Source organism: Magnolia sinica, chromosome 18, assembly GCF_029962835.1.
Source record: "Magnolia sinica isolate HGM2019 chromosome 18, MsV1, whole genome shotgun sequence".
Lineage (NCBI taxonomy): Eukaryota > Viridiplantae > Streptophyta > Magnoliopsida > Magnoliales > Magnoliaceae > Magnolia > Magnolia sinica.
In genome coordinates this window covers 51,800,625-51,872,713 of record NC_080590.1, presented here as the reverse complement: position 1 = coordinate 51,872,713, position 72,089 = coordinate 51,800,625, and the positions used below count along the sequence as shown (strand labels likewise).

Sequence of the window (72,089 nt, the reverse complement as noted above, 5' to 3'; positions counted from 1 at the left end):
CATCAGTTAGAACATTATGAAAAGCTTGAAGAGTAATTCTCCACCTTATCGCGATCGGGATTTCTAAGTTCGAGTACTCCAATCTCAATCTCATTACCGAATGACGGCTCCTACGATTAAAAATTGGAGGTTTGGGGAAAAACCAAACCCTAATCCTACAATCTAAGGTTTAAATAGAAATTCATCTAGATTAGACCTAAATTCAGAAGGCAACAAAGGGATTTTTACTTACCAATTTTCTAGGCTAAGTTGATTCGGCATTATGGCCTCAAATTTAGGCTCAGAAGGATGATCCAACACCATGATAACGACAGAGAACTCGAGCACATAGCTAGGCAATGTCTACTGGTTGGTCCATCTCCAAAATCTTTGCATGCATGCACTGGATAGGGCGTAAATAGCATGCATGTGTCAGTAAAAAGGGTAGGGGCACACATGCACAACGACCTGCACCACCTCCCTCTCTTGATCTCATTCTCGATCTCTCCCTCTCATTCTCCATTTTTCACTCAGCCTCACTCTCTCCCAATCTCCCTCCAAATGAAAGAAAAGGGTGGATGGGTTATATATATCCCCAAAAAAAAATGTCAATGGATCGCAAGGGTATTAAACTTCGAGGGATGTTGGTCGGACCAACTCCAATCGATGGCTCTGTCGATTGAACCAATAGAACATCAATTTCATAGGTTCTCTGACTACAGAGATCGGTCGAACCTAGGGCGGTACACGAGCCAAGCTAGCTTGAAAAACTCGCTTAGCTTAGCTCGAGCTAACTCGACTTGACTCGACTCGAACGATGACTCGAGGCGAGCCAAGCTTCACATGACCCAGCTCGTTTTAAAAACAAGCCAAGTTCGAACATAGTAGAGCTTGACTCGACTCGACTTGAACCCAGCTTAGTTCGAAGCTCGAGCTTGCCTCGACTCGAATATATATTATATTATATATATTATTATATTTAATAATTTTAAAAATTAAAACCTAAACCATACCCTACCCATGCGCCCCTTTCTTACCATTTCCCTTCCTTACCTAACTCGTCACGCTTGAGCTTGTCGCAGGGATGAACATGATCAGGTCGATCACCATATTCCTCGAGGATAACTACTCCAAATCCATGGAGCTTCTCTGGACTCCTCATAAAGACTTTTCGAATCCACGAGGAAAAGAAATAGAAATAATTTTAAAATATATGAAAGAAACTTGTTAATTGATTGATAGATGAAATAAACGAGTCTACAACCCTTTAAATAGCGATACCATGACTAGGAAGAAGTTTAAGAATTAAAATATAACTAAAACTCCCTAAAATTTGTAACTTACTATAAATAGCAAATTTTCTATTTATAATAAGTGTCATACGTGGCTTAACCACATTATTCTTCTAATTTTTCTACACACTTTTCACGTTGGGCGCAACCCCTAAAGCCCAACAGATGAAGAGTTATAATTAAATTAAAACTTACTATTTATAGTAAAATGAAATTAAACTTGGAATTCAGCATGGGAAACTCGGCTATGCTAGGTTAGTTGGCTAAAGTAGCTCATCCTACCCCCAAAATCATATATTGTATGTCGAGTAACCCATTCTGGTTTGTGAGATATGCCTGATTTAAGGTTCTGAGAGTCTTAACGACTTCTGTTGTCCTGCTTCGGTTCTTAATACTCGGTTAGGTGCGTCGTAACGATACCTAGATCAAAAGTTACGGTCAATTTACGGTCCACCTTCTTTTGGTCCAACCATGCTAGGAATGTATTTGTGACAAGTTCTATGTTAGACCCCTCCACTTAAAAAAAACTCGTCCTCGAGTTACTTAAGGTACTTGGCTCATGATTCTGAGATAACTTCTGATGCCGGTGTTTATTAGACATTTTCTTGTACATGGCATTAGGATCTTGAGCTAATACAATACGTGTACTCTTGCTTCCCTTAACTTGATTAGTATCGATCAGTTCATTTACGTCTGCTTGCAAGATCTAATATTCTTTCTGACTCACCTGACAGTGAGGGCGGTTGGACAAGCTAGCCCTAGGGACAAGGCTAGACTTCTTTAAATTCATTCAGGAAATACCTTAAACTTGGAGGAATATCTAAGGGTTTCAATTCCTCGCCCTTTACCACTATGGCGTATACATCGCCTATTTCCTTAAATTCCTCCATGAAATTTCGAATGGTCAGGAGGGAACTCCTCTCCACTTTTGAGGCTTCAGGGTGATTCTCTGGTGCCATAGGGGCAATGATTATTTTTCAACTATCCTTGATGAAGATGTAAACATTGTCTCGTCCCCTGTGGGTCGCATCATGGTCTGATTACCATGGTCAATCGAATAACATATGGCATGCTTCCATGTTGACCACGTCACAAAGTATTTGATCATTATAATTTTTTCAATTGAAAATGAGACAGTGCATTGCTTAGTTACCTTGGTCTTGTTCACCTTTTTTTATCCAGCCAATTGAGTACGAGGAAGGATGTTTTGTCATTGATAGCTGCAACTTGTCCACCATCACTTTTGAGATAATTTTCGCGCTACTGCCATTGTCTATGGTTACATCACAGACTTTGCCATTGATGGTGCACCGTGTACGGAATATATTGTGTCATTGTGAATGCAATTCCTTCCATGGGGTGTACAGTAATCGTCTCATAACTAAAGATTCATCATGATCCTCGCCCGTCCATTCATCGCCATTTGCTCTTTCCTCAGTGGCTTGTTCATGTTCATTAAAGCTAGAGTCTTCTTCTGCGGCCTTACATTCAGTGCCTCATTTGTTTATGGTCAAGTGTGTTGTGGGACGTCAAGGACAGGTGTTTGATAAGTGGCTCGATTTGCCACAGCGATAACAATTGTTCGACCTTGGCCGAACATAAGGATTTGAAATCCTACTCAGGCCCGCTGTTATGAGAGCTACACATTAAGGCCTAGATAAGCCGCTCCCCGTATCACAGTTTGCGGTTGTAGGAGGTTGAGGCCGTTTTTCTACTGGTCTTTTCCTCATGCCAGCATTGGGTCTTGCGTAGGACCCGTTACGAGAGGTCGAGTTAAAGGAGAAGACCGATTAGAGACTCTCGCAAGTTGTGTTTCTGTCCTACCTGTCAACTGAACCGCTTCATCCACGGTCCCGACTGGGTGCATCTGATCTCGATTCTAAATTGTCGATCGTAACCCACCTATAAACTGTGCTACCTTCTGTGATTTAGATTCTGATTGATCGTTTCTTGTTGCCAACCACTGGAATTCTTCAGTGTAATCTGTAATGGTTCGATTTTCTTGTCGGCAATTCTGGTATTGCTAGAATAATATCTGCTCGTAATCACTAGGGAGGAATCGTGATCGAAGAAGGCATCGCATCCGTCGCCATGATGAGATGGGCACCTTGTTCTATCGGGCACGTGAGTGTTGTAATTACTACCACCGTGTATAAGCATCAGATTTTAATTTAAATACTACTAATTTCACCTTTTTATGATCTGACACGTCCATGTAATCAAAATATCTCTCTACTTCGGGTAATCAATCGAGGAAATCTTCTATGCGTAATAAACTATTAAAACTAGGAAGATCGGCCTTACCTCGATAGTCTCTTTCAATACGATCTAGACGATCTCTTCCATGGACTGGTTGTCGGGCAAAGCTGTCATCGAGGTCCTTATCGCTAGAACTCACATTATCTGGTATAGCCCTATAATTCACCACTAGTAGTACTTTATGAAAATCAAGGTTGTGTTGTACAGTAACCACGGGCGTTGAGCATTACCTAAGGCTTGGGGTAGAATTTACGCATCTACAATATAGTTGAGGGTTGCCTATAGTTCTTCAACTGACTCTCCCCGTGGAAAGCTTCCATTCTTTCCGAAAGATAACGAATCCTTGGATTACCGTCCAGAGGATTTTGGATCATACCTTCGTTGTTTGCCATCGGCTCCAGGGGAGTCCTCGCTTTGATACCAATTGATGCAGGGATGAATGTGATGAGGTCGATCACTATCTTCCTCAAGGATAAATACTTCGAATCCACGGAGCTTCTCTGGACTCCTCACAGAGACTTCTCGAATCCACGAGGAAAAGAAATAGAAATAATTTTAAAATATATGAAAGAAACTTGTTGATTGATTGATAGATAAAATAAACGAGTCTACAACTCTTTAAATAGGGATACCAAGACTAGGGAGAAGTTTAAGAATTAAACTATAACTAAAACTCCCTAAAATTCATAACTTACTATAAATAGTAAATTTTCTATTTATAGTAAGTTTCATATGTGGCTTAACCATGTTATTCTCTTAATTTTTCTAAACAATTTTCATGTTGGGCACAACTCCTAAAGCCCAATGGATGAAGAGTTATAATCAAATTAAAACTTACTATTTATAGTAAAAACGGAATTAAACATGGAATTTGACCGTCGATATGATGGGATCTCGCAAATTCGGCATGGGAAACCTGGCCATGCCAGGTTGGTTGGCTAAAATAGCTCATCCTACCCCAAAATCATATATGGTACGTCGAGTAACTCATTTAGGTTTGTGAGATATACCTTATTTAAGGTTCTGACGGTTTTGATGACTTCTGCCTCCGATCGGGCCTTCTCTGATCCATCTTGGACATTAAAGTGTCCGCGACCCACTCTACATCAGAGCTCCTCTCTCTCTCTCTCTCTCTCTCTCTCTCTCTCGGCCACTCATCCGAGCTTGACTCAGCGTCTGCCCGACTTATCTGAGCCATAAGGCCTGCACTCCCTTGAGCTCTCCTCTCTCTTAGCACTAATAACAAGGTACCCTATATGGCTCTATATAATATTACACACACACACACACACACACTATTAATGGAATATTTGATTTAGGGGTTGGGTTAGGGTCGGATTGCTGGGTTGACTCAGGTGCGGGTTAGGTGCTGGGTTGGGAGCAAACTCAACTTGACTTGAGGTAAGCTCACCTCGAGCTGGACTCGAAAGGTTTAAAAAACAAGCCAAGCCCCAATGGTAAGCTTGAAGCCAAGCTCGGGCTCAAACCCGAGGAGAGCACGGACGAGCCAAGCCAAGCTTAACCCACCTCGATTCGACTTGGCTCAATGTACATCCCTAGTCGAACCTATAGGGTGGTCGGTCGGATTGACTGAACTAGGTTTTAAGCATAAATCAGGCTTCCTCGCCAACCTAAGGTCATGGGTTCTGACCCTAAGCTTTCATGGGTTGACCTAGGGTGCTCGAGCTAGGTTTAAAACGGTTTTGAAGGTCATAAGGGTGGAGGGACAAATCAAGCAATCCGAGCGATTAACACACTAGTTGGCTATTTAGCTCGAAGCATTCAGGAGCGAGCTCTACCTAATCAAACACTTGAGGGAAAATGGACGAGGGTTCCAGTGGCTCGAGTCCCGTAGGGCTTGACATGGTGCGATTTAGTGAGTGAGGAATCCATCGAGTTTGGAGTTCTAAGGTCAGGGCTCACTGATAAGTTTTTAGTTTATTCATGTTCATCTACACACTGAGTTAGATTGCTCCAGGGGTTTCTAGAATGAGGGGTTTCACTAAAAAATCTAGGTTTCTAGGGGGAGGACACATGTTCAAGCACATGTGGTCACATGACTAATCAAAATTTTTTCTAGTGATGGCCAAGGACATCCAATACCCAAGTATTAGAGGGTTGGTGCGTTACATGTGGTTTTCCGTGACGGCGTGGGTATAGAACCGTCGAAGGTAGAAGAAAACTATGACTTCACTCTACAATATCACCTAGGAAAGAGTGCTTCAGCTATTGCCAATTGCTAAATGAAAGTGGGAGCACGTGACCATAGACTTTGTTATGGGGTTACCACAGACTCACTACAATCATGATGCAGTCAGGGTTATCATCAATCAACAAACTAAATCCATGTACTTCCTATCTGTGCTACGTACTCACTGGATGAGTTGAGCCGATTATATATTAAGGAGTTGGTGAGGCTATATGGAATCCCAATGTCTGTTGTATCATACTGAGATTTCAAATTCATGTCTCATTTCTGGAGGAGCTTTCAAATGGTATTAGGGTCTTTGCTTGACTTCAACATTACCTTTTCATCCTCAAGTTAGATGGGCAAACTGAGTGAATAAATCAAATTCTTGAAAACATGTTGTGTGCTTGTGTTTTAGACTTTAAGGGGAGTTGGGATGATCATCTACTACTGATTGAGTTTGCCTACAACAACAACGAGTAGGCAAGTATTAGTATGGCACCCTACGAGGCGTTGTACCTTACAGATTACTGAATTCCTAAGCGGAGGTTGGTGAGAGAAGTTTTCTTGGGCCGGAGGTGGTTCATGACGATTGAGAAAGTTGTTATCATAAAAAACCAAATCTACACCGCTCAGTGCTAGTAAAAGAGCTTTGTAGATCACTGTAGGAGGGACCTAGAGTTCATTATGAGTGGCCACATCTTTTTTAGGGTTTCACCAATGAAGGGTGTGATGCAATTTGGGAAGAAGGGGAAGCTAGCCCCTAGGTATATCAAACCATTTAGGATCCTATAGAGGGTTGATGTTGTAGCTTTCAAACTCACTCTACTGTCTCAATTGTCCAGCATCTATAATGTATTCCACATATTAGTGCTAAGAAAGTACAACTAGGATGTTGCTTAAGTCATTGATTGACTGCCACTGGAGGTTCGAGAGTACGCATCCTATGTTGAGTAGCCTGTTCATATTCCTGCTTGGAAGGAGCAGGTCCACAGGACGAAAGTCATACCATTATTGAAGATCCAATGGGGACATCATGGCAAGGATGGGGTTTCCTTGGAGCACGAAGCTAAGGTCAAATACTTGTCCAACATCTATAATGTATTCCACGTATTAGTGCTGAGAAAGTACAACTGGGACTTTTCTCAAGACATTGATTGACTGCCACTGGAGGTTCGAGAGGACGCATCTTATGTTGAGTAGCCTGTTCATATTCCTACTTGGAAGGAGTAGGTCCACAGGACAAAGGTCATACCATTATTGAAGATCCAATGGGGACATCATGACATGGATGAGGCGTCCTTGGAGCACGAAGCTGAGGTCAAATACTTGTCCAGCATCTATAATGTATTCCATGTATCAGTGCTGAGAAAGTACAACTAGGACTTTTCTCAAGTCATTGATTGACTACCATTGGAGGTTCGAGAGGATGCATCCTATGTTGAGTAGCTTGTTCATATTCCTGCTTGGAAGGAGCAGGTCCACAGGATGGAGGTCATATCATTATTGAAGATCCAATGGGGACATCATAGCAAGGATGAGACGTCCTTGGAGCATGAAGCTGAGGTCAAATACCCTAACTTTTTGCATGATAGGTATGTTTTGAATTTCGATGATGAAATTTTTTATTAGGAGGGTAGACTGTAATAACTTTGAATTTTACTATGGATAAATATCTTCATGCACGTGCATTCACCCACACATGCCAACACACACACACACACACCCACACACCCACACCCACCTACTCTCATACATAAACCCATTAGAAAATACTACTCACACTCTAAACCTTCACACACCTTTATTGACCGTTGACCCTAGACTTTAACCATGGGACTCACTTGTTGCATATACCTTCACTTCACCATTTTTTGACACCTTACTATTAGTGCACCCACCTTGCACACTTGTTTGTCAATCACGTGACTAGTTGTGTCAAGTACTCGGATGATTCCTTGGCAAATGAAGACCGACGACGCAACTGGAGCAGAAGCACCAAGAAACGTTCGAAGTAAAAAGAAGCTTCCATGATTTTAATCTTAACTATAGATGATCCTAACCCAAATAAGAAAAACCTACTTAGATAATCTATTCAAGCCATTCTAAGTTCATATCTTCCATCCCTCTAGACTTGGCTTTAGGAAGTTCAAAGTTGTTGAATGAATTGTAGGACAAAAGCTTAAACAGGAAAATCTGTCTCACATTTGGTTGGAGAAGGTTCCACTGAAAGTGTCCAAAATAGTCCAGCAACATTTCAAAGTTAATTTGGTACCATTAACTGGATTTTCGGTCCCACCAACTCCCACCGAAGAACAATATTCGGTGCCACCGAAAGTGACAATTTTCGTTCGGCAACTTCAGAACTTAATTTGGTGCCACCGAGTGATAATTTGATGCCACCGACTACATTTCGGTGCCACTGAAGGTTCACTCGGTGGAACCAAACAGTAGCCGTTATAGATCTGTTGGAACCTTTTCTCTATAAAAGCAGCTCCTAGAAACTTCTGAAAGGTGTGGATTAAGGTATTATAGAGTCCCTAGTGTATCCCAAGCTTATCCCACTCATCTTAGACTCTATCCACATGAGATTTACGTTCCTTCATTGTAATTCCTCACTTCAATAAGTATTCAAAGTTCCTATTAATGAAGAACATGATCTCTAGCCTGTTCTAGAGTATAGAGACCAAACCTATTGACAAAACCTTAGTCTCCATGATACTCTAGAGCATCCATCAGTTGAACCTCTTAGGAACCTTTGATAGGAGATTTGAACCCACTCCCATTACCTTGGTTAATAGGAACATCATATGAAAGTTACTTGATTGTGAAGCTAAAACTATAGGAAAATCACAACATCGTGATCGGGAGAGCATCAGGGAGCTGATTCAAGTACGAGAGACCGAAGATCAAGCAACCCAAGACAAAATACAAAAGATGATTTAATCCAACAAGTGCCATTATTAAGAGTCCAAAGGTTAGCCTCCTTCCTTGTGAAAGATTGAGGCTAAGAGTTTGCTATCCACAAACTCGATTGTGTGCCTTGTATAAGACCTTAGCCAGTGTGGTCTAAACGTAGGTGTTTATTGTGGGACCTTGGCCGGTGTGGCTTAAATGTAGGTGCTTAGTGTGGGACCTTGGACGGTGTGGCCTAAACGTATGTGTCTAGTGTGGGACCTTGGCCGGTGTGGCCTAAACGTAGGTTCTTAGTGTAGGACCTTTACTCTTGCGTAAGGCATAAATTGTAGAGTCCTTTGTGTAGGGCTGTAAAGGTTTATGGTGAACTTGTTTTAAAACCATAGATAGTGAAATCCGGCACACTCTAGGATAGAGTGCGGCTGCTAGGTGTCACGCCCCAAACTCGGAAATCGGATTCACAGGAATCCCGATTACCGAATCTGGTGCCGACAGCCTCCGTAGTACCCCATTCTCGGATCCTAGCGTTCATACGCCAGATTCTGATCCTGGGATCCTACAAGGAGGATTTTTTATTTTTTTTTGGAAACAAAGTTTTTCTGCGGATTTTCTATGGTAGGGCCCACTTCAGTCCGATCCGTCCCAGCCACAGGATTCTACGACTCATGATCGACGAAACGAGACCAATATGTAATGTGTTGTTGGCGGATGGAAGGATCAAAGTGGATTTCAATGGTGATACGTCTATTTCTTACGGTATGGCCCGCTTGAGAACCGGATTGGTTCCAAAATTTAGCTCAACGTCTAAAATAATCCAAGGAAGAGGATAGACGGATTAGATCAAATACCTGAATCAAGGTGGGGCCTATATGAATGGTCCACCCTAAAGGTTACCTTTTTCCCCCTTTTTTTTTGTTAGTACACACCCACGCCACTTGCCAACGTCCAGCGTCCAGGGACGCTGGACGGCATACACAGATATATTATTGGGGTGGGTCCCACGTAGATGTGGCCCACCAACATATATGCATATAAATAATATATATACATTATATTATATATATAATACATATTATATTATATATATTATATAAAATATAACATATATACATATATTTATATATATATAAATACATTGGGTCCATCCAAACAATGGATGGTGTGGATCATCACCTGCAATAGAGTGGGCCACACCGTCTGGTGTAGATGGACGGGGTAGATGTAGCACATATTGGTGGGATCCACACCATTACAAAGAGAGAGAAAGAGAGAGATAAAGGGAGATATACGGTGAGATAGAGGAACCCCGCCACTATGGGCCCTCTTGATTAGATCACATACATCCAAATGGGTCCCACCAACAAGTGGGCCCTAAAATTTAAAATAATGGAAAATCACCCACCTTATCTTCCTTCTTCTTGGTCCCTAAGACTCCAATGCTCCTTAGCTTCAACTTTGATGGAGGTTGATGGACTTTTGATGGTGGGGATGAGAGATGAGAGGGTGTAGATGGAAGATGGAAGGTGGACCACACTTGTGGTTTGGGAGAGAAGTGTTGGACGTGAGAGGCTTGGTTGCTTGGAGAGATTTGAGAAAATGAGAGAGAAAATGAGAGGATGGGTTGTTGTACTTGAGGTATGGATACATTTAATGGTTGATTAATGGGACTAATTGTAGAGATTTTCTCGAAATCCGCAACGCGCGGTGTTTCTTCGGAATAAACGCAGATCGGCATCTTCTTGCCTGGGTATCGGTTCGGTGCGCAAGTCACGGCGTTGGAACCGCGGTGACGACGCGGTCGCTATAATACAACTTTCAGATCAAGCCGACGTCAGTGCGCGGGACCTGGCTTAGGATCGTGCGCAAACACCGAATACGGTGCGAAGGTTGCCGAGATTTGACCGGAAGGACCGCGGAAGCTAACGGAACAGTACGGACTAGGACACGGGTCTTACAGCTCTCCCCTCCAAATAAAAATTTCATCCTCAAAATTTAAGCAATCAACACAAGAAAACATAAATCATAATAGAAGAGGAAGCAAGGCAAAAAAAATTATATACAAGAGAGGCAGCAGCGCTGACGCTGCTGCTGCCACTGTTGCAGACGGCTGACGGACGGACGAGCTGGGGCTCATGGCCCCAGCTGTGGGCCCCACCTTGATGCATTTCTTCCATCCAAATCGTGCATTTGATGGGTCCCCAAAGTTCAGCCGTCCACCCCAAAATTCAGCTGTATATGGAACTCCGGTGGGCCACATCATTTAAAATCATGTGAAGACATGCTAAAACATATAAAATCATTTGGCAGGGCCTACCTGAGTTTTGGATGTTGCTTAAACTTGGTCTGTACCGTCATTTAGATGGGACCCACATAATGGATGGGCTGGATTTGTGAACCACATTTCGGTGGGCCCCACATCCGCCCCAAGGTCCAATGACCTTATCAACCGGTTGGACGTTAAAACAAACGTCACAGTGGGCTCCCTGCCCACGTGACCGGCCCAGCACGTTAGATGAAAAATAAACATTACGGTGGGCCCCTTCACCACGTGGCCCAACAGGTTGTATAAAAAATAATAATAATAATAATAATAATATTATTATTATTATTAATAAAAATAAACATATCAGTGGGCCCTTGGTCCACACCACCCTGTCAACGGGTTGTATGGAAAATAAATATTTCAGTGGGCCCTATTCAGGCCCACGTGACCTTATGAATAGATTGGATGATAATAAATATTTTAGTGGGCCCTACCCTGGTCCACATGATCTTATGAACAGTTGGGTGGAAAATAAACATTTTGTTGGGCCTTAAGTTGGGTGGAAAATAAACATTATATTGGGCCTTAGGCTGGGTGAAGAATGAGCATTTTGGTGGGCCCCACTTATGTACGTACTGTAAACCACACCCTCTATTAGTGAGGGCTCCATCATAATGTATGTGTTTCATCCAACTGTCCAACTATTTTGGAGATAATTTAAGGCTCATTATGGAGGCCCATCTTCATGCAGTAGTGGTCCTTGTTGAGGCCCACCTTGATTTGTATTAGGCCCATATTATGAGGTCCATTGAGGCCCACCTTGATATAGATATGGGGCTCATGTTATATAGCCCATTTGATGTATTTGGGTCCTTGGGTCAAAGCCCAATTAGATGTACAAAAGGCCCATTACAATATGTGATTCATGGAAGGCCATTCCTTGGGAGCGATGTTGGTTTGACGTCCACATTGATAATGTTGGTTAAATGTCCGCATTATAGCTCTCCCTAAGGCCCACTGATAGGCCCAAACTTGTGGTAAGTAGGCCGTCTAGGCCCATCTCCATTATACCTAGAACCCATCTCTTATTACATGTTTAGTATAGATGCATGATTCATGATCATTCGCACCATATGTATGCCTGATGTGAGGAATGACCGATCATAGCATATACCTTTGGATAGACTGTTTATGGGCTCCCTGATAGGCGGAGTTGCCTCATATAAGTGCATGGTATATACAGGGCTGTTGCATGACTGATAGTATGATTCATGCACTTGCATTTGTGTGATTGTAGTTACTGTATGCCCTAGCGACATCAGGGCCATAGCCTCCACACACACATCGTGGATGACAGGATTGGATACTGAAAATATTTAGTTTTAGCATACGGGCGCCATAGATATCTCTGGGTGAAAATCCCTAAACCCGATGGTACCGGAGGATGACTCCAACGTCGAGACCGAGTGGATATATGAGCGCACGAGGGCCGAATACCGAGAGGCCGCGTCTCCCACGTGTCGTGGAAAGGAGTGTGGCCTTACTCGCCCAGGGTAGGGGGCAATACTAGTGAGTTTGACCAGCTCGCGAATGGGTCCGCTATCGACGTCTTGGATAGGTATTGGCGGACTATTGATCGGGCGGATAGTGAGGTTTCTTACGCTCACTTGGGTGTGCGGCTAGGAGAGCGACAGTGCCATTTGGAGTGTATTGAACCCGGTGATTATCGAGAATGAGAACTATATTGATACATGATGAGGATTGGCATGCTTGAGTTGCATCTCGCATCGCATGGCGTGTATGGCCGACAACATTCATATATTGCACCGCATAGCCTTGGTACGGCTGATTGCATTCATGTACTCATCGCCATGATTCCGCATTACTCTTACCTTGCATTTTGAGCACGCTTATATTGCGCACATACTTACACCACCCTCTAAGCTTTCTATAAGCTTATGCACGATTGATGCGTGCAGGTGACGCCAGGACGCAGTCGCAGCCATAGTCTCACTGTAGTTGGAGCGTGCAGCTGAGCTTCTGGAGTTTCGTTTCTTTTGTTACATTGTATTTTCCCTTTCTGTTGTATTGTACAAAAAGTTTTTGATCATAGTGGATTTTGTGGTGGTGTTCTTGTGGTTATTGTTTGTGGGTTATGCTTTTGTTATGCTCATTATGAATCAGACTGATGATTTGAGACCCTCCTTGTAGTATCCCAGGATCGGAACCTGGTGAATGGGTATCGGGATCCGAGAACGGGGTTCTACGGAGGCTGTCGGCGCCGGATTCGGTGATCGGGAATTTTGTGAGCCCGGTTTCCGAGTTCGGGGTGTGACACTAGGAGTGGAGTAGGCACGTAGCCGAACCACTATAAATGTTTGTGTTTGGAATTGTCACTTGCGCATCCATTTAATCATGTTTACATGAGTTTAAATGCTTAATTATTTATGCATGATTGGATGAAAGCTTAAGATTGATAGGTAGCACATTTCACACATAAGTTCACAATGCTATAGGCTAGTTGTTTTATTTGCATATCTTGAGTAGCCTATGTGATTGGACCCTCTATTGGCTTGGAAGCCTTTAGAGTTACATTGCCTTGTTTAGTTTAATTGTAAATTAGTTTAAGTTATGCAGTAAAGTTTTAAATTGGTATAATCATTGAAAATTCCTATTCACCCCCCTCTAGGACTCCTGAACTGTTCCATACTTCAACTACAGCGGTCTAAACCACAATTTCACTTACCTCTTGACCTTGACTGTGACCAAGTAAGGCCCAAGACCTCTTCCACCCTGAACCACTCCTACCTACTCTCATGGTCCCCCTCTCATCTTTCATGTTATCTCCTCTCCACTCCCATCCCTCTCCCATGTTCTCTCCATCCATCCCCTCTCTCTTACCTCATCACACCTTACGTCCCATCCCTCCTCTCTCTCTTACCTCATCACACCTTACCTCTTATCCCTCTCTCCATCCCTCCCATCTCTCTTACCTTATCACACCTTACCTCCCTTCCCTTTCACATCTCTCTCTCTCTCTCTCTCCATATATGTAACACCCCTATTTTTGAAACTCGAGTTTATTACTCGTTTTTTGAAATCCCGAGTGTTAGTTGTAAAATTTAAAGTTTATATTTAAAGAATCTTGTCAACATTCAGAGTTAACAACAATTATTAGCAGAGTAAACTGTGTATTGAGTAAAAGTTTTCCATTCATAAAAAAAAAATTCAAATGTAGTGCCCATACATGACTTATACAACCGAAATACCAAGAGTACACTAATCTGAAATGGAAATTTATCAACTAATGATGAAGGTCAATATGCTTCACTTAACCTCGTCTAGCTCCCCAACTACCTGATCCTTTCCAGCAACCAGGTGAAAAACGTCGACTCGCTCTACACCTGCATCAACTGATATATTTTAATAATGTCAATACCTATCGCAGTGAGGAATACCCTCCAAGATTATACACCTAACATTCATAATCAAATATAGTTTGCAAGTCATAGAAAGAGATATATTCAACAATAAAATTTTAACTCATGATTATATATACAGAGAATGTAGCCAACCAACATTATTTCACAATAAAAAAAATGTGGTAGAAACCACAATACGAGTGGACATATCAAGATAATCAGATAATCAACATGTGACCTTCTACTTCACCTGAAAATCATGTTGTATGTGAACTCCCCAATATGACTAGAAAATCAACAAGTGAACTTTCACTTCACCTATAAATCATATAGAACTCCGTAAGGTGACTAGAAAATCAATAAATGAACTTTAGCTTCATTTGGAAATCATATGAAACTCCCCAAGGTGACTAGAAAATCAACAAGTGAACTTCATCTTCACCTGAAAATCACAATACAAGTGAACTTCGCGAGGTGAATAGAAAATCAACATGCGAACTTTGACGTCATTCGAAAATCATAAAGAAATCCATATGGTTTATACAAAATAAACCATCAAAGCCACAAAATGGAAAATATCCCATCAAAGCCACAAAAGGAAAATTATTCCAACAAAGTCACATAGGGCAAATAGTCCATTAAAAGATGCAAGAAAAAGCATTATCTCCAAAAGCCACATAGGCAGAAATGATCCGCAAGATGGTAAATCCATAACAAGATCCATTTAATCCATCAGACAAAAATGTCCACTAGTTTGAGGACCTCCAAAATATCAACCAACATTCATAAGTAACAAACATCTAATTGATTAATTAATTTTTGACTTGAGATAACATGTAGCAATCAAATCCTTCATGTTTGCTAAAATTAAAGAGGCATGTCAATCATGTAATTCAAGATTCAATTGCACAGAGGATTAACATATTCAAGTAATGAAACAAGTAGATTAATAAAAAAGCTCAAGAAGTTTCAAATATAAGAGAATATATGTCATCTATAATACGATTAACGAACTTAAGTGGAAAGCTTAAAGGGAAAAACCTCACCTTTGGGATGCGGATACACTCGCCTGGCTTAGAAAGCACAAAAGATCTACTCCGCTCGGAGTCCAAATATCCACACCTGAGCTGACACGAATGAACTCAGCTTCACTAAACCTGGCTCCATCATGAACTAAATTAGCTCAACCTAGTTTCGAACTCAACTTGAGATAACATCCCATATTGACTTCTCCCTACTTTGGTTGATGAACTGAAACGACCAGACTTGGTCAGGACTAAACCTGCTAGACAGCCGAGTCAACTCAGCTCGACTCGGTAATGACTCAACCCCAAACATGAACTCCATTGGGAATCCGACCTCTGCGTCCCAATCCTTTATTTCCTACAAATTGATACTCACATCTAACTCCTAGATATGGCCTAAGCCTAACCCAAAATCAATCTCGACTTAGCCTAAGACCATCTGCAGAGTCAACTCAGCAGTAAAACTCAACAATGACTTGACTCTCTCTCTCTCTCTCTCTCTCTCATGACCAGACAATGTATAGACTTGACCAGTCATGCTCAGACATGGCTTGAACTCACTAGCCTCGGACGGTGACTCGGCAACTTCCCCTACTCACCTCCCTAATCTTCCTTTTCTCTATTCTTCTTATCTTTCTTTCCTCCTCTCTTCTTCTTTCTATGCTATCTCTCTCTACTGGAATTCCAGTAGTACCCGAACTAGACTCAAGCCTAACTTGACCCAGTAGACTTGACCTGAACTGGAACACATTCTCTCTCTCTCTCTCTCTCTCTCTCTCTCTCTCTCTCTCTCTCCCCTCTTTTCTACCTTTTCTTTCTCCTCTGTTGACGTCCAACAGTGTCTAGGCTCGACTAGACACGACTCGATTTGAACAAAATCGCCTAGGAGACTCGGCGAGTTGACCCATGCGGCGTAGCCCAAGCTAACTCTCTCTCGCTTGCTATTTCTGGATGATGGTTGCCCTAAAAGGAAGTGACTATATATAGGTTTCCGAATCTCCTCTAGAGGCTTCGGTCTCTAATCCATGATTAGTTACACCATTTAGATCTAAATCATATGTGAAATCCATAACTTAGTTGAGGTTAATAGCTTATCCTAAACTGATTAAACTGCATGATCCCAATCGAATTCCATGGACAAGTTTTTGGCACTCTGGTCCACCTATTTAACGTCTTAGATCAGCAAATGGGCCCCATTCCAGGTGGGTGGGTTTTTCGAATGAATGGAGAAGATAACCTCCTTGATCATGGTGGATTTCGATTGTCCCTACCATTCATCAAACCAATGGCCATCGATAGTTCAGATAGGTCATAGAGACCTTGTGGGGCCCATCTTTTAAATGACAAATACGGTTTCTGTGATGGGTTGAGCTCATCCTACGGCTTACGAAGAAGAGTTTCTAACAACTTCTAAGCTCTAACTTGGGGATTGAAGGAGCCACGGATGGTTAATATGCAATTTCGACTCCCCGCACCAATAACTGAGATGAAACAGAAAAGATTCCTCCGAACCTTTTCCAGATAGGAAAACCCTAACTTGGAGGGTTAAGATTTGATCAAATGGATGACCGTGATGCTCGGAGAGAGGCGCACGTGGATCGCCAGCAAAGCAGTCCAAACGAGATTATCGTTTTTGAAAAAATTGCTCCCGCACAGTTTGCTTACGAGTGAGATTGTGCACTCACACGTGACTTTCAGTGTGTGAAATTTATAGGGTTTTCATTAGAATTGAGTTCCCGATGAGGTGGACGGTTCAAATCAGTCATTTGATCTCACTTGGTAGGCCACAATTTGAGACAACGAACGGCTATTTGTTACCGGTGAAAAACAAAAGAGAGAGAAATCTCTATGTTGTTGGAATATTTATTAAGTCAACGACCGCTTGACCTGAGGCGTGGTTCATGTGCGATGCGAGAGTACACAGGTTGTGAACACATGACACCTAAGGTGGGGTCAACAATAATGTATGAACCAATCCACATTGTCCACTTCTTTTGAAGGTTTTGATTATGACCATAGATCAATGATGGGTCCAATCTACCACTTATGTGGGCCATACAACTCCGTTTATGCACCATAAAAGACATTTTTCAACATCCAATGGTCGTATCATTTCCCGATCTGATCACTGACATTTCTAATGGCTCCTAGACTCATTTAGTGGGATAACCATGATACATTTTATATTCTGATGATCTAGATTAGAGTGTTCTAGTGATGGATCGCTTAAATACTAGTCATGGGTTTAAAGGACGATGTATCACTTAATCCCGGCTTCTAATCTAAGTTGGAGGGTTAGATTCTCTCTATTAAGGAGAATAAGCTCCTAAAAATAGGTTTCTTAAATGATATGAAGGTCCATTTTGAAAACTGACGGATGGATGCTTTGATTTATGAATGTAGACTACTCCCAACAATCGGATTTTATTGGGAATGTAGGTGAACTGTTCAAAAGCTAGGTTTGTATTTATAATAGGTTGAATTTTCATGGTAACACCTGAGTATTGAAAAGTACGGGGTGTTATAATATAAGCAAGGCTCACTCCCCCATTGCTAGCCCTTCACACATCCAAGCTTGGAAAAGAGAAAAATAAAAATAAAAAGAAGAGACAGAGAGAGAGAGAGAGAGAGAGAGAGAGAGAGAGAGAGGAGGAACCACACTGTAAGTCACCCAAACCATTTATCAAAGGAACATTGCACAAGCACAAACAAGTGAGTACATCTCACTCACTCTTCCCCATTCTTTCTTCTTCTCCTTGCATGGCCTAAGGATAGAGGTGGCAAGCCACCTAAGACGACCTAGTGGACCCAAAACAGTCCACTTGGATGTGTGGTAATGATACTAAAATCAGCCTACTGGGACATTGGTTAAATTAGTTCACTTGATCATGTGTGAATGATGCTTGACTTAATTAGTTCACTTGAACATGTGCGAATGATGTTTGAATGAATTCTTAGTTCACTTCAACATGTATTTATGATGCTTAAATTAGTTCCGTTGAACATGTGTGAATGATGCTTGACTTAGTCCACTTGAACATGTGTGAATGGTGCTTGATTTAATTCGCTTAAACACATATTTATGATGCTTAAATTAATTTACTTGGAAATGTGTGAATGGTGTTTGACTTAGTTCACTTGTACATGTGTGAAACAGGTTCTTACTGTTGAGATCGGAAAGTGGTTGGGAAAGTTTTGGCCAAATGGTGTAAAATGGCCCCGATTATTCATTGAAGTTAACTATATTGAAATGTTTTGGCTATTGCATTCATAAGTATTGCATTAATAATTATCTTACATACATAGTTTTATACATATTTTTCAAATCAATATGTTAATAATGATTAACTATAGTAAGATATGTTTAATTATCTTACATATAGAGATGTGCTCACTAAGCTTATTAAGCTCACTCAAGTTGTTGTTTTTAATATTTAAGAAAAGTTTAGTAAATAAACATCACGGTGGGCCCTAGGAAGTTTTCAATAGTAGGAGTTTAATCCCTATTACTTCTTGTGGTGTGGTCTACATGAGACTTCGATCTGCCTCTTTTTTGCGCTCATGCCCTAAAATGATCTGTCAAAATTCATGGACGGCGTAGATAAAACATATATATAGCATGACCATCCATCTCTAGCTAGGTCCTAGTGGGGATAGTGCCCAATCTGTGCCTGAGGATTACCAACCCAACCCCCCCTCAACCCCACGCCCAACCTGATTAAGGATTTCCAACTTGAGCCCAACTTGATGAGTTGAGGAGTTCTAGCCCAAGTCGAACCTGGCCACAACCCCATGCCTAACCCCAACTTGACTTAACATAAAGTTCACTTTGGGCCATTCTGTTATATCCTGAACTCGACGAACAGGCTCTCCAACTTCTCGAACTCCAAATCTAGTGGACGGTAATTTTTTTTTTTAATGGTACTCAAGCATAACATTGGTAATAATCAAAGAACTTGAAACCCATATATATAAATATCCACTACAGAGTACTTTTCTTCTACACTAAATATTACATCCATCAATGTTTCAAAATAAAAATACATTGTTGAAAATAAAAAACCAAAAGAAGTTGTGATTGCTTGTCTTCACTGACGATTCCTTCCTATAAGTATAAGAGGAAGCAATGAGATGAGCTACGAAACCCAGTGGGGAGTTTTATCAAGTATCATAACATAGCCAAATCAAAGGCATAACATTGCAGAGCAGAGTATAGTGTAGGTAATCGTGTCATATCATAATCAAGCAATATATTGCAAATAAAATAGAGTAAAGTGCAAATAATCACATATAATATATGCTACTGAATGAAAGTGGATGGAATGTAACATGCATGCAATGCACCGTCTCTCCAAATACTCCAAATAATAACATTAATGACAACCTCACATCCCTCCTAATAGAATAAGGGGAATAGCTCAATTCACAGTTCGCCTACGATAGGTTCTCCACACCCTCTCCCTTGCTCCTCGCACGTATGTACATGAAGACAAGAGGCTTTCCAATGGCTAATTGGGGTAACTGTCAGGTATTGTACCCTAGAGACCCAATAACCTCCCCAAGCCAAGAAAGTGAGGCTGCTTTAACAGAAGATATTACTCATACGTTCCTCAAGGCATCCGTATGGTTTTAAGTCTAGATCGAATCATCCACGAATTTGGTTAGACCAACATGAGGGCTGTCACTAAATATCCATAATACTCATCGGGTCTTGCCACCACATCCAAGGAATACGATAGGCCACCCACAACACTTCAAGTTCGTCACCTCATCACGTAAATGGATCGTCTGGCAATATACATCATAAAACCTTAGGTCCCATCACCTCACGTGTAGATGGGCCACCCGACAATCATATAATGCAACATATAATCTACTTAGCCACACGATGGCCCAATATCATATCGCATATTTCACTTGGCTAATATGAATGTCGAATATCATTTCACATATTTCACTTGGCTAACACGGGACTCTATTATCATATAACATATTTCATTTGGCCAACACGAGAGCCTAATATCATGTTACATATTTCACTTAGCCAACATGAGGGCCTAATATCATATCACATATTTCGCTTAGCCAACATGAGAGCCTAATATCATATCACATATTTTACTTGGCCAACACGAGGGCCTAATATCATTTCACATATTTCACTCGGCCAATACAAGAGCTGCAAATCCACTTGACCAACACAAGGGCTGCAATAGTATTTTCACTCGACAACATGTGGGCCACAATATCTATTTAATCTCATAAGATTCTAAAGTTATTGTTCTCATCTTCCCAGGGATATATTTATGGATATGCTATACTAATACTGAATGTATGTAACAATCATGGATTATCCTATCATTAGTTAGTCACTATATATTATTCATTCAATTGGCTATAGGCCTAAGTCCTTTGGGCTTCAATTCATACACATCGTATTTGGAGCAAGCTTATGGCAATGCCCAATTCCTTTAGTGGGCTTCCACAAGACCCGTAAGTAAGCGGGCATTCATAATGCCCACGAACAAGTGAGCTCTCACAAGGCTCATGAACAACTGGTCTTTCACAAGGCCCGGTAGGCAAATGGATTTTTCCAAACCCAATAGACAATTGATAATTAACTACATATATAATTATTACAATACAACATACCAAATGAGCCAAATGAATTATAAAATCACAAATATCATTATCATCATAACAACACATTATCATAACTACAAATCAACTAAACCAAGTATCATTATTATCGCATCAAGGAACTAAATATATAGCTGGTTCAAATGTTAAGTGTAGTCCAAAAATTGGCATCTACATGTCTTACTTGAATGGATCGATTCAATGGTTGACACACATGACTTGATAGGGTCCACATCAATGGTTCCATTACGTGCGCCAGAATCAGCCTGTTCAAAGGTCCAACGCTCCTATCAAAAGGGGCCTGTGGTTATGGGGTGGGCAAGTAGGATCACATACATAAATACAGGCCTCATTGCCCAAGCATAATCATCAAGGTGGGGCCCACGGTCGGACCAACCACCGTAATTATACGACATATATATCAAGTAGGTTTCACAATGTGGCCCATCAAGTTTTGGATAAAAGTAGTATTTGTGTTTTTAGTCCAGCTTAGTAGAAATAATCTTATTAATATTCGAATGACATATGAAGATCATAGTAGGGGCCCATAGTTAGTGGGTCCAAAATTTTTTTAGGGCAAGCTAATATTCATGTGGTCCCTTCGTCCAGGTCTAAGTGACTATTTGAACAAGTTGAATTGCAAACAAAAATCATGGTGGGCTCGTATTAAGGGTTATATAAATTGGATTGGCCCCGAATTTAGTGCATACATTATCTATTAAGTTTCAATTCATCCTACAAAATGTGGAATCAATTGGAGATATGTGGACTAAAAAATTCTCAATCGTTTGGAAGAGTATTAGTGCTAACCATTGCATAAGACAACAAACCTAGTTTAAATTATATTAATCTAATGAAATGGGTTAAACATATCAGATTGACCCCAAATTTGGTAGACATATGATTTATCAATTCTACTATTATCACAAAAAATTTATGACCAATTAGATATCTATGGACCCATAAATTCTCGGCCATTTAAAAGGATGTTAGTGTTGACTATTGCACTAGATAACAAACTTGGTGTGAATTGCATTAATCAGATGAATGAGCTAGACAGATCGGATTAACCCCAAATTTGGTACATATATGTTCTATCAAGCCTACTATCATCACACAAAATTTGGGACCAATTAGAGATTTGTGGACCCACAAACACAACTATAAAAGTAAAGAAAATCAAGTAAACGCACATATATTAAAGTGGCCCTCCATGCGAATTCAATAGTGGATTTTATTCCCATACTTTCTCAAAGGGGTGGCCCACTTAGATGTTTTTTGGGGTCACCCAAACACTACTGTGATCTCATGGTAAGGCCCACTTTGGTATAAATAAAGAAAAGAATGAAAGAAATAAAAGGGATAGACTTAACAACCTTAAGGTTGGATGGATTTGATCTTCCTCTCCAATGGTGGCCAACCTCTCCCTCTCTCTCTCTTCCTCTCCAATGGTGGCCAACCTCTCTCTCTCTCTCTCTCTCTCTCTCTCTCTCTCTCTCTCTCTCTCTCTCCTATTTCTTCAGTTTCTCTTTCATTTGCTAGAAATGACTAACCACCATGTTAGCCCTATTTTGTGCAGAGAGTTAACCCTTGGTTAGGGGAGATGGGTTAGTTAGTTAGTGAGATATGTTGATATTGCATAGCTATGGCTTATGCATGGAGAGGATGATGTGTCACAAAGAGGATGTGCATGTAATATGAGTGGGGTGAGGTGTCATGTGCATATAATGCATGTGTGGTAAATCGACCACGATATCATGGTATTGTATGGATTAAGTGCATGGAGAGTTTTGACATATTCCACTAAGCCATGAATTATGCTTTTTAGAATGGCTTGTGCATTAAGGGCTCAAGTCCATAAGTCCATATGAGGTGTGTGTATATGCTGGTCTTTGTGTACTTGTGTTCTCAAATTCTTCACGGTGTATCTCACAAACGGAGCACCGCACAGATGAACGGATGATATCTTTGCAATCGGTGTGATATGGCGGTCGACATGGCGGGGATTTTAAGGGCTTGGAGTTTGGTAACCCAGGTGCTTACTGCTCATGGACAGTACAAGTCCAGCTCTGGGTTTCAAAGGATGCATGGTGCGGAAGAAATGTCAGGTACTAGAGTTCTACAATGGGAGCAAAAGTTGCCTACGAGCGGGTAGCCGATAGGCGTACAGATACGCTACTGACTACTGGAAAAACTGGAGTATTACACATTCTAAGTTGATGTTGAGGTCGATCCAAGTTGCACCCCTGTTCTAAATAGGTAGTTAACCCAAACCTGACCTAGATCCAGCTTATTTGGACTTTTATCTAACCCATGTACCGATGGATCAAATCTGTGATTGAAATCTGGATCCGTTGTCTAATGGGTAGTTCTGGAACCCCACCGTGTCCTACTTAATCATGTAGGCACACCTGTGATTACCCCAAACTCTAAAATAATCACTTTACCTTCATGGATCCAACCATCTGATCATTTGCCTGTTAAAAACCTTAGCAAGGTCCAATCATTGATTTGGATATTCCATCATGTAGCCCACCTGTGATTGGTCATTCATCTTAAAGTATGATTTTGATCGGACAATCCTAACCATCTGATCAATCAAAAAATGAAATGAATGGTCCAAATCAGTGACATGGAAAAGTGTCATGTTTAATCCAGACATTCCAACATGTGGGGTCTGAGCCTGTGGCTGTTAATTGCGTAAACTCTCAGTAGCTTCTTTGATTCCAGATCTCTAATCATTCCACTGGTTGACAAGAAAACAAAAAATGGGCGCATTCGGATTCGGTAATGACCCTCCAGTTCCAAGGTTGGTACTACTGCTCGATGCTGGAGAACCTCTGTGGCCCCACCATGATGTATTGTTTAATCCACACCGTCCATCCATTTTTTAAGCTTATTTTATGGAATAAATTATAAATGAGGCAGATCCAAATCTCAGGTGGACCACACCACAGGAAACCGTGATGATTGATCGCCCACAATTAAAAACTTCTCAGGGGCATAAAAGTTTTTTTTTTTTTATCAAGCTGATATTTGTGTTTTCCCTTCATCCATGTCTGTGTGACCTAATCAACAGGTTGGGTGGCAAATAAATATTACAGTGGGCTCTTGGAAGTTTTTAATGGTATGCGTTTAATCACCACTGTTTCCTGCGGTGTGGTCCACCTTCGATTTATATCCGCCCATTTTTGGGTTCATGCTGTAAAATGAGCTGGAAAAATGGATGAACGGAGTGGATAAAGCACGTATATATCATGGTGGATCCCACAGAGCACCGACCAGTACCAATGTCATTAGTGGAGGGGTCCAACCAGAACCAGGTCTTCATTGAATTAGACCGCGCATGATTTTGTCTCCACCTTTTACTGTTTATGCCTCTCATTAATCATTTTGATGAGACGATCCTAACTATCTTATCAGTTGTAGGGATCCAAATTCCCATCGATCAGGACCCTTCATCCCGTGGGTCCTACCTTTAGCTCGTTACTTTGGTTGGACAACTTCAACCATGACCAATGCAACTAACAATGGACGGTCATGGTTCATCATATTGAATAAGAACGGTCATAATCTCCGGCACCTTGATTACTTGTTACTCTCATGAATGATTGGAGGATCCTATCCAAACCTATGATTTGTTGACACGTGTCCACTGCATCATGTTTTGTGGGTGGAGAGGAATTATTTTTCTTTTTCTTTTTCTTTTACCCCAGCCAGCCATTTGAAATCACAAAAAGTGGGGAAATAGTACTTCCATTTGCGTAGTGCAGGGATAAAAACTTTTATACTCTTGCAGAGTGTGATGTATGATACACAGGCAGTTAAAAGTTACTCAGATATTGCATCAGTCACATGCGATTGTTTCGTTTCAAAATTAACCGTCCAAATTATCAGTACCAGTTTAGATGCATCACCCACCAATAAATACTCTAGTTTGATCATGTAACTATTACATTGTTAGACATTTATTAGACCGTCAAAAGAAAATAAATCCAGTAATGTTATTTAAAAAAGTGTTAATGAACCAAAGGTCAGGATTGTTTAACCAATCTGATTGTAGCTTGATGCAGTGGGTTCTACAATTTAGTACGAGGCGGTTTGAGTTAATATTTGCCACGTGTACAATTTCTAAGTGCATGTGTATCAAGCGTTTGATGGAGCAGAGTATCAAGTGATTCGCCTGGGGCAAACCCATCCATCTCGCTTTCCAACCAAGGGAAATGGAATTTTCATGTAACAAATGCCATTTCTGGAGAACTATTTTCTCATGCCCAGAGTACCCCTGAAAACTTATGATATTTTCAAGGATGGCATAAAAGGAGGATGTGGATTGCCTGCGACAGTCTGTCGCACGAGCTTCCTCCTGGTGGGGCCCACCGTGATGTTTGTGAGAAATCCACCCCGTTCATCCGTCTTTCCAGATCATGTTGGGATAAGAGCCGAAAAATGACACTGAATCAAAACTCAAGTAGAGAACTTATTAGGAAAAAAGTGGTTAGGGAAATGACTACTGTTGAAACGTTCCTGGAGTCCACCGTGATGTTTATATTCCATCCAAACCGTTCATAAGGTCATTCCTACTGGGATGAACTGATGGCCTCACAAATGTTTCAACGATGCACAGTCAATCCTTACGTTTTCCAGTCGTGCAGGCAACTTGAGTTTTGTACCTCCCTCATCTTTGGTCTCGTGTACTAACATGGTCTGGAAAAATCGATGGACGGAGTAGATTTCTAACTAACATCATGGTGGGCCTCACTTAGCTTTTGAGCGCAGGGACTTAGCCAAGAAGTGGTACTACGGTTGTAGGTGGTCAGATATCCAACCGTGGACCATGGGAAAGCCGGAAACGAATTGGCTACTCTCCCTTACACCACCCCGAGCTGGTGGGCGGTGCTCTTTGGGCCCCACCATGATGTATGTGTTTCATCCATTCTGTTCATCCATTTTTAAATATCATTTTAGGTCTGTATTACAAAAATGAGAGGGATACAAATCTCAGGTGGACCACATTACAGGAAAACAATAGTGCTTGGATATCCATCATTTAAATCCTCCTAAGGCCCACTGTACTGTTTATATGAAATCCAATCTGTTGATTAGGTCATAAAGACCCAGCTGAAGGGAAAAAACAAAGATCAACTTGATCCAATGCTTTTATGGCCCCCAAAATGTTTTTAATGGTTGAATTTCATTCAACATTGTTTCCTGCAATGCGGTCCACTTGAGACTGGGATATATCATCTCATATTCTGTGTATTACTATTAATTGATCTAGAAAAAATAGATGAACGGAATGGATGAAACACATACATCATAATGCGGCCCATGGAGCACCGACCACCGGCCATTGACAAGTGGCTGATGGTCGGTGGTCTGTGGGCCCACCATGATATATGTGTTTCATCCATTTTTACAGGTCATTTTAGGGCTTGATTCCAAAAATAAGAGTGATATAAATCTCAGGTGGACTATATCACAGGAAAACAACAGTGATTAGATATCCACCATTAAATTCCTCCTAAGGTCGACTGTACTGTTTATTTGACATCCAATTTGTTGATTAGGTCATACATGCCCAGATGAAGGGAAAAAACAAAGATCAGCTTAATCCAAAACTTTTATGGCCCATAAAAGTTTTTAATGGTTGACGCTTATTCAACACTGTTTCCTGCAACGTGGTCCACTTGAGATTTTTATATACCTCATTTTCGATCTCATACCATAAAATGATATGGAAAAATAGATGAAGGGCATGGATGAAAAACATATATCATGGTAGGGCCCACAGAGCATCGACCAGCGGCCAATTGCTGATGGCAGGGGGAGTAGCCAATACGTTTCCATCTCGAATTCCGTAATGTTCCAAAAATCAAACCGATCACATGATCCTGTCCATAGGTTACCTTCCATTGGCGATCATGAATGTTTGATCGCTAACCATTTTCATTCGATATTGGTGCTTTCAAGTCCACTAATCTTTCTGTGTGCTGCCATCCATAATAAGGGAATTTGGATGAACTGAATGGTGTCAGTTGATAAACCACCATGCCACGTGTACTTTGGATAAATAGCTCTGCCACATTCCGGGACTTGGAAGCTAGTGATAAGATGAACCACCCTATTCAGCCATTTTTGTTTACAACCGTTGATATGAAAGGCCACTGATCAGATATGAATCCCATCCCCTCTTTATAGATTTTGAACCATTTGCTCAGGTGACTCACATGAGTTTCAACACCAGGTCAAGGGTTCAAGAACTAATAGGTGGTGAAATTCTACTAAGAAAATAAATTTTTTAAAAAAAGAAGAAAAAGAAACACTTGCCATCAACATCCAGGGAAAGCAGATGGGCGGCCCGGATTGATGCATCTACTACATTCACAGTTCTACTGACTCCAACGGTTGTTCCTCTTACACGAGCTGCGTATCTTTGTGCCATCCCCAACTTTTCACGCCCCCAATTAGAAATTTTTTATTTTAAATTCTATAATTTTATTTTGTTTTTTTTTTTTTTTAAACCCTTTTTTTTTTGGGCAAATCGAATTGTAAACATTTTTTTTCAATAAAATGCATTTTGGCCCAGAGAGAAAAAATTTTCGGGGTCTGTTTGAATATGTGAAAAAAAAGTGGTGTTTTTTTTTTCTTTCATCTTTTTCTTTTTTTGAATTTAGGAAATGTCACTTCTAGAAAATAGTTAGAAATGAAATGTCATTTTTCTTTTTTTAAAGGAAATTTTCCCAATGGCCGCCTACCTTTTAGGTTATCGACTAAAAACCTCCTACTTTTATATTATTTCCCAAAACTTGTCCATAATTTTCACCATTAGACATTAAAACACTTACTGTTACTTTTCTATACGAATATATTTTGGTATTTTGGTATTAACTAGACTACCCTCACTTTACTGCACGGCAATCTCGCCCATTGCTTTTTTGGATTCATGGGCCTGCCACCCTAACCACGGTTCATGCGTGGGGTCTACCTTATTGTTTGTGAGAAATCCAACCTACCCATCTGCTTTTCCCATATCATTTTAGGGTATGCGCCGTAAAAAGGAGGCAAATCCAAGCTCAAAGTAGGCCCTATGGTGGCACCAAGATGTGTTTATGGTGGGGTTCAATCCTAAAAAGGAGGCAAATCCATGCATACGGAACGGTACAGGCTAGGATATGGGTCTCACAATTGTTTAGTACATCATCATCCCTTGTCGTAGACGAAAGAATATGTGGTATCAGATTTGGTATATCCACTGTGTGGAAACTACCTTAATGCATGAGTTAGACACACCGTCCTTTCAGTGGACCCCACCTTAGGACATATGAATGCTAGTACCTAGAGTAGGTTATAATAATCTAATATGGACCATTCCATATAGACTTCTATATGTCTAATGGGGCGTATCATTCAGCCCCTACTCTTGTAAGTGACATACCGGTTAAGGCCGATCATCGTTTGTTATATTTGATAATCATGCTAGTGTACTTAGTCTAGTAAGACACACTGAGTTTGTGCTAACATAGTATCGTGATACATGCATATATGCATCATATGTATACTTGATATGAGGAGTGACTGATCATAGCATATGCCATTAGGTGGATTATTTATGGGACTCCCTAATAGACGGAGTTGCCCCACATGAGTGCGCGGTACGAGCAGGATTGATGTATGACTAAATAGTATGATTCATGCATCTTACATTGTGCGATATGATCACTGTACGCCCTAGCAACATAAAGGTTGTGGCCTCTGCAGGCATATCGCGGATGACAGAATTAGATACCGAAAATATTTTGGTTCTAGCATTGGGGTGCAGGGTGTCCCTGGGTGAAAGTCCATAAACCCTTATGGTACCAGGAGATTGCTCCAATGTCGAGACTGAGTAGATACATGAACGCATGAGGGACGTATACTGTTAGGCCTCGTCTCCCACTGTGTTGTGGTCGGTTGGAAGGGGGTGTGACCTTATCCACCCGAGGGTAGGGGGCATAGCTAGGCTGAGTTTGACTAGCTCATAAATGGGTCCGCTATCGACGTGTCGGGTAGATATTGGCCGACTATTGGCTAGACGGATAGTGTGGTCTCTTCCACTTATATGGTTGCACGTCCAGTAGCGACGATCCAGTGTAGAGTGTACTAGACCCCGGTAATATTTCAAAGTTGAGTTGTATTGATATGTGGATTCGGATGAGGATTCGTATGCTCGAGTTGCATTTCGCATATGACATTGGCCATGTAGGCCTTGCATTGCATAGCCTTGCCGCGGTTGATAGCATTCATGGATTTATTAGCATATTTTCGCGTTACTCTGATATTGCATACTTGGCACTTACCTTGTGCATACACTTACACCACCCTCTAAGCTTTCTATAAGCTTTTGCACGATCGTTGCGAGTAGGTGACGCTAGGACGCAGTCGAGCTGAGGTACGAGCGTGCGGCTGAGCTTCCGAAGCTTTAATATCTGTCTTGTATTTTCCCTTTATATATTGTACTCTAAAGTTTTTTTTTTATTATAGTGGATATGTGGTGATGTTGTCGTTTGTGACTTGGTTATGTTTGTGGTTATGCTCCTTTACAAAAATTCACACTGAAAATCCTCCTTGTAGGATCCAAGGATTGGAATCTGGCGTATGGGCGCTAGAAGTCGAGAATAGGGTACTACGGAGGCTGTCAACGTCGGATTCGGCAATCAAAAATTCTGTGAGCCCGGTTTCCGAGTTTGGGGCGTGACATCAACTGAGCCACATAGCCAAAAACCTTAGGGATTAAACGCCCAAGAGAATTTTTGGATGAAGCTAATATTTACAGGATGTTTTATTACAATGGCCCTGAGGTTTGAGTATTGAATAGTTTTGACCCCAACTTCCGAATTCTTTTTTTTTTCCTACGTTAGCTTTTGGGGCTTGTTTTGGACCAAAATGCCTTTAGCAAGAGCTGACAGTTGAATGCCTTGGAAGCTAAAATGTCTCCTTTTCAAATAAGAGAGTGAGTCCCATAAAATGAGAATTAGGCTCACTCTATTGGAGATCCGATTCATTCATTTTATTCAAGGCATCCTGGAACCTGAAAAGGCATTGATTTCATCTTGGTCAGAGAACTCTATGGCCCCCAAAGGTAAGGGAATGGTGGTCATTTGTTTTAAGCTATTTTCTCTATCATGGTCCACCCTCAATGCCTTCTTCCTTTATTCTTAGAGGCATGCCCTAAAATTAAATTCCCATTCGAATCGTCAGAGTGGATTTCAACAGTTATGCATAGTGATCCTTGCGCTAAACTCAACGGCAATCTTATTGAAAATGTACAACGAAGATCCTTAGACTAAGCTCAACAATAATCCTGTTGAAAATACATAAAGGACATCCTTGGATTAAGTTCAATAGTGATCATGTTGAAAATGCACAACAGATATCCTTGGACTAAGCTTAATGGTGATCTTATTAAAAATACATAGATATCCTTAGACTAAGTTCAATTGTAATCCTTTTAGAAATGCAAAATGAAAATCCTTAGAATAAGCTCAAAGGTGATCCTGTTGGAAATGCATAAAAGTGATGTTGTTGGAAATGCACAACGAAGATCCTTGGACTAAACTCAAAGGTAATATTGTTGAAAATACATAATGGAGATCCATAACAAATGACAACGAAGATCTATTTAAGAGTTTTATATAGTTATTCTATGTCTAATAGCCACAACCTTTTCTTTTCAATTATAACAATATATGAAGATCATGGCTCTCCGGCCCATACTGTGCCATTATGATGGGGAGCTAGTATATAAACAAGAGATATGGTCGTATAAGGGTGGCGAATCTAAGTTTGTCGTTGTGAGAACTAAGATTACATATGAGGAGCTCGTATCTGAAATACACATGATTATGAAGACAACACCTGAGGAATATGATGCCAAAATGAAGGTTGTTTAAGCTATGCAGAGTATCGTATTACTTCATCCATAGTATCTAAGATGGCGAAGATATCCTGGCATATATATGATTTTCTCTGCTCCTAACCCCAACGTTTAGATACCTGTGTTTATAGAGAAGATCAGATATATAAGTTTGGTCCAAGAACCTGCATTCGTAGATCTGAATGAGCTAATAAAAATTGTGGATACCGTTTTGGAGATGGGATTCCTGTTCGCCCTTGCACCAGTTAGTGTAGGCATCCTTGACCCATTAACCAATGCACATATTTGTGATCCGAGGCTCGACAGTTGTGAGGTGCCATCTTTTCAATTGTGGGATATTGAAGACTACATGAATATCCCCTCACCGGTTCATACGAACATCCTTGGCCCATCAACCATTGCACCTATTTATGATCTGAGGCTCGTCACATTTAAGGCACTAATTTTTTTATTGTTGGATAGCGAAAACTACACATATATCCCCTCACTGGTTGGTGCAAACATCCCTGGCTTATTAATCCATGCACCTAATCATTATCCGAGGCTCGACAATTGTGCCGCACCAACTTTTCGATTGTTGGATGATAAAGACTACATACACATCCCCTCATTGATTGGTGCAGACATCCTTGGCCCATTAACTAATACACTTATACATGATCTGAGGTTTGATAGTTGTTTGGAGCTAACTTTTGATATCCAGATAGTGAAGACCGCATAGATATCCCCTCACCGGTTGGTGTAGATGTCCCTAGCCCATCAACCAATGCATTTATACATGATCCGAGGCTCCACAGTTGGGAGTGGCCATCAACTTTATGGATTCATAATATAGTGGATGTCATGGTTGCACCATCCAAAATGTTATCACTTAACACACCCTTTCGACGATGTTGCATTCATTAAAGCTAATCTTTTAAGATATCTGGATTTTTTATTTTTATTTTTTGACAATATCAGTGAAATAACTGCCAAACAAATGCACAAAGATAAGAGTCGAATGAAGGATGCTCTTTGCAAGTTTACGATGTGAAAATACTTTCAATATAAGGTCTTGAAATCAAACAAGCAGAGAAACATGATTAAATATCTTATTAAAAATTATGATTGGCACCTCGACCCTCCAACACTCGGGTATCAGATGTCCCCAGGTGTTACATAGAGAAATGTTTCGAATGATCATGTAATTGCACGTGCACATATAAGTTTAAGCTTAAAGAGCTTAGAGATTGTAAGTGAAACCTTAATTATAAAAATCCTAATTAAGAGTCCTAACTCAACTAAACCAAAACTCACCCAAAATAGTAAATTTTATTAAACTCTAACCTTGCCAAATGACTTCTGGCGTGATGAGAAACAAATCCTAAAAATACATCATGTATTAAAACTCTAAGAAGAAAGAGATACGTTTAATCAGAAACTTACTAAAAATAGTTTATTTTAAAAGTGCAATTTTGAGGGGGAAGAAGTCATTTTCTTGTGAAATGGAGTGATGTGACGCACTTACCAGGATTGGTTGGTCTTGGATGGCCTGTTCTAGTCAAAATTCATAGGTTGTGTATTTCGTAACCCATCCTAGATCAAAAGTTGTGGTTAATTTACGATTTGTGCTTTGAGTGGTCAATTCTACTTATCCGGAAGGGATTTCTTCGGTCTAGGCTTCCCTGGGGCCAGTTATACAATACCCTATTAGATTAATTGCTAAAAAACTACCACCCAACCCTTAAGACCCTAAGCAGTGAGAAGAGGACCCCTTAAAAGGCAAGAAAGTGCCCTGTTGGTTCGACCGATAGGTGAGACATGAAAGACATGAGAAAATGTGAGGGAGTTGTTGGTCTGATTAACACTCCGTTGGTCCCTGTTGGTGCGACTAACAGTTGATTGTTGATCTGACTGACGAGTCACGTTAAGTCGTAGAAATCTCACTCGTGGGCCACTCAATTTGGGGGGAAATCTTAAGGTATAAATATCACTCATTTTGCAACTCTAGAGCTTTGGGAGAGAGAAAGATAGAGAAGAAGGAGAAACCAAGAGAGAATGGAAGGGAGGAAGAAGATCCTCTGCATTTGGGGTCATTGGAGTTGCTTGGTGTCATTCTTGGCTAGAGAACCTTCGATTGGGAGCTAGATTTTAATTCCCTTGGTTAAGTAAGAAGACTCTAACTTTGTTTTGTTGATTTTTCTAAAATTTCTAGTGTCTTGAAGCTATTAAGATTAGAAATCATTCGTATTACTCCGAATCTCAGATTCTAACATTAGGGTTTGCTCATGTTAGGGTTTGAGGCCTTAATAGTAGATTTGTGGTAGTCCATCCTCTTGAGAAACCGTATTTAGGCATGGCTTCACTTGGGCATTGGCTATATGCCAATTTTAGGCCCCAATTTTTTTAGTCGAGTTGGGTATTGTTCATATCAAGGTAGGTAAGTGTTCAAATAATCCCAAGTGCAGGGCTACAATGTAGTAATAACTCAGTGATACCGAGGTTGAATCCATAGGGAATGGGGAACACGACCTAAAACTAATATAAGTCTAATGATTTGTCTAAGTTTTTAATTCAGCAAATGAGTTTAGAGTAATAACAAATAAATAAAAGACAAAGGATCTAGAAATTCACTCATAGAAATTATAATATTCAATTTACTAATTCAATGTATATCTCAATTAGAATCAAAGTCCTATTATTTCTAATCAGAAGATAATTCAGTTAAACCATTTATAAACATTAATTAGAATATGATTTCAATTGATGAATTCTCTCATGAAGTATTTGGATCTTAATCACAGGGAATCAAAAGTATTTAAAGAACACATAGGCGACATCAAATCAATCAATTATACAGATTGAATTCTTCTTTAATTTAGGCTAAACAATTGTTAAATCAAAGCATTCATTGTACCCTGAGTACACAACAAATCCAGACATAAATAACTTAAAAACTTAAAGTAAATACAAAACAAATAAACTTTACTTTCATTATTCAAAATAATGTCATTGAATCAAATAAACTAAATAATGAAATTAAATTACAAGCTTCATCCCTTAGCCTTACCTAAGAGATTGGCCTAACAAGACTAACATCTTAGAAGAAAAACTAAAAAATCTATTAGAACCCATGAATAAATCAAAGTGGAAGAATGTTGTCAGCACTCCACCAAGCCTTCTCTCCATTTTCAAACAATATAAGATGATTTGGGATGTCCTAGGGACTCCAATTTATAGTTTTGGAACTCCAACTTTTGCACTGCCTTAGAAAAATTGCAAATCGATTTTGAATTTACGCAATCACATACACCTTCGATGGCATCGAGGCACCTTCGATGGCATCAAAGCTTCTTCGATGGTATCGAAGCTCCCTTGATGGCATCGAAGAATGTGTCCAGCAACTAACTTGAAAAATTCACGAATTTCTCATTGGCATTGAAGTTTTATTCGATGGCATCGAATGACCGTTTTTACGGTTCTCAGAATTTTGCCTTTCTGGCCCTGGAATTTCAAAATATGATTTTTCTAGCCCTGAATTTTCAGGATTCCTTTTCCTTGTCTTCATTATCTTCTTTTGAGTTTTAAATTCATCCTTTTAAGCACATATTCATCTTAGGCTTCTGAATCACCTTGCATGATTAAAACATATATAATTAAATTGAATTAACATTTAAATGTCAGGAAAACTAATATAATGGAAGAGTTAAATATGCAATATTTGAGTCTCAATACACTCCTCAATCAGTATTTTGCTAATCCCGAGTAAATATGCAAAAGATATTTCGAAAATAAATAAATAATTTCCATAAGCTTAAGCAGTTCTAAAAACAATATAGATTATAGAAACCTAAAATACATTAATGTTGAGTATTAATTTCTCTTAAACTCTAGTACTTGGTAAATGTTTTAATTAAATTCAAAGCATTAATCTTATAATTAGAAAATTTCTAAACATTGAGTTCCATAGGTGCATAATGAAGTCTAAACTTATCACAATCAAACGTTCAGTTCTCTACTTTCATGATAACATTGATGATCCAAAGAACATTCAAGATAACCAAAACTTACTTTGCAGTTCAACCTTCTACTCATCCAGCTTTTGAATTTTCCATTGACATCTTTTACACTATTTTCACTTTTCTTTTTTCTTCTTCTATGCAGTCCTTTCAAGGAACTTCAATAGGTAGCCCTTTTCAATGACAACTAATTTTTTAGCTGGGTATCACTTTCTTTATCAATTCTTTTTTTTTTTTTTTTCCAATTCTTAGTTGAACATGATGGACAAATTCCCCAAGTTTAGTTTTTATCATTCTCAATAATCGTCAAGTTAACGATTTCAGTATCAAACTTAAACTTTAATGTGTAAGCTATATGTGATATGTGAAATCATGACTCAATCAATATTTAAAACTTCAAACTTAATTTTAAAATCTATCAAATAACTAGAATATAAGATAAAAATCCTCAACATTAAGTATCTTATAATTCTAATCTCTAGATTAATTTCAAAATTACTTAAATTCATAGAAAACTGAAAAAAATTATAACTCAAAATTTTACCAATTGAGTACAAATCTGAAGAATTTCTGAAGGAAACCTACCCCCAACCTAAATTCTACATTGTCCTCAATATATAAACAGAAACAATAAGAGCAAAATTGAGAGCAATGAAAATTAAGAGAAGTAAATGAAAAGTACGTAGAAGGCAACAGATAGATAATCAAGTGTAAGCTTCCTATCAAAAGACGTATCAGCAACTAAACTAAACTAAGTAAAGCAAACTAATCATAAGAAAATAATATATTCTTAATCTTAGCTATCAATCATCCAGAGACATTGGTTCTTCCTCTAGTAAGTATCTCAAAAGATTTCTCAACAAGTTTTTTAACAAGATCATCCAGAAACCTACTTTAGAGTAAGTTTGGATGTCTTGGATTGGCTTCATATTTCGGCTCATGGCCTAAAATGATTCGAAAAATCGGATGAGTTGTATGGATCCCACATAAACATTAAGGTGGGCCCCATGAATGGGACTGCATCTAATACAAAAAGGGGCAGCCCTTAGCCCAACTGTTCCCCTCGATGCGGTCCACCCGAGATTCAGATTTGCCTGATTTTGGGAGCCCTGGCCTAAAATGATCCGGCAAAATAGATGAACGACACAGATGAAACACATACACCATGGTGAGTCCCACAAGTGGGCCCCCACTCTATGCCTAAGGAGGGCGTCTACCCCTCTTTGGATGTTGGCAACAGTGTCCTGACATGTTGTTTTCTTTTTCTTTTTCTTATATTTATTCATTTTTTATTTTCTGGTCTAGGTGGGGCCCATTTGGACGATCCACTCTGTCCACCAGATTGGCCAGCTTGAGCAGGGTCCAATGGGCTCTGACTTGGGCTGCTTTGGTTGAACACGGACCTCCAAGTGGGCCTTGAAAGGTTTCAATAGCGGGTATTAATCCCCTCGGTGTGGCCCACTCAAGACTCATGGCCTAAAATGATATGGAGTAATAGATGGATGACGTGGATCTGACAAATACATCATGGAAGATCCCACGAGTGGGGACACCACTCCCCATGTTTACATTTATTTAACATGGGGGTGTTCCTAGCCCCACCATTCCCTGTGGTGTGGTCCACCTAACGGTTAGATCGGCTTCATTTTTGGATTAAACACCTCAAAGGAGCTGGGAAAACAGATGGATGAAGTGGATTACGTAAAGACAATAAGGTGGGTCCCACGAGTGGGAACCCACTTCCTAGCCTCCCATGCAAGCACATTAGTGATGTTGGGCTTTCCATCCTAATGTTTTTAGTGGTGTGGCCCACTTGAGATATGGATCAGCTTCATTTTTGGGCTCAATGCCTAAAATGATCTAGGGAGTCGAATGGACAGCGTGGATGTGACATATACATCATGGTGGGACCCATGAGTGGGCCCACTCGATGGTCCTCAAAGTTCAGGCAGCCTACACTGCTAGGTAACAATCGCTACCCCTCTCTCCCTCTTGAAGTGTTTAAGGAGTGGTGGGGCCCACCTAGAAGATCTACTCCATCCACCAAATTGAACAACTCATGGTGGGCTAAGGAGCCTTAGATTAACCTGATTTTGGTATTTTTCTACCATCCAAATCTGTGTGATCAAATCAATAGGTTAGATGGAAAATAAACATCATGGTGGGCCACATAAGGTGGTCCATGCTGTGATAGCGTGCGGGGCATGCTCTCCAACAGTGTGGCCCACTTGTGGGCCCCTTAACACCTTGAAAGTAAGAATAAAGGGAAAGGAAAGGGAAAGAAAAAGTAAGGGAAGAAAGATCTGGCCATCGAGGTGGCCCCCCACCACTATGGGGTCCGCCATATACTATATACATGCTCAAGGTGTGTCCCACCCTTGTGGGCCCACTAAAATGGGATACAATAAAGAAAATGGAGGGTTTTTATCCTCCCGTGCACTCACAATGAAAATGAACGGTTGGATTAGTTCGGATCGACGATCAGACGACCCACCAAGCTCCTCTCAACTCCTAATCTCTTCTACTCTCTCTTTTCTTTTCTCTCTTCCTCTTAACCCATTGATCTCTCCCTAATTCTCTCTCAAGCTCTCTCTTTTTTCTCAAACCATCTCTTTAATATTTCTTTCTTTGCTCTCTTTCTCTTAATCTCTCCCTAATTTCCCTAATCTCTTTCTCCTCACTCTTTCTTGCTAGGAAATGTGATGGAAATGAGAGAGGATTTGGGTTTTGTGGTAGAACATTTAGTATAGAGAGTGGATTAGGAAAAGATAGAGGGGTGGAATGGGGAGAGGGAGAGGGAGAAGGAGAGAGGAGTGGCTTAGCATCAGTTGCATGGGCAAGGGTATGGGCTTCTTTGACTAATGAGGAGAGAGAGGTGGTGGGTTGATTGATAGATAGATTGATTAGACAACATCGAGATTTGTGCAAGTGGGGCCTACATGTGTTACGCGGCTCACCTTGGATTGTACCAAAACTGTAACTTCTAATCTTGGGGTCGCAAAGGGGCAAGCCACACAGCATTGGAATCATAGCACCCCATGCAGTCGCTAAAGTACAAGTCTTATGTTGTTGTGGTATTAAAATATGATCGCGATCAAAATTCACCAATCTGGTCTGTCAGGAACATGCAGGTGCCAAAATAATAGTGTACAATCAATTAATTGGGGTATGAGTCTTACACTTTAGCTCCAAGATTAAACATCTTACATGTAATGCTCCTTTGAGAGGACTAAGGTGATGGGAGGTTAGGTAAAATATCCTAAAACTAGTGGGAAGTTGAATTTTTAGGGCATTCTACTTGATGGGCACTCTAGAGGTTAATAGACACTAGGATTTACCAATAGTAATTGTCTCTAAACTTTAGAGAAGGCTTGCGATCATGATCTTCTTGTAGATGAACTTTGAATACTCATTAGAGTGAATAATCACTAAGAAGAATACATGAATCTCGATGGGATGGGTCCTAGGAGGTTTGATAAAACTTAGAATGCACTAGAGTATCTAAAATACCAAAATCTATAATTTTCTCAAAGATCTTAATGTAATATTTATAACAAAAAGACTCAAACGGATCTCCAATGACTAGGCTAGATCAATCAAGCCTGGCCTTCCATTGATCGAGATAGGCTGAAAATAGTCCAAAGAACTTGTTAGACTGTTTCAGCCATGTTCGATCAATCGAGAGGAATCGAGGATTCCTCGATCATTCGAGCTTGTGCTTCAAGCACTCGAACTAATTCATACTTAGGCCAGAGGTTGATGGACGTTTTAGCCATTATTCGGTCGATCAAGCTTTGCTTGAACACACAACCAAGATTGTTGGTTTAGACAATTTAGATTTATAGCAGCTAGAGAACCTCTATAGTCTATCTTATCATATTTTAATTAGCCTCCTAAGGCTAGGGGATTATTACATAGGGTTTACCTATTAAGTTAGGACATCTAGAGGTTTTCGGTCAAGAGTTAGTGTCATCAAGGTACCTTATGTACATGTTCTTTGCTCATTGATGCTCATTTCCTCTAGTGTCTTCTGTCTTTAGCTTCCAAGGGCTCAATCGACTGCATGACAAACAAACTCACGTGATTAACAAACAAGATTCACAAATCAATGCACTAACACATGTGCTTATCGAGTGTAGTCTCAACAAGTGGAGCCATAAATTGGTTCTCTCCTTTAGAGATAAGGAAAATGACTTAAGTCGAATTACATCTTAAGAGACACTATTGTAATGCAAGATTGCTACAATCTCATCGAATTCCTTGAGAAGTAAATATTCACTTTATGAATCGAGTCCATGGAATTTAGGGAGGAGTTAGATCACTCCCAGTTTGAAATTCAAATTACCTATATTAGGCAAAAAAAACATGCAAGATGGTGTGTTGTTCTTGCTGATTGTAGGTAGTCCCTCAAAGTTCTAACTAAAGGAATGTAGTGTGCCTCATTCTCACCACACATCGTCCTAGCAGGTAGTGTGTTAAGTTTAACATCAACGTTCTAATCAAAAGTGTGGCTCTTACTCAGCCATGTTTGGAGCATTCATAGCCTTGCTTTTGGGATGGTTCAAGAGTATTCAGGAATTTTCAAACTCGATGGTGAATGAAGAGCCCATCGACTAAACTTCCTTCACTTAAAAGTCGTTGTGTATGGTCCCTTGCCCAATTGGGCATGAAGCATGCACATAAAACTAAGTTTTAAACCTAAACATAGAAAATAAAATCCTACAACGAAAGAAAAAAAATAAAATATAACTTTAAAGAAAATAGAAGAAATTAGAAGCAATTAGAAGAAGGGATGAATGAAATTACCGGTTTAGAAGAACTAGGACTAAAGGATGCTATAAAATAAAGATAGAAATGATATTAGTATTCTAAAAAAAAAAAAAAAACCATTGTAAAAACAACCTAACTAGAATTTCCAAAATTAAACTTTAAAACCCTAGGTTAGAACTAGAAAACAAAAACCTAATCTAGACCTAAGTTATTCTCAGCGCAATTCCCCGATAACAACACCAAAAACTAGTTAGGTAATCCCAAGTGTAGGACTGCATTGCAGTAATAAACTCAATAAAACTTAGGTCGATCCACAAGGAATCGGTAAGAGTACAATGAAAGCTAAACAATTGTTTGAGTTTTTAATCCTACAGAAAAGGAATTAAAAGTTTAAATAATTAATAAAAGTAACTAAGGATCTAGGAATCCCCAATCAATAAATTCTAAATTTAATTCATCTTCTTAAGTTAATAACTCAAGCAGAACTAAATTCTAATCCGTTATAATCGGAAAATATAATAGTAAACTCAATCATAATATCCAAAATAGATTAGAATTAAAATAGGTTGATCTCTCGTGAAGATTTAGGCAATCAATCGCGGAAAATTAAAAGCATCCATTGTATCTAAGGGCGATAATAGATCAATCAATCTTTACAGCTTGATTCCTTCTCTAATATAGAAATTCAATCACATCCAATCACAATTCAATATAAAAACCTAAAAACTTTCATTGAAAATGAATTAAATATTAAAAAAAATTCATCAAAAGGTTCATCCCTTAACCTTAGCGAAGAGATTAGCCAATCATGACTAACATTTAATTTTTTTTTTTTAAAAAACATGGAAAATAAATTAGAACTAAAGAATTGAAGAAGAAGAATGGCTCCGTGAAAGCTCCGCTGCTACTTGTTTTATCTCTTAAGCCATAATTTGTGCTTAGAGAAGCTTAGAACACCTCCTTAAATAGAAAATCTCACACCGAACTTGGATCGACTTCAAATCGTGTACTTTTGTTGCTTTTTGGTCGCACCAACAAGCACCTTTAGTCGAACTGTACTCGCACTGAATCCAATCGAACGTTCCTTCGGTTGGAGCCAAATTTCTCCAAAATTCCTTTGAATTCTTTATCTACTTTTGATCGGGCCAAACTACCTTTCGGTCACACCGAACATTACTCTGGTCGTATCGAATAGTCATTCGCTCAAGCCGAATTAGCTATGAAAATACACTGTTTGTTGTTGGACTGTCTTTAGCACTTTTGGTCAGATCGAATCTGACTTCTTGAGACCGAATGGTATATTATTTTTGTTATTTGACTGATTGATTTTCTAGACTTTTCTTTATCTTTGATACTTGATCTTCTTGGATCTTCATGGCTTGAATTCTTCATCCTAGAGTTCCCAACTCTTCAATTCTTCATACTTCATGGTTTGAGGCCTTAAATCATCATTTTAAGCTCATATTTGACTCTGGTTTCGAAATCACCTCATATGTAGAAAATATATCTTATTAAATCAATTTAGTGTAGGACGTATGAGAAAACAATGCATATGAAAGGATATATATATACACAATATTTGAGTCTCAACAATGGTGGAGGAATTTGTTTTCAGTAAAAAGCTGAGTTTATATTGCAAATGAGTGAAGTTCGTACCATCAAAATGGTTGAGCTTTACCAGATCCTGGTTCATTAACTTGATGGAAGAAATACTGATTTCGGTCTCCATAATAACGCTTTAAGATTGTTAGGAAAAAAGGCAAAAATGAAAATCAAGATTAAAAAAATAGATAGAACCATGCTTTGAAGCACGTATTAAATACATTTTCCTTAATGCGTTATTTGCCCTCTCTTATTGGTATGAGATCACTCTTAGGTTTTTAGTGAACAACTTCTAGGATATGCAAGCCTTGGTGATTCTACATGTAGCAATCACGAAGAGACCACAGTAGGAACTTGGTATGCACTTTTCTATTCTGGCAAACTTTGTGTATGAGAAAAACAGATAATCGTTTAATTGCTTACAGAGAGCGAAAAGAGAGAATACATTTGTTATGTTTTGAAACCTCAATTTACAAAGGATTTTATAAAGAATGAGTGGCCATGCGATTTCCCAAAGAAGCGTTTCTTAAAGACACATCTAAAAACATTCACAACGGTCAAGTCATTTAAGAAGAAACGTGACTTATCTCAAAAGGCAGAAGTTATCATTTCTTGTAACGGTTGGATTTTACTGACCTTTCAGTGCAAAGAAACATAGTAACGGTTGAGATCCATGGGCAGATTTTAGATGCAGTCGTTTCCTATCGGTTGATCTGCAAAGCGATCAATAATAGTCGGCCAATCGAGGAATTCGCCGGCCGTTCAATGTAATGGCCATATCCGTCAACTAATTGACAGGACGGCCGTCTCTGTTGGTATATAGGTAAAATGACGCCTCTATAACTACATTGCCTTACAACCCATGCTTACGACTATATTCGTGCATGTGCATGTGTTCTATTTGAACACGCAAACTAATCTTCTTTTCTCTCCATCATTGAAGTAAGAATACTAGAGAACTCAAAGTTTATAAATCCTTATCAAATAATGTGGGACTAAACTTTTCAAGCAATTTTTCAAATAAAAGTTTTGGAGAAAAAGTTAAAATTTTAAATAATTGAATAAAGTAAAAGAAAAAATTATGTGCATTATTATAATCATTTCTATTATTTAATTTAACCAACCGAATTGAGAATACATTTCAATCGTGTGTGCCATCCAAATGCCCTAGGATGGACTTCAAAAAACTTTATACAAAACTTCTATGGTCACACTAATGTTTCAACAATTGTGAGGTTGCAGTGAATTTCTCATGGGAATCTCTATGGACCCCACATAGCTTCCAACCACAGGAGCTTCCTGGGGTGGGGAGGCATAGGCAATTCACATACCATGTCTAAGCTTGCATAACAGATGAACAAGGTGGATTTCTCACAAACATATGGTGGGCCCATCTAGCTTCTAACCACAAGAACTTTCTATAATAAGAGGTTGCTCCAAATATATGTTTGAGATGGTGGATGTTGTTGGGACGTAGATTTTTTCTGCTCTAGGATGCAAGGTGGGGATCAAAATGACATTTATAAAAATCTACCGTGTCCATCCATTTTCCAAATTATTTCAGGACATGAAACCAAAAATCAGATGTATCCAAAACTCAAGTGAGCCATAGGAGAGGAAATAGTGGAGATTAAGTGAACATTGTGTAAACATTCAAATAGCTACAAAATATCCGTATTATGCTAAGTTTTCTGTGTTTTCATTTTATCTTAGTGGGAATGGTCTTATAAACAATTTGGATAGCATATAAACATGAAGCAGATCATAAGAACGTTTCAACGATGGGAAACTCTTTGGATAGCATATAAACATAAAGCAGATCGTAAGAAAGTTTCAACGATGTGAAACTTTTTCCCAGATTTTCCTTTTGTATTTGTATGGCTGCAGTGAGTTTTAGATCCACTTTAACTTTTGATCTCATATCCCGGAATCATAGGGAAAATTGGCTACTCCCCCTTGCACCAACCAATGTCTGGTTGTCGATGCTCCCATCATAATGTAAGTATTTCATCCATGCTGTCCATATATTTTTCCATATCATTTTATACCATGAAACCAAAAATTAAATATATCCCAATCTCTAGTGAACTACATTGCAGGAAAAAAGTGTTGAATGAGCGTTGACCGTTAAAAACCTTTTGGGGGCCATAAATGGTTTGGATCAAACTGATCTTTGTTTTTTCCCTTCATCTGGGCATGTATGACCAAATCAACAGATTGGATGTCAAATAAACAGTACAGTGGGCCTTAGGAGGATTTTAATGGTGGATATCCCGTCGCTATTGTTTTCCTGTGGTGTGGTGCAACTGATATTTATCTCCCTCTCATTTTTGGCACTGAAGCTTAAATGATCTGTAAAACTGGATGAACGGAATGGATGAAACACATACATCATGGTGGGGCCCACAGAGCACCGACCACCAGCCACGGGGCTGGTGGCATGGGGAGTAGCCAATCCGTTTCCGAAAATTTCAAAAATATCATGATATGCGTCCCAAAAACTTCTTGGCAGGAAATCTGCGTCCAAGCTAGCCACAGGCTGCGGTGATGAGGGGACATACGGCTTTCATCTATACCGTCTACCCATTTTTCATATCATTTTATGGGAGGCAAGCTTAAGTCTCAACTGGACCACACGCTGGCAATTAAATTACCACGGTTGAAATTTTCTTGGGCCCACAAAAGTTTTAGATAAAACTGATATTTGTACTTTCCATTATTCAAGTTCCATGCGACTTTTGAGTAGGTTGGATGGTAGATAAATATCACGATGGCCCTAAAATGATTTAAAGGCAACTGTCATGATCACCGTTGATTTTTACAGTACGATTCATTTGAGCATTGGTTCCATTTTTAAAGTACTGGCCTAAAATAATATGAGAAAAATGGATGGATGTTATGAATAAAACTCATAGATGGTGGCCCCTTGGGCCGTTGGTGTAGTACCCAATGGAAGCAGATTTTGGCTGGTGTACCACATACCACCAATATGGATGGTTTCTCGATGTCACCAGTTTCGCCTTAACAAGATACTTCTAAATATCAAATGGACCACAGTGCAACACGTAGTAGGGGATTGAACAACTACTATTGTAACCACCCTGGGGTTATAGAAGTTTTGGATCAATATGATATTTGTTAATCCTTATCATCCTGATATGTGTAACTTTATAAACAGATTTGATGTATATTAAAGGTTATGGTGGGCCTATATATGTTTTAACGGTGAGAATTATTGTTCCACTACTATTTGTTGTGTGGTCCATTTGAGATTTGGATATAATTCATTTTTGAGATCACGATCGAAAATGATCTCACCAATTGGATGAACGGTTTCGATATAATAAATACATTATTATGTGCCCATGTGACTTTGATTTACTTTTAACCGTTCGCACAACTCAGAGCTCTTGGCACGACACGTACCCACAACAGCCATGTTGGTGGTGTGTAGTACACCAGCCTATCCGCTTCCGTACCCAATCCGCGTCCCACGTGGCAACGCGGTGGAAAAGACGGGGCGCAGTAAATTCTAGAGAAAGCAGGGGGCATTTTGGTAATCTCTCGCAATAGTTTTTAACCTGGTGGTTGGCAAACGTCTCCCCGAGAGAGAGAGAATCTCCCGTTTAACCCATTTTCCCCAGAAAAAAAAACCTTCCGCAAATAAAAAGGGGAAAATCAACGGGAGAGAGAGAGAGAGAGAGAGAGAGAGACAGGATGATTAGATAGAGGAAAATTCAATCTCATTTTTCTTTGGTTTTTGTTTCTGAAGATCGATCGGTAAGAACACTCTCTTCGGATTCCAATCCTTTTTCTTTCCGATTTTTTTTTTCTTTTTGAAAAAACGATATAGGGTTTTTTTTTTAGGGTTTTTTTTTTCATCTGTTTCTCTGCATTCTTTTAACATTTCCTGAGATGATGAAAACGGATTTTGTTTTCATGATTTCGCCATGTTTTTTTTCCTGATTTGTTGTTGTTGTTTTTTTTTTCCCCTCAAAAAATGGATTTTTAAGGTTTTTCATTGCTTGAATATCCATGTAAATGTGTTCTATGTCTCTTTCTTGATTTTTATGGTTGATGCATTTTGGTTATTTGCAGTTCTCTTCTTCTAGTGTTCATTTCGACTTTGATTTTGTTCAAAACGGGCTCATGGTGCGGAGATCCGGACCGTTGTTTTGATGGGCCGTGCCCTGAAAATCTTCCAGATTGGATGATCTTAGCTGTAGAATCTTTGGCCTTTTCCCAGTTGAATGTGGACCGTTGCTGCAATTTTCTCCCTTAACAGGCTTGTTTTCAGAACACGGGTCGAATGGCTAGGATTGTACTGTTTTGGGAGATTTTCGGGTCTGCACCACCAAAATGTAGGCCCGGTGGGCTAGGTTTCTGTGTTTTAGGAGATTTTGGGGTCTGGATCACCCAAATGTAGTCCCAGCCTGAGGATTCTATACGCATCCTCCACTGGCGGACCATGATATGGTTCGTCTCCTTTCTTTTTGTATTTTTCTTGAAATGGGGGAGTTAGGGTCCATGTCTTGGAAATGATAGGTTCGGAAGATAATGCAATACTGACATTGTCGTGTCGCTTCCTTTTTCTTTTGTCTCTTCCTTCTTAATGTATGCAAATTGCAACAATGTTTTGTGTTAATTGGTAAGAGGAATAATTTATTTCATTTCATTTTATTTTTTTAATTGATACTTAGGGAAAATAATTTTTTCCTTGTATGATTTATAGTCACTGATTCGATTCGAGATATGGGCCACGTTCGGATGCATTTGGGGTCCATTTGGATGCCTGTAAATGGGCCAACTTGTAAATGATTTACACTCTGCATTTGGATGGCCTTTTTTGCCTGTAAATCATTTACAGCATTTATCCCCATCTCATTAACAGGCAAAAAGTTCGATTTCATTTATAGGCTCTCCATTTACAGCCTAACAGCTATAAATGGAAAGATTGGCTCTACATTTACAGGACAATTTACAGACTATTCAAACACAGAAAATCATTTACAGCTTAAAGCCAAACAGGACAGGCTGTAAATAATTTACACATGTAAATCATTTACAGCTTGAACCATTTACAGGCATCCAAACGAGTTGGGTCAGAAACATTCATTTTAATCGAGAGAGGATGAAAAAAAAAGAAGAAGGAAGAGAGATTAATGATTTTTCCTAGTATATGTGATAAGGAAAATAGTGCTCAGATTGCAGTTATTTACCTTGCAGCCCAGCTTGAAAGTTATGTAATCGAGATTTGGAGCACAGATCGCAGTGTGGATGAAATTACAATTTCTTCATTTCCACTTTCTTGGTCTGTAGTCTGATTTGATAGTCCATCTAAGCACACCTATAATTTTATTTGATTTTTTATTTTTGTTGGAATTATGGTTTGGGGATGATCGGTACTGTGATGATGTTTGTGCTAGTTATGTTTCTCTCATTTTGCATGGAACATTTCCGCATGTTATAAAAGGTTATGGTCACTGTTTTTTAGTGATGATTGATGGAATTCGATTTGTATATATTCATATGTAGTTTTAATTTCTCAATAGCTCGTATGTTTCTGGAGATGATGGATTAATGATTCTTTGATGCTTACATTATTCTCTAATGATGGTTTTAGAGGACTTTGATTTACAATCTTGTCATTGATTATGATGTATTTTGGGCAAGTTTCGTAATACCAGTATGGATGTTGTATTGTCCAGCAGAGAAAAACTGATATGAATTAGTTTTTATCGGCTGTCCAGGTGCCATATCTTTGTGAATTTTGGTAAAACAAAAACAAGATCTCAAAACTATCAGACGAATAAGGGGGAAAAAAGAAGAGAAATGCATAGTTTGATACTTAATTTTTCTTCGTGTATTGATTGGCTTTCTGGTATGGTTGACATTGTTTGTCTATCCAATGTTGGAATTTGGATGCAATGTTGAATGCTGAGCTTTGACTTTAACACTAACCCTTTCTTCATTAGTAAGTCAAAATTTATTGTTGATGAAGAAAAAGAGATAATGAGAATAGCCACAGTATAAGAGTCCAACAGCAAGAGGGAGCTGCGGTTAACCACTTCCTGAGCTAACAAATTTGCTACATCATTTGCCTCTTGCCTAACAACATCAAAAGAAATATTTGTGAGTTCAGTTTTCTAACCTGTTTGGTAGACACCTAAAAATGAGTTCATCTCATTTAACAGTATGTGTTATAGATCTTGATATCTAATACATAATGAGTTCATGTTAACAGTAATTATATATTAGAGAGGAAGATCTCTAATACTTTATTACTGTTAATGAACTCAGTTTTAGGCATCTACCAAACAGGGCCTTAGTTCATAAATCAATTAAGGCAAATGCATTGTGTATTTACGTGTGAGATGTAACACAACATATGCAGTAGACCTTTACAACTCTAAAAGAGAACCCCTTTGTCACTAAAACTAAGAGAAATCAAGAAAAATAATGAAAAAAAAAAGTCTCATGAGTATTGAGCATTGCATTTTGGCCTGCGCTGCGATGAACATATTGTCCAGTTCATTGTGAACTTTGGTATGGCCTATTCTCAACTGAATGTTGTAACAGGAACCACTGATTCCCAATACATATGCTACATGCTGGTTGATATTTTGAACCATGGTTTTGCATCTATTTATAGGGGAACACTCTAGTGTTGCTGCTACTACTATAAGTAACAGTGGCAACGCACTATTGCATGCCCCATGTAGTGTGTGGATGCATCCAACCCGTCAAAAAGGTTCTCCCCACCATGATGGTTACATGCCCCCAAAATTAGGCCGATCTAATCAGCAAGTGGCCACATCATAAACAATAAAACCACAAACCAACAGATTCAAGTGGTGGGCCCACCTGATGATTGATTGTCCTGATTCTGGGGCATCCATCATCTTGGTGAGCTGCACCTTTTGGACTGGTTGGATTCCAAACAAATACCACATATGGGTCTCAACAATTGAATTTGGGGGGTTTTGGGGGAGTTGAACATTGTTTTCCACTGTGTAGCTGCTGATAGTTGGATTCGGCTGATTTTTGAGCTGGGCGCTCATCATGGTGGGCCGAATCTGTTGGATTGGTTGGATGCCATTTACACACCACGTGGGGCCCACAGTAATGGTAACGGTGAATGTAATGGTAACAGTGACTGGTGGCTTCCAAACTAATACCACATGGGCCTCATCAATTGAATTTGGGGGGTTTTGGGGGAGTTGAACATTGTTTTCCACTATAGCTGCTGATGATTGGATTCGGCTGATTTTTGAGCTGGGTGCTCATCGTGGTCGGCCGAAACTGTTGGATCAGTTGGATGTCATCTACACGCCACGTGGGGCCCACAGTAATGGTAACGGACCCAACGGTGACTGTAATGGTCTTTTTTTTTTCAGAAGGCCATGTATTGGACCGTTATCAGCCGTTACAGGCTGTTATTTATTGCGTAACAGTCCTCACTGTTACCGTAACATCGTTAGTAACCATTTTGAATACCATGCCCACAATAGCAAGGTATCATTGTTAATTATGGTAATATTGATGCCACTGTAGCATTGTCCTTGTTTATATATATATTTTTTTGTTGTTCCTTTTTTATGTCATGTTCCTTGGAACAATGGGCTTGCAAACCCAAGAGCAAGGCTCAAGATTACGGTAGAACAAAGGTCTGATGATATCTGGGTTAGATGGACTTTTAAGGTCCATATCTAGGATGGGATGGGCTGTGGATTATTTAATGCTTTAAAAAATGATCCACCTTTTTTCTTCCAGGGCATGGAAAGTCATTCTACTTTTCAAAAAAAAAAAAAAATGTCAATTCTACATCTTCGATGCACCATGCTTGAACGATATGTGAATGCCACGGTGCCATGCCATCATTGCTCTCAGTTGTGTTTGTATGATGTAACTTGGAAACGAACATGTCTAGTAGTGCCCGACACAGACATGCAGTTCACACACATCTGTACAGACATTAAAATATTGGACAATGTATTATTACATATTAATTCATAAATGCATAAAATGAATAAAATTGGTAAATAATCTTTTTTTAAAAAAGTTAAATTACTGGAAATGTGTTGGAAAATTATAAATAGGAGATAGGTACTGCTAAAATACGAGAGTTGAAGGTAAATTAAGGTTTTATCTTAATTCCAATGTTTCAGTCTGTCATGTTTGTATTTATTTACTTAGCAACAAAATCATGTTACTTTAGGAAAAAAAGATAAGTGAATGGAAAAGGTTCCTTTGAGTCAACATCTTCCAATAGGAAAAGTTCATTAGAGGTAACATGAACAATCATGAAAGTCATTGCTTACTTGGGTTATGCAAGCAGTCTAGTTCTCAGCAGGCTGTTTTTTTTTTTCCTTTCATATCACTTGTATGTACATTTGCTAACGAATGATCTGTTGAAAAGGTGGACCATGAAGATCACCTAGTGTGATAATCACAGCTCAGTCACTCATCAGGCAGACCAAGCATGTACATTGAATCAGATCATCAACGGATCTGATTTAGACTGTCCATTGTTTTCATCCAAGGGTGGTCCTTGCCTACTTGATGAGTGGATCTACCTACCTTTTCTGTAGGTGATCTTCATGATTCACCTTTTGCACATATCGGATGTCTAACAAGCGATGTATTGCGTGCTTACTGCATTGCATGTGAAGTTCACATGCAGAGCATTGTAGGTGATCGTTCCTCCTTAATTAACTTTGCATGATTTACCTGCCATTGCCAAAAAAAAAAACTCTCTGAAGCACGTAGATTGTTTTCCTTTGTCACACTTTCCTTCCATGTAAAAGAATAAATTGCCAAGTGTGAGGGAATTTTAACTGTCTCTTCCATCATTTGCCTTTCTCTATATACACTTTCACTCTGTGCATGTGTCCTGCCTGTATTGTATGGAAATTTTGCCAATGAGAACATTAAATTCACTGCCACATGGTATTAAACAGTAAAATTTTGTTATCACTCAGTTTCCATAAAATGCATTGATAATGACTCATCGATATCATTTTTTGTGGGATTGCAGGCCTTAAGATGGTTCAAATTACTCTAATTTCAACTTTCAAGAGGCATAAGGGCATAGACGGAAGCCACAATACAGTTGTTTCTTCAGTCTGTTTTTCACTGTATGACCTTTCTTAAACTGGGAAAGAAACAGACAAGAACCAGCGTATCATCTTCTGCCATTCAATCTGCACAAATGGACGTATCAAGTTCGTTAACAGGGGATGATGATTCTACTACTCTGGGGTCAAATGATCAGGCTCACCTACAGGTTAAAGGGCCACATGGAAGAAAACCTCTTATACTTCCCGATAGCGATATAGATGGTTTATTGGAGTGTCCTGTGTGTAGTAATTCAATGTATCCACCAATTCAGCAGGTTCGGATGTCTTCAACTTTGATTCCTTGATTAGGCTTAATGCAATTCTGTACCCAGTTTATTTACCTATGCATCCTTGCATCTATTACCACGAGCTCTAATTAATAGTTGTCATTTGCACCATTATTTTTCCATGCACTGATCGCGGGGGGGTTGGGTGGGTTGTTGAATTTTGGAGACTTGAATGAGAGGGTTGGGGAATGATAAAAAACTTTGTTTTCGGAAAGACTGTTGGATGAATGAAATTACTCTAGAAAAGATCTCCTCATCTATACTCCATACGCCTGAGGAATCTTCATCATTTTTTCAGGAACCTGTGTGGACTCTGAAATACCCATGTTAGTTGATCTTCTGAATTGTTTGCATAGGCTCCCTTATTTCCTCTCATTGAAGATGAGCTTGTGTGGATCCTATCCTCCAAAGGTCTATTACTTCTTCTTCTTTTTTAAAAAAATTGGTTTTCTGCCCAGGTTCTAGGCTGCCTTGGTAAAAAAAAATCTGGGGGTCTGACATTCCATCCTGGGTGGAAGCCTCTATTTGGACTACTGTAGCTAATGTAATCATCACAACAGATAAACTTCAAATGCAGTTGGTCTATTTCCAATGCTTGTATGGTGTGGGAAGGATTTATGGTTGATGGATCATCTATATATATGTGGTATAGTGCTGCCTGGAAGATTTGGTCTAGTTTCTTCAGTCCTTTTGAAGTCGTTTGGGTCAAGTCGGATTCGATTGCCGAGCTAGTGTAAGGGTGGAGTACTGGTTCCTTCAATCTTGGTGGTAATGCTCTATGGAAGATGCTTCCCCATACCATTATGTGGGGAATTTGGAAAGAGAACCAAAAGATTATTTAAAAAGGAATATTGTATTCTAAGATCAAATTCTCTAGTCTGTGGGGGAGTTCTTTGGAAATTCTCTGTAGTTGGTTTGGCACACTAAGTTATTGAAGTCCTAAGTCCATTTATGCTTTTACTAGTAGTTGACTGTGACAAGAGGTAAATATTCACTCTTTCTACGAATAACCCTACCTAGATTCCTGACTGTATAATGACCATCCATATCTTGTCTGGGTTATATTGAACATCAACATTGCCCTTCCAATTGCCCCAACTGTTACCTTTCTCCCAACAACCATCATGATGACCCACATTGATACGCATCACCTCATTATGAAACCATACAACAACATGTTGGTTATCTGGAAATGGACTATCATAAGAAGTCATGTGAGAACTAGACAGAGTTGAGAAGTCATGGGAAGAGGAGTTGAGATGACTTAAGGAGGGGACACAAAGGTTAGAGAAGACATCGGAGGAAGAGATGAGAAAGCTTGAATAATTAGTCAAGAGTTTCCTAAAACTGGCCCAAGCTCATTTTGATTGCTAGAAGCAAGGAAAATTAATATGAATCCAAGTCCACTTTGTCTAAAGATATCGATAAAGATGCATCTGAAAGTGGTGCAATCCAAGCTGAGTCCACCAATGGATCCATAGATGGGTCTATTGATCGGTCAACAGACAGATCAGATGAAGGGTCAACTGAATCCAAAGATCAGTTAACAGAGGATGTGATATGGAACTGTGGTATGAGCCAATGACAAAGGAGATGGGCAGCTTTACAATCATACTGCAAACTCTATGGAGATTGACAACTGGGTACCCTCTCAAAGATGATAATATATGTGCAGAGATCAAAGGGACAACAATGGAATGGCAGCGGACCATAATAGCCAATGAAAGCTGATTAGCAACAACGGATGATGCCAAGATCCACAATCTAACCGACAAAAACGAGAAATGTGCATCCACAACATCTGCCTTCTGCGCTACCGCTCCAAAGAAACAGTGGACCACCTTGCACTGTCCTTTCTTTTCTGATATCTGGTGGAGCATTCTTAGAATTTTCGGGGTAGCGTGGGTCATGCTAAATTCAATGGACGATCTCCCTCGTGGGTGGCAAACAGATTTTGGGAGGGGTGATGGGAAAAAGAAAGTGGAGAATCTTGTTTCTAGCAGTCTAGTGGGCAATTTGGGCGGAAATGAATAATCGATGTTTTAGAAATTCTAGTGTTTCTGCAGCAGGAGTGCTCTTATTTATTATTATTATTATTATTATTATTATTATTATTATTTTTTTTTTTGGGGGGGGGCTAAAACTTTGTGTTATTAAAGAATATGGAGAGGGTTCTAAATTAAAAGTAAGGGCATTTAGGTAATTAGGAGAGGACGCTTGTGTACTTCTCAAAATGAGGAACCTTCGATACTTTGGTAGAGTTCGACGGTTGATTTACAGGCACTAAGAAATTGTTTGCGTGGCATATGATAAAGTCAAACTAAACCGTATAAATCATGTGCCCTGATTTAGATGACTCTTTTACTGAAAGTTAGATTTGCTTCCCTAACTTGCTGATTAGTGGATATTTAATGGAGGGTGAAAATGTAAACAATCAATGGTCCAAATTCAACTAAAAAAAAAAAAAAAAAAAGCTTCTTAACCAGAGATTAATATTGTTAAATCGCTTTTAATTTGGGTGATGATGCATCTAAGGTTTTTCCCACGACTTGAATTGTTCAATTGAGTTAATGGATGCTATGTGCACAATTTCAAAGTTATTGAGTCTCAGCCATCAAACCTTGCCAGAGTATCGGATAACTCCACCTTTTCAACCACTTCTCTACCTTTTCCTCTCACATCTCCCAAACTATTTCCTCTCTCCACATGCATTGAATGTAGCCATGTCGTACTTGTATATGTAAAGGTCTACCCTCCATCCAATCTCCAAAAAAATCGTAGGAAAGGAAAATCCTATAGCAATGTGTATGAACAACTTTGCAATGACTAGGACTCTTAAGCTGTAAATTCAACTACAAAAAAAAAAAGAAAAGAAAAAAAAAAGCTTCTTAACCAGAGATTAATATTGTTAAATCGCTTTTAATTTGGGTGATGATGCATCTAAGGTTTTTCCCACGACTTGAATTGTTCAATTGAGTTAATGGATGCTATGTGCACAATTTCAAAGTTATTGAGTCTCAGCCATCAAACCTTGCCAGAGTATCAGTTAATTCCACCTTTTCAACCACTTCTCTACCTTTTCCTCTCACATCTCCCAAACTATTTCCTCTCTCCACATCATGGTATCCCAAATTGGTTACGTATCGGCTGTAACGGCCGATACGCAATGGTAACGGTGGGACCCGTTACGCGATACGGGGTCGAAACGGCCGTTAAGGAATTCTGTGACCGTAACGGCCGTTACGGGGCCGTTACGGACCCGTAACGGCTGTGACGGGCCCTAAAAAAAAAAACTTACCTTTTTTTCCTTTCTTTTCTTCTTCTTCTTCTTCTTCTTCTTCTTCTCGAGCAGCTGCGGCTGCAGCTGCTTCTTCCTGTTCTTCTTCTTCTTTTTTCTTTCTTTCCCTCTTTTTTTCTTTTTGTTTCCCTCTCCATTTTTTTTTTAATTTGCAGCAGCTGGTTGCTGTAGGTACGTGTCACGCAAAGACGAGCGCTGACACTTGAGCTCCGAGTTGTACGAACAGTTCAAAGGAGATCAAAGTTGTATGGGCTCCACAGTGATGTATTTATTACATCTACACCGTTCATCTATTTTCAGAGATCATTTTAGAGCACCACCCAAAAAATGAATTATATCCAGAGATCATCTGGACCACACCAAAAATAGCAACAGAGATAATGATTTTCATGGTTAAATAATTCGTAGGGCGCACGGTAACATTTATTTTCCATCCAATCTGATCAGACCCGAGTGGGCCCCACTATGATGTATATTTTTTATCCATATCGTCCATCCCTTTTGCCACATCATTTTAGGTCAGGATTCAAAAATTTAGTAATATCCAAATCTTAGGTGGACCACACCATAGGAAAAAGTGGTTATAGAATGCTCACCATTAAAATTTTCTTAAAGTCCGCTGTAATGTTTATTTTCAATCTAACCTATTAATTGGGTCACATTGACGTGGATGAAGGGAAAACACACATGTCAGCTTGATCTAAAACTTTTCTAGCCCCCAATAAATTTTTAACGGTGAACATTTAATTATTGTTGTTTTTTATGGTGCAATCCACCTGAGCTTTGGATGTGCTTCATTTTTGAGCTCATGCCCTAAAATTATTTTGCAAAATGAATGGACGTTGTGGATATAACACATTCATCACGGGTGGGGCTCAAAAAACTTTGACACGTGTGCTGCACTTTACATCTGAGTCCCTCCTAATTCAAGCCTTAAAAAATTATACACGAGACATATATTAACTTAAAATTTGACAATTAAATTATGGACTGTAATTGCTAACTCACAATGCTCAAATTACTTGAATAGTTTTAATTGTTAATTTGTGAGCTTTTATTTTTTAAAATAGGGCCTTTAGATTTTTTTTTTATTATGATTCACTATCCATTAAATGTCCACCAATTTATAAGTGGGATAATGACAATAAATGACATGAATTTGAGGATGATTTGGAGAATAGATTGGTCCTCCAAGTCAGCCCCAAATTGGTAACGCCATCTACTTGAATTTAATTTCCTTTTTTTTTAAAGAACTATTGGGAGAAATGATATCAAGTTGTTAAGTATATAAATTACATATTTAAAAAAATTAAATATATGAATTTTGTAGTCAAATTCAAGTTACCTGGTTAAAAAATTAATCAGACAGTCCGATACAACTTCTCACCAAAGAGTGGACCGTTACACCACCATAAACATGTTCCAATTTATAAATGAATGCATATTTGGAATGCTTAGAATATTCCAGATTTAATCAATATTTTTTCATATTTTTTTGGCAAAAAAAAATAAATTTGCGCCGTTACGGGCTGTTACGCCTCCGTATCGCCGTTACGCCCCCGTATCCGTATCGGTTTCGGAGGGCACCGTTACGCCAACCGATACCGATACGGGACACCTTGCTCCACATGCATTGAATGTAGCCATGTCGTACTTGTATATGTAAAGGTCTACCCTCCATCCAATCTCCAAAAAAATCGTAGGAAAGGAAAATCCTACAGCAATGTGTATGAACAACTTTGCAATGACTAGGACTCTTAAGCTGCCTTACTTGAACCAAGGTGCTTCGTATCCGTTATGATATGCTCGTAAAGACTGATATGTATAGGTAACGGCCATCACCGTTACACGATATGGGGGTGAAACGGGGCAGTTGATTTTTTGGGACCGCATCGACCGTTACAATGGCCATAAAGGCTGTTATGGGGCATAACGACCGTTATCCTCGTAACGTTCGAAAAATGGCCACTTTTTTTTTTTTTCTATTTAAATCCAATTTTCCCCATTTTTTACTTTCCTCATTCTAAAAACTCTCTTAGATCATTTTACAATAGATTTTGAACGCTCTTACTATAGTTTTTAATATTAAAATCGTAGTTTGAAGTGATTTGAGCGAATAGAAGTTCCGATAGACTTTTTTTTTCAAAAAATTGAAAAAGTAGTATTTATGTAATTTTTCTTATTTCTAGTTTTAATGCTTGATTGTGATGTGTAAACATTAGATATATGTAATCATGTTCACAAATTCACTAGACAACTCGATACAACACTCTCACCAATGAGTAGACCGTTACACTACCATAAATATGTTTTTTTTTTTTTTTTTAAATAAAAAAATAAAATACATATTTGAAATATTTACATTATTCTTAATTTTCTAAATATTTTTTCAGAATTTTTCGGGCAAAAAGAAAAATTTCAACCGTTACGGTTGTCGTAACAGTCGTTACGCCCCTGTATCGGCCGTTACAGCCGATACCCGTAACAGTAATGGTAGTGACCGTTACAGCCACCATTACCGATACAGAATACCTTGACCTGGATGCTTCTACTTATTTTAGTTTTTCCCATGCTGACATTTGAGGAACTTGAACTCTCCTTGATATGATGGCACTTCAGAACCTATATGGACAATGCCCTATTTCTGTCATTGAAAAGTGCCACATGTTGAACACTTTCGGTAAATTGACCAGCCAAATGCTTTAACCATGTCTGTATCGGCATATTAAGTCATCATCATCATCATCATCATCTAAGCCTTATCCCAATTAATTGGGGTAGGCTACATGAATCCTGTTCCACCATTCCACTCTATCAAGGGCCATAACTTCAGGAAATGCCGTTGCATGAGTTTGGAATTTCATAGTTGTTGCGGATTCATGATGGAAGTTATGATATAAGTTTGATGCCAGCTAGCTGCCTACTTGATGCAACCCTCCTTTATCCAGGCTTCTGGCCAGTGAAGAGAGTACAAAAGTCCCACAGGCGCAATGGCATAGACTATTATACTATCTAATAATGTGTAACATAGTTTTATTACAATCAACGAGTAATCAAATACTTAAATTATAAAAAGTATAAAAATATAATTCATCTATAAAAAATCTATTGCACTAGCTAGTAAATCAGCTCTGCCGTATCATGCAAATACTCAAAAACATTGGAAATTATCTAGTAAGAAAATAGGACCATGCCTGATCCGCATAGAGTTGTCAATACATATCTGGAAACCAGGTACACGTGTGGCCTGCCTAATGATTTTCTCACCTGTCAAACTCCATCGATCTACCTTTTGCACAGCTCAGATGTCGTCTGCAAGAAAAGCAATTCCTACTTGACTGCCAGTGTTTTTTTTAACCATGCTTTATGTTTCTCATCTGATTTTGCTGATCCTCGTTGTTCTATTTATGCAGTGTCCAAGTGGCCATACCCTGTGCTTTGATTGCAAATCGAAAGTCAACAACAAGTGCCCGATTTGCAGAAAGGAAATTGGCAATATTAGATGCTTGGCACTCGAAAAGCTTGCTGTTTCCCTCCACTTGCCATGCACTTATCACTATCTCGGATGTGAGGAGATGTTCCCTTACTATAGTAAACTGAAGCACGAGGCGCAGTGTGTTTTTAGGCCATATAGCTGCCCCCATCCGGGCTCGGATTGCTCGTTTACGGGTGACGTTCCGACTCTGTTGACTCACCTGAGAGAGAGTCATAAGGTGGATCTTCAATCGGGCTGCACTTTTAACCATCGGTATGTGAAGCAGGACCCGTGTTCAGTTGATAACGTGTCGTGGACACTAACTGTAAGTTCGGTTTGCCTTCTCTTTTATGATATGTATGGGTTTCATTATTCATGAGATGCTAAATGTCAGGTACTAGAAGTTTGTTGAAAAGCTTTATGAGCCAAGCCAGGTCCGATCAAGACTCAGGTTGATTTGAAGGATTATATTGATTTATTTGAACCTTCAGATTATTCCATTTTGAACTAAAAAATACCCAAATGAGTGCTTGAGAGACCTGATCGAGGCCCGCAATTCATTTAGATTTGTGGATTGATTATTCAAAGGATGCCGAAAAGAGACTTCTTTAGTAACTCTGCCAGGCACTCAAAAACTGACCAATTCCATTTGACCCAGTTAAGACTCTCATCGAGTTTAGGGCATCGTAGTTTTGATTAATGGTGTGTTTGTTTCCAACACATCATGAAATTTCATGATATTTGTTGCAACCAAGCACACCCACTTGGAAGAAGTAAACTTAGATCAGTGGCTGCCCCATAGATTACTCTTAGAACTTGAGTGATTTGACATTGACATTTGCTTTATAACAATTCAACCTAGATCAGATGTGGGAATGTTTTTCATTCCAATCAGAAATCCATCTGAAATGGCATTTTTTGGTACTGACCTTCTCATTTCTTTCATTTTTTTTTCTCTTCTTCATTAAAAGCTCTTCAACTGCTTTGGCCACTATTTCTGCCTCCACTTTGAAGCCTTCCGGCTTGGAACCGAGCCGGTCTACATGGCTTTCCTCCGCTTCATGGGCGAGGAATCTGATGCTAGGAAATTCGGGTATTGTCTTGAGGTTGGTGGCAATGGACGGAAGCTGACCTGGCAAGGTATTCCACGGAGCATCCGGGCTCACCACCGGAGCGTCCGCGACAGCCATGATGGCCTCATAGTCCAGAGGAGCCTGGCCTTGTATTTCTCGGGGGGAGACCGAAAGGAACTGAAGCTGAGAGTCACCGGGAGGATATGGAAAGACCTCTGAAACTGTTAAGATGAGCAAGAAAAGAAAAGCCACGGCAACCGAACTTTTTTCTGCCTTCCCCACGTTCTTCAAAATGAGAATGGTGAAATGTCTACTAGTTTTGGCACTGTTTGGCAGTCAGCGAAAAGAAAATGTGAAAAGGTGTTTTGCATGGGGCCTTTCAACAAATCACAATGCATTTCATGTGTGTGGGTCTTAACATTTCATTGTTTATAGGTTGCCTGATCAGACGGTGATAAAGGAGCTGTGATTTGTGGTGGTTGGAATGGGTTCCACTTCAGGTGCAGCGAACTTCAGTGCTATTGTGTTTTGTGGCTATTAATACCAATATCTGTAGTTTGGTCTGTATTTTCATGAGCTAATGAGCCTCTCTCCTTGGGTTATCAATATAAAATACCAATTACTCTCTCCAAAGTATTTCTTTTCAGAGCAAATATACTTCCTCAAGGTGCTCACATGCAGCAGCACATGCCAACAATGTGAGTTCAGAACTGTTCACCCGGTTGGCCCTAATGTGTGGATGCCCTCGATTAAAAATCAGGTTGGTTTGCTCATCCTGTGGGCCACACAAGTACGTTAGTCTGGTTTGCTGGTCAAATTTTTACCCGTCCATTTCTTTTGCAGGTTATTGTCTGCCAGATGAATGGAAATGGCAGGGTAATGGGTGGCGGGTTGAGTTAGTGTTAGAATTCTCAGCTTGTTCAGTAAGTGGTTCGGACTTGGGCTGAGCCAGACCTAACCAGAACCCAACCCATTGCCACCCCTGTACCCCTGAGAGAGAGAGAGAGAGAGAGAGAGAGAGAGAGAGAGAGAGAAGGTTCCTTTGTTACCATTATTATGTACTGAGAGTTTGTTAGTTTCAGGCATTGTTCTAAAATTCACTGCTTCGACTGAAAACTAGGCTGTGAGTCTCATGGAAACACGGCTTTAACTTGATCCCTTCTTCAGAAGACTCACTGGATCACGTGCTGAGTTATCACTATTTTATTAAATATAAAAGAAGGGGTGGGAATCAAACAAACAACAACCTTTTTTTTTTTGTTAGCTTGTTAGTACACAACAGTCAGTTCACAGTTAGCCACCCTCACTAGGGAATCGATACCAGGACCTCTGTTGAAACGAGGTATCCTTCACTCAGTCTACCACTTGAGCTATGGATCAGGATAAACAAACAACAACCTCACACATCCAGAAAGATATACTTAACCATTCCCTCAAACAAGGGTTTAATATAAATATTTCAATAAATATCAAGTTAAAGAGTCAGGCCTTCTAGTCGACCCCCCTCTGCTCAACATCCAGTTAACTCCAGTTTTCAAACTGTGGTTTCACATGCCTAGTCTTGTCTGCGGGGTATCTGAGCTGTGTATCAGCCGTTGGCGCTGAAAATCAGGACAGGCAACTCATCAGGCTATAACTCGGTTGTTGGTCTCCATCTATCATAGTGTGATGGTTGATATGCTGCACTAAGGTATTGCATGTGTGTGCAGGTAACTTGATACATTCAGCAGGTCGATTAGTGGAAAACGGTCGGGATGATAAATGGTCAATCGATCTGAATTTGGATGATGACCTACCTACAGTTGGCCCTGCAATTTGGACTTTTAATTTTATTTAATTTTAATAGTACTTGTATGGTTTCTGAGTTCCAGTATATCAACTTTGGCATTCTACCAAAGTAGCAATTAATTTCCCTTTTCTTTGCATGTCCTTAGGAAATCAATGAGCTTTGGCTTCGTTGGAACGTGCCTTTGGGAAATTAATGAGCTTTGGCTATGTTGGAATATGCAAAGGTTTACATGCACAAAATAAAGCAGAAAATCGAAATAACGAAAGTATTGTTTGGAGAGCCAAGTAACGGTATAGTCATTGTTTTTAAGACAAATTTGCTGCTATAAGGAAGATCCTTGATGCACTGGGTCTTACCAACTCTACCTCCATGATATAACAACTATCCTCTTTGATGAACAACTTTAATAAGGTGCACATGCCATCTTGGCCACACGAATCTAAGCTTGCTCATACTGATTTGTCCAAATGAAATATTAAAGAGAGAAAACCTAGAGGAGAAACCAGAGAGAAGAAAAGGAAATCGATTTTCTATATATTGCAATGAGAAATGAGATGCATTTATAAAGAGATAAGAGATGACTATTAGGGTTGAAGGCGCATGCGGGTAGTGCATTAATAACAAGTTGGTGCATGCCGATTCATTAATTGCCGGTGCATGACTACACTTTGCCCATGCATGCATGCTTGTAACATCACCCTTGTAAATATAAAATAAAATAGAAATGACCGGGTTAAAGGAATGCCACACCATACCGCACTGTGCCTTGCCACAACCACAACTCGTGCATGTGCGAGGTTGCACCCATAAAATACTCTTTGATTCCCACATACAAACAACTAGAGGATTCTAATATAAAAACTTTAGTTTCCTAGCTCCTTTCCAATGTAAGATTAAACCCAATACTAGAAAACGAAGACGATAATCAAAACCATAAGATAAGGAATATATATATATATATATATATATATATATATATATATATATATATATATTTTATATATATATATATATATATATATATATATATATATATATATATATTTTCAATTTTTAAATTTATTTTTCTAATAATTCTCCACAATTTAAAAATTAGGAAAAACAATAAAGATAGATGAAAAAAAAACTAACTGGACAAATCAATGAAACGAAATGCAGTAGAAAAGATATCTTAAAGATTTGAACATTACCTAGTGTAAACGTAGATGGTTCATTGGATGGTAATAACATAGAGTTTTGAACTAGCCTCCCACAATGACATCCCAAACATATCATATGTATAACATTTCGGAGCAACTGGAATTTCTTAAGCCAACACATTATGGTTATGTGCTTTATCCTGGTTTCATGAGTGCTCTAGAAAATGTCACAATCTCATAATAAGTAGTCTCACTTCCACACACACACACACACACACACACACACACACACATATATGAGTCCATCAATGATGTACCTACAACTAAATATTCCATTGTATCATAATTATAAAACTCATTAAGGACATCATCTAACCTTCTGTTACATCATAGGAATACGATTCTCAATTCCTACATATGCATTGCTGATATCAAATCATTCAAAATAACTTGTTACCCATTGAACCTAGTTCTTGAGATCCTCAGTCATATAGGTTGGGTTCCCATTGCTGGTGATTTGTTTACATGAGACTCAACCTTATTCTTCTCGATGTGCTCATCACTAACTCTCTGGCTAGGACTTTACTTAGAAAATCTATTAGATTCTCCTTGGACTTCACAAAGTTAAGTGAAATAATCACATTCCGGATAAATTGCTTAACTAAGTTATGTCTAGATTTCTCATTATAGGTCTTATTATTTTTGCCTTAACTATCGTAGCTTGGCTATCACAATTCAGCGTAATTTCCATCATGAGTTTACCCCACATGAGTATATCTGAAAGCAAATTCTTTAGTCATTCATCTTCTTCACTTACAATTGCAAGAGCAATAAACTTAAACTCTATCGTGGACCGAGAGATACCAGTTTGCTTTTTAGACTTTTAGGACATTACTACTCCTCTAAGAGTGAACATATAGCTACTTATGGACTTAGATTCTATTAAATTTGATATCTAATTTGCATCATTGTACCCCTCTATCATAACTAGATATCTAGTATACTTAAAACTAGAGCTTGAAGTCTTTTTCAAGTATCTCAGTACTACTCTATTTATGCCATTCCAATAATTTTTTAAGGATTACCGGTATATCTACTTAGCTTACCAATTGCATATGTAATATCAAGTCTAACGCAATTCATTTAATAAATCAAATGGGCAATAACATTAGAATACTCAAGTTGTAAAAACTATCACATTTATTTTTACATAATTTCATATGAGGATTAATATGAGTGCTTGTAAGTATACAATCAAGAAAATTATATTTTCTTACAATTTTTTTAATATAGTATGATGTAACAAAATAATTTTTTTAATGTTTCATAATTTTAATTCCAAGAATACATTAATCTTTCATAAGTCTTTCATGTCGAATTGAGAACTCAAAAAGAATTTGGTCTCATTCACCACATCAATGTTACTATAAAAAATTAAAATATCATCTACATAAAAATATATGATAATATATGCATTCTCAAACAATTTACTGTACACGCATTTCTCAGATTCATTTATATGAAAATCATTTGATAATAACACTTTATTAAATTTCTCATATTATTGCTTTAGATATTTCTTAAAGTCATAAAGAGATAACTAATTTACACACTTTATTTTCATGACCATTAACAATAAACCCATAGGATTAGTGTATGTAAATCTCTCCCTTTAATTCTTCATTCAGAAATGCAATTTTCACATCTATTTGATGGATTGCAATATTGTAGATGAAAACAATAGTTATCAATACTTATATGGTAGTGATTTTGGTCACAGGTGAATATGTGTCAAAGAACTTAATACATTTCTTTTACTTATATCCCTTAGCCACAAGCCTGACTTTGAATTTCTCAATAGATCCATCTGGTCTAAGATTAGTCTTCAATACCCATTTGCAATCTGTGGGTTTGCTACTCGAGGCAAGTTCACTAATATTCAAGTGTTATTGTGCAAGATATAATATATTTCATTATTTATGGCTTCTTAACTAAAAAGCAGAATTAGGAGAGCTCATAACCTCAACATATATAACAGGATTATCCTCTAAATTTTTTTGTAGAAGTCGGGTCTAAAGTTAGTATTTACTCCAACCCTCTTACTCATAGGTCCATGGGTTCATCTATTATATCATTATCTATATCAATCCTTATAGTCGAGTTTACTACTTGTACGAAAGAAGTAGGTTTATATTTAGTTAAGAATATATTTTCAAAGAATTCTACATTTAAGAATTTTATGATAGATCTAACATCAATATAATTGTGAGATTTTAATACTAAGAATATATATGCTTTGTTGTTTTGTGCATAACTAATGAATGCATAACAAGATTTTTGTTTTGATGGGTAAAGGTACCCATGCTACAGCTATGCACCCTCACACTTTGAGATATCCCAAATTTAGAGCTTTATTCTTTCATATATCATAAGGAATTTTATCTAAGTACTTGTGAGGTAGACGATTAAGAATATGTTATGCAGTAAGGAGAACATCTCTCTACAAGATAAAGGGTAAATCAGAAATAAAAAGTATAGTTTTTACCATGTTCATCGAAGCTCTATATTTTTCTTTCAACTATATCATTTTTCTAAGGTCACTATGGAGTGGTTATCTCATGAAAATCCTCTTTTGATTCACAGTATGATGCGAAGTTGTGAGAAATATATTCTCTACCTCTATCGGATCTTAAAACCTTCACTTTTCTTTATAATTGGTTATCTACTTCATTCACATAAGTTATGAATGTATCTTTTATTTCATCTTTATTCCTAATTAGATTTATTTTTACATATTTGAAATAATCATCTATGAATATTATAAAATATTTCTTTCCTCCATGAGTTACAATATTTTTCAAGTTGCATATATCATTGTGAATAAAATTCAGAACTTGGGTGTTTCTTTTAGCTCATTTGAATGGTTTCTTGGAATATTTGGATTGCACACTAATTTCATATTTGTTTTGATTTTTCATTTCAATTTTAGAAACAAGTCCCATATTAATCATGCTCTTAAGAGAATGATAATTTACATATCCTAATCTAACATACCACATACAAAGAGTCTCAATCAAGTGGAAAAACTAATACTATTTTTTTTTTTCATAACACTTAGCTTAAACAAGCCATTAGATACATTACATTTTCCAACAAATGTACTAGTTTTGGAGATTATGCATTTTTTTTTCATATTAAAAAACTAACTTAAACCTATTCTTGTTGATTGTAGAGTTAGAGATAAGATTCTTTCGAAGATTCAATACATGTAGAATATCTAATATATTTATCACGTTGCCAGATGTAGGCTTCAAGCTCACTTTTCCCTTGCTAGTGACATTTACCTTGGATGATTTCCTCATTAAAATTCCATTCCATCCTCTACATTCTTATAAAAGGAAAAAGTGCTTTGGTCATGGCATAAGTACTATGTGGGTTTAGAGTCAGTGATGACCCTCATAAATTTCTCGACAACATGTGCACCACCTTTTTCATTCTTGTCATATTTACAGAATTTACATTCCTTGTCAAAGTGACATTTTTTTCCACATACATAGCACCATTCACCTTCTTGCACCTTTTTAGGTTTGTCTTCTTCATAATTAGCTTAGATTTATCTTAAACGTTTAAATTCTTCTGCGTATTAAAAATTAATCTAATTAGACCATTTTACCATTTAAACGCAAGGAAATAAAGAAGATAAGAATCCAACCAGATCTCCTAGTCTCATAGAAGAGGAACAAAATGGACACTAAACCTACCATAAAAAATATTATCTCAAAAAGAAAGAAAAAATACATTAGATATGTATGTGGTTTTTTATATGTTTATATACTCATGGATTGTGTATAATTGTAAGAATGAATATTCTTTTGTATGATAAAAAAGAATAAGATTTTTTATATGAAGTTATTTTTTTATGAATGTTAAATACACTTTTAGGTAAAAGGGTTCATCATTATGTAATGTAGGTTGATAGAGTCAGAGTTTGGATGAAAAGTTCACTATTATGCAATGTAGGTTGTGGTTGTCATCTATTAAAGGTCATGGTTATCATTCATTAAGGGTTGTGGTTGTCATTCATTAAGGGTCGTGGTTGTCATGCTTGTCATCCATTAAGGGTTGATTTTGTTACGTACAAGTTATGATTATTATCAATTAAAGATCATGGTTGTCATGACAAAATAGTAGTGGATCCATTGAACCTTTGACATTAATATAAACGCATTTACAACACCCACTATTACACAATAAGCATAAAAATGAATTGTTAAAACATGTCACACTATAAAAGTATAAAATAGTTAATATACATTCATTCTTTTTATGGTAATACACAATATTAATTTTTGTTGATGATTGGGAAGAATGTGCACTAATCCAATTGTAACTTGTTCGCTTGTATCTTGAGCATATAATTGTTTACCTATATTCTCATTGAGATATAATTCTAATTTTTCTCAGTATTTTGACAAAATTTTCTTTGTTATAGGGGTTAGATTTTTTCACACAACGCTTTAGCTTCATTCAATGTGTCTTATTGGATCTCGTCACGCGCAGAGTAGATCGATTTTTGGTCGACGCTATGGTAAGTTTTTATCATGTAGTATTGAGAACAATAATCACAATAATCGATCTGATACTTACCACAAATTGTGATTACATGCAAGGCAACAACATCATATAAAACTCACCACATGTGCATGTCATATTTCTTAGTCAAATTATATAACTGATGATGGGGTTTTCTTCCTCAGTTTAGAGGAGATATTGGGCAGCATGGTGTAAATCGAATGTGTTTTACTGTGCTGCTCGACTAGTCGAGTGGGCTGCTTGACCGGTCGAGGGTGGTGCTCGACCAGTCAAGTGGGGCTCGACTCAAAGTCCAGCGACCAATTGAATTAATTCATTCGTACTGCTCGACCGGTCGAAGGTTCACTCGACTGGTCGAGGTTACGCAGATTCATGTCCGAATCTTGTGCGGGCTGCATAAATTTAGGCAGTTTTTAAAGAGATGCCGAAGCGAGTTGCATAAACTATAAATAGGGGTTCCTAGGGCTTTTCTAGGGTATTGAGAAGGCTTTCTAAAGCTATTGTGTTAAGGGTTTTTATCGGCCAAGGTGAGAGAGAGAAAAAAAAGAGAGAGAGGAAGCTTGTGGAAGAGAGATTCTGCTCGTAGAGGTGATCTACTTCGCAGTCGACGTCTCAGTGCTTCTACGTCCTCGTGATCGGTGAGATCTCTCCATTTTTCCTTTATTCTCTTATTGTTTATCCACTCCTGCGAGAGTGAAGAAGGTTTGATCCAAGCAGTGTGTGCTTGTGATTGGTTGTAACATTTTACTTCATAATGGATTGTTGATCTGGACGAGGTCCCGTGGTTTTTACCTCTTTGAGGGTTTTCCACGTAAAAATCTCTTGTGTTGTGTGGTTTGTGCTTTGATTTATTTCATTGCATTATTATCTCATAATTCTGATTTTTTTGGGAGGCTAGATCTTAAGGTTTTGTGCAACGTTCCCCAACAAAGTAGTATCAAAGCCAGGTTAGTTGAACAGAGTGGGATCAGTTCTGAATTATGGAAGATGGCTCATCAAGGATGATCAGTCTTAATGGTTCTAACTAGATCATATGGAAGGCTAAGATGGAGGACTTGCTTTATTGCAAGGACTTATATTCTCCAATCTAAGGCATATCAGCAAAGTCAAAGGATATGTTAGATGATGATTGGAAGAAGTTGGACTGGAAGGCGGTGGGGTTTATTAAACAATGGTTGGACGATTTTGTATTCCACCATGTGTCTACGGAGACCTCAGCCGCTAGCCTATGGCTGAAAGTGTAAGAGCTGTATGAGAGGAAGACAGCCGGTAATAAGATTTTTTTGATAAGACGACTTGTGAATCTCAAGTTCAAAGATGGTGGTTCTGTGGCTGAGCACATGAATGAGGTCAGCAAAATATTGAACCAGCTCTCCGGTATGAAGATGGTCCTGGACGATGAATTACAAACTTTACTATTGCTTAGCTCATTGCCTGATAGTTGAGAGACATTGGTGGTGTCTCTGAGTAACTCCGCACCAGACATAAAGGTGTCCATGGAACAAGTAACCAGTTGTCTCTTTAATGAGGAGATAAGGAGGAAGTCTTAGGGGTCTACTCAACAAGAGACCCTTGTGATACAAGATCGAGGGAGAGGAAAGAATAAAAAGGGTAAGAAGGCCCAAGATAAATCAAGAGCCAAGTCGAGTACCAAGAAGGATGTTGAATGCTAGAATTGTGGCAAGAAGGGCCACTACAAGCATGAATGTCATAGTAAGAAGAACGACAAGAAAGGAAAAGGAAAGGAGACGGAAGATGAATCTAACTCCATTACGGTCGCTTCATATGGCAACGTTGTAGTTATTCTTTCAACAGATCATGATGTTTGTCTCATGACTACGAGTCAGGACACCGACTGGGTGATAGGCTCGAGAGCCTTGTTTCATGCGACTCCACGCAAGGACTTCTTCACAAGCTACAAGTCGAGTGACTTTGGGACCGTGAAGATGAGAAATTCTGGCATATCAAAGATCGTAGGGGTCAGTGATATTTGTATGAAGACCAATGTGGGCTACACATTGGTTCTCAGAGATGTGGGGCACATTCCAGACCTTCGCCTCAACTTGATGTCAACGGGAAGGTTGGATAATGATGGCTATGAAAGCCATTTTACTGGTGGATGTTAGAAGCTCATCAAGGGTTCGTTGATCACAGCCAAAGGAAAGAAGTGTTGCACCCTTTACAAGGCAAGTATCAATGTGTGCAAGGGTGGGTTGAACGTAGCAGAAGATTCAACTATTGACATGTGGCAAAGGCATCTAGGCCACATGAGTGAAAAAAGGCTCAGCTACTAGCAAAGAAGCGGCTCTTTCTAAACGTGACAGGTATACTTCTCAAAACCTGTATTGATTGTTTATCAGGGAAACAACATAGAGTTTCATTTGTTAAATCTGCTTCTCTTGTTAATAAACTGCATGCATTAGATTTGATTTATTCTGATGTTTTTGGTCCTATGAGAACAAAAACCTTGGGTGAGGCATTGTATTTTGTCACTTTTCTAGATGATGCATCTAGGAGGGTTTGGGTTTATGTTTTGAAATCCAAGGACGAGGTCTTGGGTGTGTTTAAATTGTTTTATGTTATGGTCAAGAGAGAGACAGGTAGATCATTGAAGTGCATCCGCATTGACAATGGTGGTGAATACATATTGGTGACTTCCATAAATATTGTAAGTTACTAGGTATACGGCATGAACAGACTGTTCCAAAGACCCCTAGTATAATGGTGTGGTTGAGCGAATGAATCGCACCATTATAGAGAGAATCAGATGTATGTTATCCCAAGTGAAGTTGCCCAAGACGTTTTGGGGAAAAGCAATGCATACAACAGTGTATTTGATAAACAGGTCTCCATCAACCCCGTTGAATGGAGAAGTACCTGAGAAGGTGTGGACTGGACAAGATCCATCGTACAGTCATCTTAGGGTGTTTGGATGTAGGGCATCTGTTCATGTACCAAAGGACAAGAGGTCTAAGCTCGAAATGAAATCAGGCAGTGTGTGTTCTTGGGGTATAGTGATGAAAAGTTCAGTTACAGATTGTGGGATCCGACCGAGAAGAAGCTCGTCAGGAGCAGAGATGTAGTATTCTTTAAAGATCAATGTATAGAAGACATTTGTAAGCCAGAGAAGAACCAGCCTAGTTCAGGTGAGTTAGAGGACATGGATTCAGTTATTCCTCCCGTGGTGCCTGATGACGGGGGAGTACAACAAGGTGCAGAGGACGAAGAAGTTCTTACAGAAGATGGACTGGGGGAGCAGCCCCCACTTGATCCACCTGTTGAGCCACAGGTGAGGAGGTCATCTAGGGACAGACAGTCGTCCAAGAAGTACTCGCCATATGAGTACATTATGCTCACTGATAGGAGAGAGGCAGAAGATTATTTTGAGGCCCTATCCGACGAGCATAAGGGGGAGTGGTTGAAAGCTATGCAAGAGGAGATGAAATCCTTACATAAGAACCACACATATGATATAGTGAAATTGCCTAAGGGCAAGAAAGTTATGAGCAACAAGTAGATGTTCAGAAAGAAGATTGAGCAGAAGAATTCGCAGACGAGGTTCAAGGCTAGACTTGTGGTGAAAGGGTTTAGTCAGAGGAAATGTATAGACTTCGAGGAGATATTCTCACCAGTGGTAAAGATGACATCCATACGGGTGTTGCTGGGGTTGGCGGTTAGCATGGATCTAGAGATAGAGCAGTTAGATGTTAAAACTGCCTTTCTCTATGGTAACCCGGAAGAAGAGATCTACATGCACCAACCAGAGGGTTCGAAGTCAAGGGCAAAGAGCATATGGTGTGTAGGCTAAGGAAGAACTTGTATGGACTGAAACAAGCTCCACGACAATGGTATAAGAAGTTCGACTTGTTCATGTTGAAGCATAGATATCATAGAATGGAGTTGGACCAATGTGTGTTCACGCATAAGCTCTCAGATGGTGATTTCTTAGTTCTTCTGTTATATGTTGATGACATGCTCATCATGGGAAAAGACATCAAGAAGATTCACAGGCTGAAACAGGAGTTGGGCAAGTCGTTCACGATGAAAGACTAGGGACCAACTAAGTATATCTTAGCAATGGAGATAACCCGTAATAGAAGAAGTAGGAAGCTTTAGCTGTCATAAGAGCGGTATATTGAGAAAGTCCTAGAACAGTTCAATATGAATGCAGTGAAGCCGGTTAGTACTCCACTAGATGGTCACTTCAGATTGAGCGACAGGCAGTGTCCCAAGACGAAGGCAGAGGTGGATGAGATGCAGAAGATACCTTACGCGTCAGTAGTAGGAAGTTTGATGTATGTTATGGTGTGTACGTGACATGCCCCAAACTCAGAAACCGGGCTCACAAAATTTTCAATCACCGAATTCGGTGCCGACAAACTCCGTAGTACCCCATTCTCGGTTTCCAGTGCGCATACTCCAGGTTCCGATCCTGGGATCCTACAATGAGGATTTTCCAACGTACATTTATCTTATAAAAAGCATAACCACAAGTTTACCCAAATCATAAAGGCAACATCATCATCACATATCTAATAATATGAACATTTGAATGCAATACTGAAAGGGAAATACATATATTAAAAATCAAAGCTCCAGAGGTCTGTTACATGCTCCAAGCTCAACGCTGCTGCAACCTAACGCCATCTGCACGCATCTATCGTGCATAAGCTTATAGAGAGCTTAGTGGGTGGTGAAAGTGTGTGCACAAGATAAGTGCCAAGTATACAATATCAGAGTCAATGGAAATACTGACAAGCCCATAAATCATAAAATATCAGAGTAATACGAAAATATGCTGATAGGCCCATAAATACCATCAGCCTTATCTAGACTATGCGATGCAAAAATATAATAAAAATAATATCATATACTGATGAAGCAATGTAGATCAGCTATGCAATGTGGAGACAGTAAGCCAAATATCATATGCCAATGATGCAATGAAATATGCGGTGCGAATGAAATGACCAAGCTGGAGTGAAGTCGGGATGATAGTACGTAGTATCGTCAGATATGGGGTCCATCACAAGGGATTTCTATCCAAACCAGTCCCATACCTAAATTTGGATAGCCAGACTCAATATAGTAGACTCCTGATCTCAGGTTAGTCGCGCGCCCAACCGAAATCCTTATCATTACGAAGGTACATAACAATTAGTTGCGCACCACCAACCCGAGTGGATAGTGAATGAATGAGTAGCAATTCTTACTCAATAAGTCCACATATCAGTACAATTCCTCTCGGGGATCATCGCTAGGGTCTAATACACTCAACGCCACCTACCGCCCTATCAAGCGCACAACTGGGTAAGTGGAAGAGACTTCACTATCTTGTCGATAGCGGACCCATTCCTCGAGCTAGTCAAACTCAGCTTAGCTATGCCTACTCTCTCAGGCGGATAAGGCCACACTCATTCCCAACCGACCACGACACAGTGGGAGACGTGGCCTCCTGGTATTCGGCACTCCGGCGCTTATGTATATTTACTCGGTCTTGACATTGGGGCATCCTCTGGTACCAAGAGGGTTTAGGAATTTTCACCCAGGGCCATCTATGGCAGCCCGATGCTAATAACCTATTTTCGGTATCCCATTTAACCATTCACCATATACCTGTGGAAGCTACGGCCCTGATGTCGCTAGGGCATACAGTAAACACAACACACAATGCATGAGTCATACAATCCAGTCATGCATCAATCTTGCGCATAGTGTGCGCTCATGTGAGGTAATCTCCGCCTATCAGGGAGTCTCATAACAATCTACCCAATGACATATGCAATGGTCAACCACATCTCATAACAAGTATGCAGATGATGCGTATGTGCATGTATCATGATGCTATGCTATCACATACTCATAATGGTATCAATAACCGGCATTAACAATTGTCCTTGAAAATGTGAACATTTAACCAATATTGCCCCCAAGGATTGGCCCACATAGAGCCTAACATATAGTGGACCCATGGCCTCACACAAGGGCCAAATATACAACACCGTGAGCCTCAGTCAAGAGCTTAATAACATCACGATGGGCCTCT

At 39.0% G+C, this 72,089-nt stretch overlaps 1 protein-coding gene across 2 annotated transcripts; it reads left to right on the top strand.

Moving 5' to 3' along the window:
* Positions 1–45,025: 45,025 nt before the first annotated feature.
* Positions 45,026–59,155, top strand: LOC131232479 (E3 ubiquitin-protein ligase DIS1-like). Of its 2 annotated transcripts, XM_058228738.1 has the most exons (5): positions 45,033–45,050; positions 46,497–46,581; positions 50,308–50,664; positions 57,388–57,774; positions 58,421–59,155. In XM_058228738.1, the coding sequence occupies exons 3-5, from the start codon at positions 50,410–50,412 to the stop codon at positions 58,739–58,741; spliced, it is 963 nt and encodes a 320-aa protein (XP_058084721.1). In that variant the 5' UTR covers positions 45,033–45,050; positions 46,497–46,581; positions 50,308–50,409; the 3' UTR covers positions 58,742–59,155. The 2 variants fall into 2 exon arrangements, with proteins under 2 accessions (XP_058084722.1, XP_058084721.1); XM_058228739.1 differs by lacking the exon at positions 46,497–46,581 and having other exon boundaries at positions 45,026–45,050.
* Positions 59,156–72,089: the final 12,934 nt, after the last annotated feature.

What these genes read in the sequence shown, in the direction of transcription:
- LOC131232479 (XM_058228739.1), top strand. Translation starts at nt 50,410, where the DNA reads ATGACCTTTCTTAAACTGGGAAAGAAACAGACAAGAACCAGCGTATCA. An exon ending in TGTATCCACCAATTCAGCAG is followed by an intron (nt 50,665 to 57,387) that starts GTTCGGATGTCT and finishes CTATTTATGCAG; the next exon opens with TGTCCAAGTGGCCATACCCT. An exon ending in ACGTGTCGTGGACACTAACT is followed by an intron (nt 57,775 to 58,420) that starts GTAAGTTCGGTT and finishes CTTCATTAAAAG; the next exon opens with CTCTTCAACTGCTTTGGCCA.